Source organism: Elgaria multicarinata, chromosome 1 (assembly GCF_023053635.1).
Source record: "Elgaria multicarinata webbii isolate HBS135686 ecotype San Diego chromosome 1, rElgMul1.1.pri, whole genome shotgun sequence".
NCBI lineage: Eukaryota > Metazoa > Chordata > Lepidosauria > Squamata > Anguidae > Elgaria > Elgaria multicarinata.
The window spans coordinates 155,512,146-155,583,740 of NC_086171.1; the positions used below are offsets into that span (position 1 = coordinate 155,512,146).

At 44.8% G+C, this 71,595-nt stretch overlaps 2 protein-coding genes across 3 annotated transcripts; both read right to left on the minus strand.

Moving 5' to 3' along the window:
* Window positions 1–323: 323 nt before the first annotated feature.
* IPO13 (importin 13) lies at window positions 324–51,866 on the minus strand. 2 transcript variants are annotated; one of them, XM_063139990.1, is made up of 20 exons: window positions 51,014–51,866; window positions 33,461–34,197; window positions 24,089–24,229; window positions 22,203–22,344; window positions 19,121–19,287; window positions 18,812–18,932; window positions 16,932–17,079; window positions 16,458–16,639; window positions 15,122–15,148; window positions 14,553–14,687; window positions 14,037–14,180; window positions 13,338–13,418; window positions 10,791–10,928; window positions 10,226–10,322; window positions 8,720–8,772; window positions 2,537–2,603; window positions 2,247–2,305; window positions 1,814–1,903; window positions 1,284–1,465; window positions 324–829 (listed from the first exon to the last, which is right to left on the minus strand). In XM_063139990.1, the coding sequence occupies exons 1-20, from the start codon at window positions 51,077–51,079 to the stop codon at window positions 730–732; spliced, it is 2,877 nt and encodes a 958-aa protein (XP_062996060.1). In that variant the 5' UTR covers window positions 51,080–51,866; the 3' UTR covers window positions 324–729. The 2 variants fall into 2 exon arrangements, with proteins under 2 accessions (XP_062996060.1, XP_062996068.1); XM_063139998.1 differs by having other exon boundaries at window positions 324–826; window positions 51,014–51,865.
* A 4,808-nt stretch (window positions 51,867–56,674) lies between these two features.
* Window positions 56,675–64,311, minus strand: ARTN (artemin). Its single transcript, XM_063137084.1, has 5 exons — window positions 63,951–64,311; window positions 63,614–63,832; window positions 59,745–59,839; window positions 58,916–59,096; window positions 56,675–58,530 (listed from the first exon to the last, which is right to left on the minus strand). The coding sequence occupies exons 1-5, from the start codon at window positions 64,309–64,311 to the stop codon at window positions 58,136–58,138; spliced, it is 1,251 nt and encodes a 416-aa protein (XP_062993154.1). The 3' UTR covers window positions 56,675–58,135.
* Window positions 64,312–71,595: the final 7,284 nt, after the last annotated feature.

Sequence of the window (71,595 nt, forward strand, 5' to 3'; positions counted from 1 at the left end):
TTGCAGAATTTGGATTGCTATTTCTCTCTCTAAAAGACATCATAGAGCTACCCTATTTCTTCGATTCTAAGACACACTTTTTTCCCCATATAAACATCTCTAAAAATGGGGTGCGTCTTAGAATCGCGTGTGTGTCTTAGGGTTTTTTTTTTCTGTTGGTGGTACTGAAATTAGTGTGCATCTTACAATCGATGGCGTCTTACAATCGAAGAAATACGGTATATCTTGCCCCAGTTTGGCTAGGGCAGCAGGAAGTGTAGTTGTCAGTGCCACAATGTTAGCCCTCCCATCCCCCATATTGCCCCCAAATAATGCCTCCCTCCCACAATTCATCAACGACCACAGTTTAGAAATAGCCTTAATATAATTCAAGGCTGCAGGGCTTTCCACTTCAGTCAGACACAAGCTGCCTCATGCAGGGCAAGGGCAGACTCTTTAAGGAACAGACAAACCACAGATATGTCTACAGGATTGTGCCAGGGAGGCAAGGGGCAATCATTGCACTAGTCCAGCAGGGAGAGGGTCTGTCCTCAGCTCCAGCCTCTTCTCCCTTGCAGCCTGCTGCCTCTGAACATGCAGGAAGGTTGGAGAAACAGCCCATTCTTAAGAGGAGCAGCCTCAGCAGGTTAGTTGTAGAGTTATCATCGTATGAGTCAATTCAGTAGCAGCATCGGGCAGTGGCAGGTAGTCGCAGATCTGTTCATGCTCCAGTTTCTTGCTACATGGGCCTCAGTAGTCTGCTGTGTATTCGGTACCGTGCAGTCCCCGGCAAAGCAGTGTGAACTCCTTCACCATCTCCTTCACACGTCGTTTGTTCACACGTTCTCTGCTGACACAGAGGAAAGACGGTGAAAGACTGACACACAAAACTGATGGTGGAGTATGAGGAGAATGGAGGGATTGAAACACATAAGGTGGCAGCTAGGACTAGGCCAAAGGTTTCTGTCTATAAAGATATCTCCTAGTGCGAAACTCATGAAGTTCCCAGCCCCCAGAACTGCCCATTGCCAGCACGTTCCAAGCAGGTACCATGCTCACTCCTGTGCTGCACTATAACATCCTCCTGTATATTGAACTATCTGTGTGTTCCTGTCCAGGATTGTTGAGAACCTGAAGAACTCACTGCATAGAATATCTGAAGTAGACATTTCAAGGGCCTAGAGAGTATGCAAAGCTCACTCATATCAATTTTGAGCTATAGAGGAATGTTGAAGAACCGCCTCACCCCCCTCAACGTCTTTCTCAATTCTGTCTCTCAGAAAAGGCATAAAAAGGGAACACACCTAAGAATTTGCTGGCTGAAGATTTCCTTCTGCTCAGGGCTGACACGGGCTGATGGAAAACCATCCTGCTGCATCACTTCCTTGATCCAGATGCTCAAGTAACTGAAGCAATGCTTGTTGAGAGCAAAGAGGATTTCAGCAAAGTGATCCATCAAATTGCGTGAGGCTTGGCCACCTACACCCTGCAGGGATGGAGGAAATCCAATTAACCCTTTCAGATATCTGAATGGTAGGAGGGAGTTTTACATTACAGAGCTAGGAAAGTTCCAGCAACCTGCACCAAGGGCCTGGTGAAGTGGCTAACAGGCAATCACATTCACACTCACTTGGAAGTAAGCCCCACTGAATTTAATAGAATTTACTTCCAAGTAAACATGGACTGGAACAGGTTGCAAGTCAGCCAGGGATATTTATTCAACAGAGCTGAACAAATAATACACGTTGGGTAAGTGCAGCACATCTCTGAGCAAAGCACCTTCCAATCTCCTCTCATTGTTCCCAAACCTAGCCTAGAAAGCCCCACTCCTTACCTCAAGCACAGCCTGCAGCAGCATTTTGCCATTCTCATGTACCACCTGTCCCACAGGTGGAATCTCCCCACAGCGTGGCAACAATTCAGTCTGCAAGAAACAATTGATGAGAAAGAGGTACTGCAAACTGTCTTGCTGTTACTTGATAAAAGAAAAAAAATCCATTCCCATGTGGGAGACTTCCCCTTTCTTGTACACATGACTGAACGAAATAAAGTGAAGGCATATACAAAGCACACACAAATCCATTGCAAAAGAAGAGAGATGCCCCCAAGTGACAAGTCATAAAAGAGAAGCACCTCCCTGGAGTTTGGGGGAGGGTTTTTGTCACCAGCTCTGGGTGGTCTTCCACCTTGTTCAAACCACCACGCCCGAACATAGCTCTGTCCGTACCATCAGCTAATCATAAATCTACCAAAGGCAAAGTACTCACAAAAAAGCCACAAGCAGCTTTTACAGTGGGTGCTTCAGGAAACTTCAAGGAGATCACACCTAGAGGGAAAGCAACAGACGTGGAGTCAGCTAGCACAACTCGTAGCTTTCCATTTGGGTAGGGAAGAAAACTAGCCATCTCTTTTCCAAGCATAGGGGATACTGCGCGAGGCTTTAGCCTGTCTAATTTGGGGAAGTTTCCATATCAAGAACATAGGCCTTTGCTCCATTTCTTGTGCACTTTCCCAATCACTGCAAGGAAGCTACATTTTATGGGTCCTGCCTACTCACCACAGTGGAATACTGCTTTGACATCCAGGCTGCTACACAGGAACAGGTCGGGTTTCCGTTTGAGCGCCTGTAAGGTACACACAGATACACAGAGAATAAACAGAGCTCTGGCAAATCAGGGGCAAGCAAGTGCCACAGAGCAGCCCCCTGGCCAAGGCCTTCATGTGCACTTACCTAGCCATCAGCCATGGTGCACAGTAAGCCAGATATGGAGAAAGGTAAAGGATGTAAGCTGGGCACTTTTGAAGTCAAGGGCATCTAGGAACCCAGGTAATTAGAAGCCTCTGAAGAGGCATGTCTTTGAAGCATTACCTAGGAAACAGCCTCCTACTTTGCTACAAATGAAGATATATACAGGTGTGGGAATTTCATTCTGGACCACCAGGAAAAGGTAACAATGTAGTTTCATAATCATTATTTATAAGTCACTTAATGTCTGGTTTTACTTGTGGCATTATATATTTTACCTTGCAATATATTTCAGCACCATAGACAGCAAGTACAGGCAAAAACCTTACAAGCCCAGCTATTTCAGCACCACGGACAGCATCCTCCCACTCTGCTCTCATTCCTAAAAGACAGGAAACGCCATTCCCACTCAGTTCAGCTTCCCCCTATCTGGGGCCTACCAGATATTTTGGACTTCAACTCCCATCAGCCCCAAACAGCATGGCCAATGATCAGGAATGCTGGGAATTGTAGTTCAAAACATCTGGTGCATACCAGATTGGGGAAGGCTGCCTTTGCCTATTAGAAAGCAAGCCCCTAACCAACCTCTATCCCCACTGAACTATGTGAAATGTGTATTTTTTCACTCAAATATGATCTCCAGAGAAGGTAGAACTCTTGCCTGTTGTACCTGCAACTGGATTCTCATGGCAATATTTGTATCTGTACTGATTAATTTCAAAATGTTTGCCTTCCTAGCTCCCATTTTTCCAAAGCCAGAGACAGAAGGAGCAGTGAGTTATGCCCCTCAGGCAATAGTAAAATAAGCAACAATTGAACTGAACCTCAAACGTGTCTATGCAACTCAAACTTGCATAGTGCTAACTTGTAGGGCTCACAACACCTCTATGTTGCAATTCCACATGCTCTCCAAAGTTTTTTAAAAAAACATTTTCTTCTATAGGTTTACAAGAAAAGGTTTTGCTTGTTTGCCACTCTCCAAGTACATCCATTTATATATACATAAGTTTTATAGCAAACGTTAAGTGGAAAATAGGTATGCCTGGCACATAATTGCCTTTTGTGCCATATAGCACAGGAAAAAGGTAGCAAGGCAAAGTGGAGGATTAAATCAAATATCTGACTCTGCATGTCTTCGTAACCTGTAGAAGCATTTGCCAGTATTCAGAGCTGTGTAACATGAACCATGCAGAGCTAATGTTTATGAATGCCTATACAAATATACTGCAAATTGGCTTCTCTCTCTTTTTTTTTTTTATAAAGGAAACTAAGTCACAATATGCTCATAATTAAAAATTAAGCCTTTGGGTCTCTTAAGAATTGCCTTCAACTCAAACCAGCATTATGATAGTACACCAAAACTAGGACCTGTAAGCACATATGAAAAATAAATTCTTTATGGATCAACATTTTGACATTTTACGCAATTAGAGCCAATAAAATATAATTCCTTTACCTATCTCATTTTCTAATTTAAGCCTAACACAGGTGCTAGTACAAATATTGCTCTTTATGCTCCACACTTATACCAGTCCACTTAAATGGAAACACAACTTTACTGCATGCCTAATGATTTCAATCTAGCAAACTGACTATTGTGCTTGGCCTGGTATCCTAATCTCTGTATGGCAGCTTACATGTAGACACACAGCAGATGCTGTTGGTGCTGTGAAGAATCTTCCCACTGATCTGTTTTCACTCTAAAACGTCATGGGAGGAAATTGCCCTAGGATAAAAGACCTCTCCCATACCAATATAATCAAGCTCTTTAACCCAGTTGCTTAGAGAGAATGGGCCTGGAGAGGGGACACCTGTTGTGCGGTGTAAGCAAACAGCAAATGTTAACACAGGTCTACTAGAGTCTTTTTGTAATTGAGATTATCCATCATCAAAAGAGAAAAAGAGCACAGCTGAGTTTCAACAGGTCTCTGCACACCACATGCCTGCAAATGCTAGGGAGCTGTCAAATGTCAGGACATGCCTTTTGAAATCCAGCCCAGTCCTCTTTGTCTCATCTCGAATCCAGAAGGATGTATAGTTTGGGACCACGCTACCTCAAGAAGCACTTTCTCCTACATTAATACATTATTCTCCATTTGCTTAGGATATCAGATGAATCCTTGCTCCAAATGCCACACACACACAAGCAAATATAGGCTGGTGGTCAGAAGGAGTAGGGTACTCTCAGTAGCGGTACCCATCCTTTGGAATCCCTCTCTAGAAGTCTGCTCAAGCTCCACGGATGCATGGTCCATACCTTTTTAGCGAGGCATTTGGAAGATAAAGTTTTTAGGTACTGAGTGCTTTGATTAATCTTTTCAAGTGTTTTAAAGATTGTTTTAAAATTAATTTTATTGAATCTTATTATTGTAAGGTACCTTGTAGGTCTGCCAGACTGGGAGGTGGGTATTTAATAGCTACTTACTTTGTTTTCTACCAGAGAATGAGCAAAAAGGCCTAATGGGTATACAGGCCTCTTGCCATACTAAGTAATATCTGAATCTTCCACATTCAGCTCCACTATGGAGTGCAGCATGAAAACTACTAGAATGGTGCTGGAACTTTGGCTGAGATTTTGCACTCAAAATACAGGCAGCTGATGAGACTATCTAGTTTGGCTTTTTCAAGGGCACAGTGCACACATTAAGTGATCTCTTCAAGGACCCTCAAAAGCTTGACAGCTCCTTGGTCTTTTGAGGAATCATCTTCTTTATTACAACAATTTTGGAAAGAACTGTTATCTCAGTGAAGAAGGGTGGGGACAATATGTTTGTTCAGAAGGAAGCTCCAGTCCTGCAGGTTGTTTGAGACTTCATGAAGTGACACATAGAGCTCTAAAATGAAGTTTCACAGGCAATATAAAATTGCAAGTGAGGTTAGTCAGCAAGAGGACAGCCAGTATGTCCTTCTGCAATCAGTTCCGTCAATGAACCCTTCTCTTTCTCTTTTGGAAGAGGCACAGAATAAGACTTCCCTGAAATGGCACTAGCTAGGTTTGGGGAGGGAGGCACAAGGGCCTTTGGGACACCAGGGGGCTCTAGTCTATTGAGGAAGAAGTCTGAGTTGTCCTTATTGGAAGAGACCAGTATCTCCTGTGTGGAACCAGGTCATGGGAGACAATCTTGAAAAAAATGTGCATGCATTCACCATTTACACCATTTCAGGGCCTGAACATTAACTAGTAGATGGGAATGCTTAAAAGCTGTCAGTAGGGATTGAAAATTAGGATTTAAAGAAACATTGCCACAATGCAAGTGTCAGAACTGAAGCATAACTGCTTCTAAAAATTCTCTACACGTTTGCTGACAAATATTCTATGCATGACTATCACTGAATATCTTTTGTTAATACCAGTATGACATCTGTGTGATCCTTTTTTTCTCCTCTAATCCTGTTGGGAGGGGCATGAGTTTAAGAGAAAGAGTGCAATGGGGGGCTAGATTCATAGATGAAATAGAAGGATGTAGGTGCCAGTGGACCAAAGGTAAGAGAGTGCAGTATCTCCAGGCCACTAGCTTTCACATCTCCTAAACAAGAGATGAAAGAAACCAGTGAGCAACTGTATGCAGCCCTAGAGTGACTAATTCAGCCAAACCCAGACAATTAATCATCTGACCTCTCTCAAACTATGCAGGGCTAAAAGAACAACATTTATTCAACCAAGAAGGAAAAGGGGTATAGCTTCCAAATAGCGCAAAGTACTAGTTCCCCTCTATTCAGCACTGGTTAGGTCATCTTGAGTATTGTGTCCAGTTCTGGGCACCACACTTCAAGAAGGATACAGACAAGCTAGAGGGGGTTCAGAGGAGGGCAACACAGATGATCAGGTGTCTGGAAACAAAGCCCTATGAGGAGAGACTGAAAGAATTGGGCATGTTTAGCCTGGAGAAGAGAAGACTGAGGGGAGACATTATAGCACTCTTCAAGTACTTAAAAGGTTGTCACACAGAGGAGGGCCAGGATTTTTTCTTGATCATCCCAGAATGCAGGACATGGACTAATGGATTCAAGTTACAGGAAGCCAGAGTCCATCTGGGCATCAGGAAAAACTTCCTGACTGTTAGAACAGTACAACAATGGAACCAGTTACCTAGGGAGGTTGTGGGCTCTCCCACACTAGAGGCATTCAAGAGGCAGCTGGAGAGCCATCTGTCAGGGCTGCTTTAAGGTGGATTCCTGCACTGAGCAGGGGGTTGGACTCAATGGCCTTACAGGACCCTTCCAACTCTACTATTCTATGATTCTAAGGTGTGAATGGGGGAGGGACACACACATACATATAACAGCAGAAACAATATAGGGAGGCATTTACAGCATTGTTCTAAGTCCACTGAAACACCAGCCCTATAAGCTCCAGTATGGGGCTTGTTAAAATAACAATCACTGACCTAGATCACTCATCTTTTTCAGGAACAATGTAGGCTGGAGATCAGGCTTTATCTTCTTCAGCCCCTCTCATTCTGGACTCTAGTGAGCTGCCTGATTTGTGTCAGGACCTCAGGCTGGATGTAGGCAGCCAAAGGATTAGGGGTCCCAAATTGCTCCCAATCTAGCTGCAGAGAATCTGAGCAGCTGTGAGGCCCTCAGCTGGCTGAGTGGGAGTGCTCATGTGGGCCTCGGTTGGCTCCTCCCAGTTCCTCTCTGCTTCTCACAGCTCCTGCTCTGACGGCTTTTTTCTCAGTCCAAAGCTCTTCTTGCTTACGTTCCATTTTTCTCTAGTCACCCAGAACTATACCCTGAACCCCTCAGGATGAGATTCTTCCAGTCCTCTCCCAAAAACACAGAACTACTGTAGGGCCATGCCTCCATTGATTTCAATATTTATATTTAACCTGAAATTGATAGCTGACATCCCCAGAGCAAGCATTTAGAAGGGTGACGTTTTGATTTTGAGTTTTAAATTTCTGACACCAAATTTCAAAATTTTCTAAAGCTCATTTCAGTTTCACTGAAGAGAAGGGTGAGATGTATTAGTATTATTGCTCGCCAGATCTGCAAGCTATATAACTGCCACAAGGGGGAGCTAAGTGCTCAAGCACTTCCCACATCACAGCATACAGAAACCTCATTAGGGAACAATAAACCAGAGCCAACAAGAGTATCTTGCTGTAGTCATGAAAGCTGGGTGGTACCAAAGATCCCACCCCTCCCTCCTCCATCATTTCCTAGCACTGCAGCTTGTTTCCAGTCTAGGAATTGCTCATCCAAATCCAGTCAAGGTTTGACCTTCACTTACTCCAACGATGAACAGCCCTCAGGCCCTTATGCAGTTCGTATTCCACCATTACTGCCCTTCCCATGATGTCACTTCCACCATTACTGCCCTTCCCATGATGTCACTTCCACCATTACTGCCCTTCCCATGATGTCATTTATATGAGAGACACAGCTACATGAAAAGTTCTCAGCCTGAAAGAAACCAGACCTACAAAGCCTTGGGAGGAGTACTGAGGGATGGAGCGCAAGAGGATTTTGAAATCAAACAGGTAGACAAGTCAAGGCTCATCTGCTATCCTTGCTTTGCTTTATACCCATTAGATCAGCTGCCCCAACCCCAGGTCTGTTGATGTAGCTCACCAAGTTTTTGAATATAACAACACTCCTACGCAACAATATGTCTGCATTGGTCAGAAACTTGGAATCATTGCAGACACACACACACAGAGGAAAGCTACTGCTATAGCTTATGAACTGCATTTGTTATTTTGCAGCAGTCCCCTTCTGCAGGTCACAGCACATGACCTGAAGACAAACCAACCTACAAGCCTTGTTGCATCACTAGGTACTGCCCCTTGGGGAGAGAAAGGGGCAAACTCACACCTATGAAAAAGGAGAATGTTTTGTTTTCAACTTCCACGGAAACAGATGGAGAAACTCGATATTCAACTAAAAGGAAAAAACGTTGTCAACAGAAAGCTAAAAATAGGTTTAAATTGAATTAAAAAAGAGAAAGAGAGAGAACAGAAAGTGAATGAATAAGAAACTAAAACACACCTGTGCCAGGAGTTGCATAAATGAATCAACAATATCAGGATGATCCCTGGGCCCTAAAAATATAATAAAGATGTAACTGAAGAGAAAAATCATACAAACAGCAACTCAACATCATATAGTTATGTGATACAGAAAGAATTTACAAGTGAAAACAGGAGTAAGGGAAGGAAGGGTGCAAGGGGTGGGGGGAGTTGAAGAGGGCAGGCACATGAGCAGCTTGAAGCAAGTTAAAGAAACAAAACATACAAAAATCATGGAGCTTGGAAACCCAAGAACAGAAAGAAAGTGCAAAGGAATAGGCCTGTTGCCCAGAGTCCCCTGCCAAGCACCAAGGAGAGGAAGGGGGAGCTCATTGCACCCTAGCAGGGAAGGAGAGGAGAAGCAGGAGCTAACTGGATACCAGCTTCATGTGGACAGCGAGCACATTTGCACTGGCGGCAGGTTATCATAAAATGCTTGGTCCTGAAAGGCAACTCCAGAGTCAAAAGGCAAATCCAGTATTGACATGGACTCGGCATAAAGTCCTAGAAACCCACTAGAGCTCCCGGTGGGCAGTCAGAACACGATACTTCTCTTTTACTGAAGTCCAGATGCTTGCCTGGTTGGGAAGAACACAACTCTGAGGCGTTTGCTCTAGGGGAAGGCCGGCAGGGTTGCTCGTATCCATAACTTCCCTTGATTGTATCAAGCACTGTGAGGATCTCTTTGATATTGTAGCTCTGCCTGACACAATCAGGCAGTAACAGGGCAACACTCCAAGCAATGGCCGCTCCCCAGAAGTTCTAATTTGAAACAAGCTCCTAGAGGTGGAGCAGACACCCTAGTATGGCTTACTGAGTTGACTGGAACTGCACAGACTTCAAGCTTGTCACCTCAGCTGGGGCTAACATGTCAGTATGGCAGTCCCATGGAAGCAAAGGCAAGCCCAAACACTTGCTAGGAACTCAGCGGAGCTGTAAGAGGAATCATCTCAGCAGAAGAACAGGGGAGATGGGATGCGAAGCCTGAAGGACAAATATTATATTTGGGCCACAGGAAAAGACTGATGGATATGGATGACTCCACAGCAAACACAGGGGCAGGGGATTAAGTTGAAAGATGTAGCAACTCACTCCCGAGTGATTCCCAAACCCTGCTCAAAGTCAAGCAATAAGTGAAGGAGACGACTCACTCCACCTTCCTTCAGGGATCTAAACAGAGTCTGATAGGGGAAGGGTAGTTTCAGCCTTGAAAGGCTAGAGGTGATGGGAGACCAGACTGCACTACTGCCCACTCAGCCACCAATACATAGGGAGGAGCATGCCAGTAAGAGGTTCTCATTAGCCATTACCATAATTTGTACAAAATGAAAGCTTCTGGAGTTGAACAAGAATTACCGTGATTTGAAGGAGGGGCTTCCGCCTACCTGCACATACACCCTACAGGCCAATCCAAACAGACGAGACCAGGAAGAGCTGTTCCCAATGTGGCAGCCCCACAAAAGTGAGGGTGCCAAAGCACACGTACCTTGCTGGAAAAGTGTTAGCGTAACTGATGTGACGAGCAGAAAGAGCGCCTTGATGGGTGGGAAGTGGGCAGGCTCATGGGCAAAGATGTGAACCAGCTGGGGATATAAGAAACAAGGGAAATTGAAGCCAGAACAACCTGGTATACCCCATCCTATCCCACATCCCCTATCGCACTGGGTAAGTCACTGGTGCTCAGGTTAACTAGCTGCCACAGCTACCCACTATCAGCAGTAATACCTCACTGCCCTGAGATCCTTGTGATATAGGGTGGAATATAAATGTTTTCATTAATAAATAGGTAATACCTTTACTGCTAACACAGCAAAGGAGACAGAGACTAGCTACTTCAATGACTCCGCAATGTTTCTCAGTTTTGTGTCCACATGCACATACACATTTTGTCTGCATGGAGGCTGAAGTGGGAAAAGAGATAACCTTTTTGAGAAATATCTACACTGGAAGAAGATGCAAGCCAGGGCTTCTAGGTGGGCAAGAACTGCTCAACAATCAGCTTGCATTCTGAACTTCGCATCTGGCAGGAATTCTTGTGCTTAGAGACTTACCTGTCGGGTGAGGTCAATGGCAGATGCTTGAGGAATGGTGCTATACATCTGGCCCAACATCTCACACAGCTGAGGCACCATGGGTGCAAAGTCATCCAGGAGGGTCTTCACCGATTTCTCAAAAATGGAGCACACAGACTGTGGGGACAGGAGGGGCTACGTCAAGGGAAGAGTGGCTAGATAACCTATTTAGCTAAAGACCTATTTATTTATTTTGCATCCTGCCTTTCCTCAAAGAAGCTTGAGGTAGCACAGGTGGTTCTCACTCTATCAGAATGGGAAAGAGAGATTGGCCCAAGGTCACTCACACTCTAGACCCTAGAACACACTGGCTTGCATAGGGTAATATTAGGGACCCAACTCCAGGGATTAACTCTCACTGCTTTAGAACATTATTTTGTTTTCAGGAACAGAGCTCTGATGAGAATTCCCTATATTTTGAACTGGAATTATGATGTTTTCATAACATCTAAGGTTATAGGGAATCCCGCTACTCTTCAAACCAGCTATAAATAGCTAATCTATGGTTAGGCATCAGGTCCCTTATCTCCAAAATTGTTACACATCAAGCTGGTCTCTCCCAGGCAGCTGCTTGCATGTGGCCATCTCTATGGGACAAGCAGCTTATATATATCCCAACCTCTGAGCCTTTTGAGTCATGCCCTTATTATTTGCCCAACACTCATCCTCATACCTACACAGCGGGTCCAGATTTCTGCTTCCAATATGCAAGCTCCTGTCTGATTTAACTTTCCTTAAAAATGTGAAGAGCTTCATTCAAATTGTGGAAAAAATAAAGGCACCATTTTATTAGGGAGATGGTTGAGAAGTCAGTGTCGAGACGAGATTGAAAATAGTAGAAAAACTTTGCAATGTTTCCCCATGCAAATGAATAAAGCATTTTTACTACCCCACTAAGTCAGAATGTAATGTGCCTCTCCACTGAACCTTGAACTCCCCTGCTGCAGATCCTTCTGCCCTTTCTCCCTTTACCCAAATATTCTATTACTCCCTTTATCCACAGCCCAATAGGAATTTGACTACAAAGAGAATCTATAACCCTCAAATTAGTATAGTAATGGACTGAACAAAATATGGGGGGATCAACTGACAAGTGAGACACACTAATCCCTTCCATTAACATCCCAGATAAACATACTTACTTCCCTCAGTGCTGACCTATGATTCCTGCTTTCCAGTCACAAATTCTGTGCACCACCCACTCCAGTTTGAAACATAGTTAAAGAATTCATCTATGAATTTTTTAAAAGTTTATATTTCGTAATGATCAGGAGTATCTTTGAAGCTAGCATTTCCTATGGACATAATTTACTATGACATTAATTGCTACTCAGAGGCAGCAGTTAAGTGCACGTGGATGAAGTTCAGCTCCCCCTTTTAATTGACTCCCCTCCACCCATTGGCTTAGACCTCAATTGCCTCACAAAGGATCTTATATCTATCTATATTTCAGTATCCCCTTCCCAAAAATGTAAGAAGGCAGAAACGTAAAAGAGAAAAAAAGGCTGAGTGGAGTGAAGAAATTCTGATAGCTTTTTTGGGACAGTGGAGGCGACAGTGACTGCAGCTTTCATGTCTCTAAAGGGCACAGCGAAGTTCACTGGTGGGAAATGTAACTGCAGAATGACTGGGCTTGTACATCTCCCTGTTTCTTTCCTCTGTCTCCTCCTCAGGCAGGTCGTCTGCTTGCCTTCTCTCTCATCCCCTGCTGCACAGAACAGCTGGGAGGAGTTTAAAATTAAACCAGTGATTTATCATGGGAAAGATTTTAACTGCATAAAAATGCCTAAATTAACTGGATAGATTTAAATTGATTAAAATGTGTAGGCCTATAACAAAAATGGCTACCACTACTGCTAAATGGAGTTTGTGCTTATCAAAATCAAATCAGATTGATTTTAGACCAAATATTTTGAAAATCTTTGCATAATTGATTCTGCTCCTAGCAAATGTGTGAAAGGTGTTGTTGTTTTTATAGGATAGCATATATAAGCAGTTTAACTTGCTGTAAATCAAGATGCCACTTCCACAACTTCTCATTCACAAATGTATCATACAATCCAAACAGCATCACTGGTGTATAAATGATGACAACTCTGAATAACTTACCTGAGGCAATGCTCTTGAATTCTGTCTGCTGGGCTCAGCATACAAAGCCTATTGGTTATCCCAGAACGGGGGCATGGTCCTATGGGGCTTGGCAATTCTCAGCCAGTTAGGAGAAACTAGCCCAAATCCAATGCTAGGGAACAAACTAGCATGGTCTGGGGTGGGTGGATCTCAGCAACACATCAGATTCCTGCCCAAATCCAGAGGTATTAACAGTACCAGCAAAGCTCTGGGGTTTCTGCCTCTTGCATGGAGGTGGATTTTTCCTCAGGAATGCGCTTTTAAACAGAATATCTTGTTGTTGGCAGGTACTTTAAGGCCAGGAATCAGAGCAACAAGTCCAGCTTGTCAACCAATATAGCCACCTGGGCAAAATGGCCTGATGGTTGTTGTTTTTTAACCTGAAAGAAACATTACCTCCACAACCTGGGCATCATTCAGCCACTTGCTGAGCACTTTCTGGATAAGCTGGAAGACCTGCTGCAGCACCACCACTACCTACAGGAGTAGAAGAAGCATAGGAGATCATTCCGGAAATTGTCTGCTCCACCCCAGTTCTGGCTGGTGGAAGGCAATCATAACAATTCAGACCCAGGGATAGAGGGGGGATTACAGCCATCCGTAGAGATCAGAAATTGTAGTACATCAGGGGTAGACAATTTGGGGCCTTACAGATATCTTGGCCTACAGCTCCCATAAAACCTAACAAGCATAGTCAATAATATGGGACGATGGGACTGTAGGCTAAAGAATCTGGAGGGCCACAAGTTGCCCACCCCTGTCCTACAGCCTTTATGCCAGACTGGCCTACAAAAGCGTCACATTGCTAGATGAAAAGCAGGGAGAGCAGCTGCACAACGGCAAATGCAAGAAAGGTTACACCTCTCTCTGAAGAGTTGTTCTAGGCACTCTTTTGATCATTTAGCAGTCATGTCGGTAGCTCATGCTCTTCTGGGGTGGCTGTTCTACAGAAGGGCATTCAGGCGTTTAACGGAATAGAAACACAGTGCCACTCTAGTATACCTCCCTTATAAAGAGTTAGAAGAAGATGCTGGTAATTACATGGCGGGAAAACAAGAAGCCACCTAACCTACCCAGATACACAGCAACACCCACCGGATTGGGGCCCTGAGGCACTGGCAGCTTCTTGACCTCTGTGGTCTCATGGTCATCATCATGGTGGCTGATGTCCAATGTAGTAAAGAGGTTGGAGAGCAGGCCCAGGATGTGGATGATGGCCAGCTTGTTGGAGGGGTTCGGCTGCAAGACAAGGCATCACTGTAGTTTCACAAGATATGGGCCATTAACAGAAGATGACTCCAGGATGGCAGCAAGAATGCACAGAAGAACTAGGAAGCATACTCTGATGCCTGATATTTCATTCCCACCAGACTCTCACTCACTCAGTTCTTAGATCCAGTATGAGGATTGGGGAATTGAAGTGTGTGTGTGTGTGTGTGTGTGTGTTGGGGGTGGTAAGAGAAAAACTTAAAGGCAATCAGAAGAAAAAAGGGAAACAATGTAAAGCCAGGTAGATACGGCAAGGACTAGGCATGACTTGCAACAAAGGATGCAGCATTTTGTACACAACAAGCATCACCACAGCCACCACAGGCAAGTGATGTAGCTTACCGTTTCATCAGCCAACTTCTCCAGTTGTTGGATGTAAGGGGTAATAAGTGAGTGTAGGTTCTTCAAGATCTCCTCCACTTGGAGGGCAGACAGCAAAAAGCCCAGAGCTTGCATCAGCCACATGCATTGACTTGTCTGAGGGAAGAGAACAAGATGGACAAGAGTCTCACATTCACCTGCTACACTACATTTCAAGTGCAGTTCATCCTCCCTCCATGCCTTTAGTCAACCCCAAGGCTTAAATCCAATCTGTGCTTTGTGCAAGCTCAGCCCAGAAACCTGTTTTTAATACCAGGACTCATCACCAGAATAGTCAATGTCAGAGTCCTGAGACACAGGCAAACACAAGCAAGGCTCTTTCAGGCTACTTTAGGAAACGGGGGAAATCATAATGGCTGTCTGTATCTAAGCTCTCTCTTTGGGAACTGGATAACACATATCATCAATCCCTCTAATTCTCCCCTCATTGGCTGTAATGCTCAGCTGTGTTAAAATAATAGCTTGATAGGTAACTATGTCCTCTGTACACTCTTTCACCTTCTGCAGCACAGAGAGAACATGCATCTTACCTTGTGAATCTGCTTCATTAGCACATCCTACAGAGGGAAAGATAAGTGAAAGTGAATACTCTCCTTACAGCAGAGATTACTTATAACAATGCCCTAACCATATCATCAGCTGACAAATCTGGGAAGCAAACATGGGTCCAGAACCCTTGGGCCCCCGTGTTTGCCTCCCATAGGTTTCAGGGAGTAATGGATCAGCAAGTGATGAACTGGTCCCTCCTGTGGATGATTTGCAATGGAGAAAGGGCCATCAGGGATTTATTGTAGGCAGCTGGTTACATATAATTTGCTCCTGAGTTTTATCACACCGGAAACAAGAGTCATAGTTCTGCTCCTCTACACACCCTACAAGTATAATTTCCCTTTTTCAGCAGCAAGTGTGAGGGAAATACCACAGACTGCATTCTGGCAAGCAGAGAGCTGAGCCCCATCTTCACCAAATTCCCACTGCAGGAATAGCTTAAAGCCCTCCACTTTCTCAACTGCCAGGATGAGTAAGCATATACCCTGATGTGATAGATTCAAGTTATTCTTATTGATTTTTTTCTTCAGAAATTTGTAGGCTTGAACAACGTGAAATAGACATTTACCCTATTGAATCTGACGCTGACACACACACACACACACACACACACACACACACACACCTTTCTCTCTTTCTTTAAAATATTACTATTCTGACCACTGTAGAAGGATCCCTCCTACAAATACAGCTCAAAACTAGACTCAACCACTTACCAATTCCTTGGGGGAAATGGTTGGAAGGAATTGTATTGGTTTATTATGTTTCTATATCTCCCAATAGCTAACTCTCTTGACAAAACAGTTCACAACCTATGGTGAGCAGGGCCAAAGAACACACACCCTCCCCACATTCAGTAAACACATGTACATACATTCTCCCATCCACATGCGCACACATATAACCTGTGCACCTTGTTCTTTTTACATGTGAAGAAGTTTTCTGGCAGATGAGGAAGCACAGACAGGAGGTGGTTGGTGAAGCCACAGTAGGACAGGGATGAGGGAACACTTGAGCAGTGGGTAAGATTGGACTAGGCTGCAGAGAAAGTTATACTTTAGCAGGCCCACCCCATTTCTCCACTGCTTAACTATTCCCTGCCAATCTGATGAGCAGTGAGGGAAAGGAAAGGGACTGTGGGGTGGGTGGGGTGGAGTAGTGGGAAAGTACAGGGGCTGCAAACTGTGAAACCTTGGAAGAGGAAGGGGCATGGCTGACAAAGTGAGGCTGCAGGCCACACTGAAAGCGTCTCAAGACTGCATCCAACCCAATGACTGGAAGTTCCCCATCCCTGCCTTAGATCATTCTTTCAGTTACCTGAGAGACAGCAACAATGTTGGCAGCATAAGGAGGCAAGTCATATTTGCATTCACGGCAGATCTTCTTAAGGGTGGAGACACTAGAGATCGATAACTCAGGATTGCCTAGAGCCTGCAGCACTAGGGGTAGGACGTTGTTGATCATGACAGGGTGGTCAGCTAGCCACTCCGAGAGAGCCCCTAGGCAGACACAGAATGCACAGTCAGGACTACTTTGCTTACTGTACCCAACACTACCAGTTCAGCTGATAAAAAGCACAGGAACCCCTTCCTCATCCCGCAACAGTGTATGGCCCGACAACTCACACACAAGCATGCATTCTTACTCAGACTTACAGGGCACTAGGGGCCCAGCAGTTACTTCACCAACAGAGCCCACCCTTAGTATTGCAAGTGCTAAACAGCCTTGGGATCTCTGGAGTCAATCTCCCCTTTCAACATCCCCTCCCTTCCCCTTGCCCAGTCTTCTCACCAATAGTGAACATAACCGTATCTGCAAGCTGCACATTGCTGATGCTGATGTGAGGGATGAGCCCAATGAGGCCAGGCACCACGTCCGAGTAGTTTACATCTATGGTCTCTGTGATGGATTGGAACCCGTAAAGCAAAGCTTCTGTGTGCTAGCAGGAGAAAGATTTGTCTGTTGAGTCCACAGCCTGCCAATAATATCCCACCCTAATAACCCACACAGATGTAGGGAAAATAGAGCCAGCTTGTGCTGAATTTTACATGGTGGTTCAGACTCCACGGTGCAATGAGGGCAAAGATAAAATGTGGTACAGCACGTTCAAACAACCTAGATTCCATTTTGACAAAAGATGATCAGGGCCAGCTTCCATGGAAAAGTACGATGTGTCACATTTTGTTATTTCCTTACATTAATACGATACTAATTGTTTCAGCAGGAAGCTTTTTTGTAGGGGCATCCTATCTAGGGAGTTGATTCCACAGGACAAAGTCAACCCTTCCCCAGAAACATGCACTATCCTTGTCTAGTACATCCCCGGCTTACCATCCTAAATAGTGCTTAGCTATATAATACACAAAGTCATCTCCCCCTGCTGCCACTACCATCAAGGGCCAGTGGGAAGGTGGGGGAATAGAGAACCCACCTGCACTCATACTCCTTCTCTCACCAAAGGCCATTCTATTAGGGCCTGGACTACTGAGACTACATGTTCAATATGCTGGAGCACTGGAATGATTGCTACTGTGTTAAGGCTTCCAGGTGCACAGACTGTAAATCAGGGCCCAGGCTGGGTTCTTGCTTGGCTGTCACAGTGATGAACGAGGAGCCCCTGCGGTCAGTAGTGCTTGACGACCATCACTGTTTACCGTGCCAGCAGCATGCTGACAACACACCAAGGTGAGTAGATACATGCTGATTAGCTGCCATACAGGGACCTTTGGCTCAGCATTGCTACTGTAATGGCACAGCAAGCATATCTAAGCAACTTTTTCCAAACTGAAGAGATAGGTGTCTCTAACACTGCAGAGAATGGGACAACTAGACCCCCTCAATTTTCCCCATACAGGAACCCATATCTTAGGCTTATAAGCCTTTATGTTAACACAAGCCCAATGACTAGCTCCCATGCTGCACAGTGTCCAAGGATCCCCCTATTTGGACTGATGCCGATCAGCTGCTAGCATCACTTGACTGAGCATGCATTTGTGGATTCTGCAATCCTATTACCGTATTTCTTCAATTCTAAGACGCCATCAATTGTAAGACGCACACTAATTTCAGTACCACCAACAGAAAAAAAGCTTTGATCCTAAGAAATAATAAACACACCCACGATTCTAAGACACCCCCCGTTTTTAGAGATGTTTATATGAGAAAAAAGTGCGTCTTAGAATTGAAGAAATACAGTATCAGACATTTTTGCAGAATTTGGGCACTGCTGCAGAATGATGTGAGCTATGCCAAAATGCCTGCAAAAGACATCAACAACAGAGTGACAAACTTTAGGATAGGAAATAGCAAATGTTGAACTGGGATTCAAATGCAAACCAGTCTGTTTTATAAATCACCAAATAGGATTGTGCTACTAGGATGACATGACCACATTTCAGACCCAATCAATACCGGTACTAACAACTTTTCAGACCTTTTGAAATCTAATTGCTCCTCTACACACACCTCTCTGAGATTTAACAGACATTTCCTCTAACCAGGATTCTCTGCACCTTCACTCCACTCCAACTCCTCTCTTCCAAAAGGCTTTCTAACCAGTCCTGGCCACAACTATTTCAGTCATTTCTACAAAAATCTACAGCAGCTCCTCTCCTTGCTGCCTCTCTCCATTAGTGCAAGGTTTCCATCTGAGGGTAGAGCTCCCTGCTCACCTGCCATGAGGATGGCTGCTCTGTGTTGGTCAGGAGGCGACCCAGCTTGTCATATAAGCTGCTCAGCAGCTCTGCTCCAAGCATTTCATACACATACATCAAGGTGTCCGAGATGTCCACTCTAAGAGGCAAGAGAGAAAAGAGTCACAGAGCACTCCCACCCTACAGAACAGCAGCTGGACAGAGATTGCTGATACATCCCCTAGCCGACCCAGGGCAACCTACTGATGTAATACAGTCAGCTTCCCCTTTTGCAGATCACAAGGTGTGTGCAGTATTACAGGATACTGTCAGGCAAAAGGCCATTACCGGTATATCCGAAACTGCTCCTTTTCATCAGAGGACCAGCAGCTGTATTCTTCATCAGAAGGAAACTGAGCCTTGTGCAGGAGCACATCCACCAGCTGGAAATAGACAGGCCGATATACCTGCTGATACATAGCCTGCTTTTCTGGATCAAAAGAGAGGATTTCATCCTGCAAAAAAAAGAGATTGCTTCTCAGGTGGAGGTTGAAAAAAAATCAGCCTAGAGCTCCAACTGTCATGTTGATGTAACACAATCAATCCTCCAACTTTTCAATGTGATCAGAAGAAATGACCTCTCGCTTTTGTGGGGTTTTCTAAATGAGGAAACCAGAAATCACATTTTGAAGTCAGGCTACTTCACTCAAATAGTGTATTATTATTATTATTTTATTTATTTATATAGCACCATCAATGTACATGGTGCTGAACAGATAACACAGTAAATAGCAAGACCCTGCCGCATAGGCTTACAATCTAATAAAGTTGTAGTAAACAATAAAGAGGGAAGGAGAATGCAAACAGGCACAGGGAAGTGTAAACAGGCACCGGGTAGGGTGAAGCTAACAGTATGGAGTTAGAACAAACTCAATATTTAAAAGCGATAGGGAAAAGAAAAGTTTTTAGCTGAGTTTTAAAAGCTGTGATTGAGTTTGTAGTTCTCAAGTGTTCTGGAAGAGCGTTCCAGGCGTAAGGGGCAGCAGAAGAAAAAGGACGAAGCCGAGTAAGGGAAGTGGAGGTCCTGGGGCAGGCGAGAAGCATGGCATCAGAGGAGCGGAGAGCACGAGCGGGGCAATAGTGTGAGATGAGAGAGGAGAGATAGGCAGGAGCTAGACCGTGAAGAGCTTTGAAGGTCAGCAGGAGAAGTTTATATTGGATTCTGGCGTGAATTGGAAGCCAATGAAGAGATTTCAGAAGTGGAGTGACATGGTCAGAGCGACGGGCCAAGAAGATGATCTTAGCGGCAGAGTGGTGGACAGAGACCAGCGGACTGATGTGAGACGAAGGAAGGCCAGAGAGAAGAAGGTTGCAGTAGTCCAACCGAGAGATAACCAGTGCGTGAACGAGAGTCTTGGCAGAAGAGACAGACAAAAATGGTCGAATCCTGGCAATATTATACAGGAAGAAGCGACAGGATTTAGCTACTGCCTCGATATGAGGAGTAGTTTATACTGCCAGGGCATCTCAGGGCTCCCCTCTCAATATTACAAGCTCAAAATACCTGCCCAGCTTGTACAAATCAGTGGCAAGAGGCTACAGCAGTTTCAAAACAAGGGTCACAGATTTCCCTTACACCCAGTTAGCAACTGAATTTATCTGGGCTCTCAACACTGATCAGAGTATTCCCCTCACCTCTAAATCAGAGCAATAAAACAGAGGTGCACATCCACAGTCCACTTTGTCAGTCCACTATCTTAGCTGTGTCATCCCATCTCAAGCTACCATCACAAACTAGGCTAGAAGGGAACCCATTACAAGCCAGCAAAGCAACTGACAAAGTGTGCCAGCTTCAGTGACCACCACCTTATCCCACCTCCACAGACACTTCTGACCAGGTGAGGAACTAATTTGTTCATACAATGTAGCAATGTCTGTTCTGAGGAGGCTGCTGGATACTCTCATGCTGCTGAAGAGTTTGGCATGGATAAGACGGCTGGAAGGCACTTTGGGCCATTGAGTTCATCCCCTGAACCCTCCGATTCATGCTTGGCTATTGGGGGTGGAGGATTCAGTTTCCATCTGTCACACTTCCACTAGGCAATGAAGGAGATATGCAAGGTCAATAAGGAAAGCCTTCACAAAACACTCTCTTGGCAAGTGAATCCATGCTGTCTGGCCCAAAGCAATCAATGCTCAGGTGAACATTTTGGGGAGACAAGGACAGAGCAGGAACTACAAGTGTGTGTTTTGGCGTGGCGCTCTGCTCTCCAGTAGCAAACATAAGATGCTGCTCTAGTTCTGGTCCCTTCATTCGTCATGATGTGCTTGTGGACTCAAGTATTGCACCAGTCACACACTGAGACAATGCATGACCTCATCCCATTTCAAGCTGGCACCCAGAGAAGCAGCAGCTCTACAGCTAGCCTTGCTCTTGCGCAGTGCAGGAGTGTGTCAGGCTAATCTGCCATGCTAACGAGGCTGCTGGGCTCCAAGGAAGGGTGGGGGTGGGGAGGACAAGTCAGACCACACTGTACAGCTTCTAGCATTGTATCTCAGTGTAGCAGCAAGCATACACCACAACAGACACGTCCAAATAAGCATCTGCACTAACTGTACTTTGAGCGGCTGCTATTCCAAGTTCCAGCAGAGTTGCTCTTCTTCCCTTGCCAAACACAGCTGTTATCTATAAGGCTCTCGCCAATAAGGCAAAGGTATTCCAGTAACTCTCATCGCCATGGAAAAGGAAAAGACACCCCACCACCCACTCTGAACACTGGATGGAACTTTGCTCTCATCATAACAGAATATTGATAATTAAGGTGCTTCTAGCAGGAAAAGAAAGCCTGGGCTCTACAGGATGATGGCAAATGTCTCCAACAGTTAAATAGTTTGGTTCTTGTGATGCCATGATGAAGTCAACAGTCTACCCCAACTTCTATGAGAAGCTAGATTTTCAGCTGTAAACCAAACACCTTCAGCACCTTGAAGAACCTAGACTCTAGGTAAACTCAAGTACACCTGGGCTTCTTCTCCACTGCCAAAAGGCACTGTACTAGAACAAAACCAGGTTGGCATACACCTTCAATACTATGTCCATACATTGCAACACAGAAAGAGGCCCTGGTGAGCAGCATAATGACAGTAGAGCTCAGTCACGCAGTCTGGCCTTCAATCTATGCATGGAGGAACACAAGATTTTCCAATCTTCTAAGCACAGAGCTAACCCCAAAGTCTGGCCTTGTAGCTCATGATGGAAGGATCCAGAACATTCCATTATACTCAGCAGAGATAATATATGTGATATGTGTTTACATATGCAAAACAACTGATGCAAGCACACATATGGCCCTCAACAGGGAACAAGCCATACCAAGCTAGGAAGATGCTAATGAGGGAATCCATTTCAGGAAATTGGCAAAACACTTACCTGTAATGTATACCAGAAGGTGAGCGTAAGTGAACTTGTGGTCTCATTGACAGGATAGTGTCCTGGGATCCCAGTACAGAACATGATCATGTTGACAAGTGCCAGAAAGCTCTGCCAGTGATCCACCTGGTCCAAGAGGGCTCTGTAGGAGATAGCAGTCATATAGGATCAGGAATCTGCTTTGCCATGGTAGGTCCATGGGAATGGCAAATACCCCACACTTAGGATAATCTAGGAAATGGAAGCACTGAGCCATCTGTAGCAAATTGGGACAGGAAGCATAGTGAGAAAGACCCAGTAATTCATGAAGCAAGTCTTGCCAGCAAACTAACCAGTTACAAGTGGATTTAGCATCTCCAACGGCTAGAGATATAAAATTTCTGGAAATTTTGAGGCCATGGGAAAAAAAATAATCCCCATTTTTTAGAGGGGGGGAATGGAAATTTGGGGGGAAATGAAAAAATAGGCAATACTTAAACTCACATCAGCCCCAAGCAACATGGCCAATGGTCAGGAATGCTGGGCACTGTAGTCCGAAACATCCAAAGGGCATTAGATTGTGGACGGCTGCTTTAGGAACATAAAGTAGCCTTTCTGTTCCTAAAGTTATTTTATGTGTAACTTAGTTGGCTCATAAAGTTATCATTATATTTAAAAACTTTTAAAAGTAAACTCAGTTAGTACATTTGTAATTGACTGAACAGATTAAAAGTACATTAAATGACTGCTAGAGCATCAGAAACATAGGATCCTATAGAACAAAACCCAAACTGTCAAGAATGCACAATGATGACTCTGCTCACATGCTGGAAACTGAGCATAAATATCCATCAGTTAGGTAATTTTAATAATTTTAATAAAGAATGAAAGAAATAACAATCTTCATTCTACATCTCTAGTCTATGGGATGAAGAACTATTTTTTTCAGGGGGGTTTCTTGCCCTTTACATCTACGAGTTCTACATGGAGAAGGAGTTTGAGGCTCTGTATAGTGTCCCCACAACCATGCAGAGGTACATTAGTGCCCAGATTACCTTTGCATCTTTGACTTACAGAGGACTTATATAAACTGCTTAGTGTAAGAAATGTGACGAACAAGAAGGAACCTTCTACCTTATATGGTGGTCCTGTAAAAAAGCAAAATCTTTCTGGACCCTGATCCACTTGTTAATGCAAAAAAATATTAAAGAAAAATCTACAAATGAAACCAGAATCATTCTTGTTGGGACTTATGGACGATTAACTTAAAGAAAAAGGAGGAACGCTGTTTTTGTACATGACAACAGCTGCTAGACTCCTCTACACGCAATACTGGAAAAATACACAAGTACCATCAACGGAGGAATGGCTGCTGAAGGTTTTGGAGCTGGCGGAGATAGCTAAGCTTACGGCACTAGTAAGAGAAAAATCAACAACCTCGTTTGTATTGGACTGGAAACCCCTGATAGAATATTTGCAAGAGTTGGAAAAAATGATTTATATGTTTGTGGATTTCACATATAATCTGTGGTCTTAATACACAATACTGTGCTGGCTAAAGTGAAGTAAGTATGATATAAAGTTTTGGTATTTAGGAAACTAACTAGTAAGAACAGATAGCCCATATGTCTACCATGAAGAATGCCTTAAATGGAATATGGCCTTATGTGTTTTGTATGTGTGCTTTTATAAGCTGTATTGTATTGTTCGTTAAGTTTGTGAAGTTTTGTTTCGTCTTTTTCAGTAGAAAATAATAAAAATTGTAAAATTCAAAAAAAGAAAAGACAACCAAGTTGCGCACAGGGAAAAAACCCAGCCTATTCCCTAGTGAGCAGTACAGAGGTCTCAAGGGCTAGCTCCCCTTTCTAAAGATCATTGTTACCAGATTCCATCAACATGCTTCTCACCGGGAATGATTCTCTCCCAGGGCCACAGCAATACGACAGATCCCATGAGATGTCTCCATGTCCCTGCTTTGAACTGCTTGACGTAGTTGTTCTTGGAGTCCCAGCACAGGTGGGATGAGCTTCAGAAGAGTATTCACATACCTGCCAAGGGAGAGAAGAGATGGGGGTGGTGGGTAGCTTTATGTCCCCCATGAACTCTCCCATCTTTAAGAATGTAAGATGACTACTGCTGAATCAGACAAAGATCTATTTAGTCCTGCCTTCTGTTTCCCACAGAGTCTACTTAGGAAGCTCACAAGCAAGGAATGAAGGCAACAGCCTTGACCTGCTACCCAACAACTGGTATTCAGAGACATATTGCCTCTGAACATGAAGGTTGCATTTAGCTAAAGTGGATAATAGCCAATAGTAGATCTCTCCTCCATCAATTTGTCTTATCCTTTTCAAGTAATCTAAGCCAGGAGACATCACCATGTCTTGTACCAGTGAACTCCATAAATTAGTTGAGCGGTGTATGAAGAACTTTCTTTTTATCTGGCCTGAACCTATTGCCATTCAGTAAATTGGGTGACCATGAGTTCTAGTGTTAAACCAGAGAAAGAAAGAAGCCTTGATCCACTTTCTCCACATCATTCATGATCTTATAAAGCTCCAGTATGTTCCTCATCTAAATTAAAAGCATCTGGACTTTCATTTCAGGGAAGGCCCTCCACCCCTTTAATCATTATGGCTGCCCTTTCTTCAGATATTCTAGCAGTGTTGTATGTACAAGCTTTTGCAATTCTTGCATGTTGTGATAATGCCAATATATGTACCTCTGTTAATATCCAAGCTACAGCCAGGGCTAGCATTATAGCTCAACGTCTTCAGGAACCTGCCAAGCCCCCTGCTCTGCCTTTTCCTTATTTTTGCTGCCTTGTCATCTGTTCTCTCCAAGGGTGTAAACAGTGAAAAGAGTAAGGAGAAGGAGCAGTAGCCTCCACTTGACTTTATTTTCTTCCTCTGGGTAATGGTGTGGATTGGGTCCAGCACAAGAAGGAAAGCAAATGGGTACTGTCATGGAGGTGGACCCACTCCATGACACTATCTTGCACAAGCATCCCCCTCCAAAATCTGCAACTGACACTACCTATGTCTGCCTGATAAATCCAATGTAAGTATTTATTTATTATAGCATTTATATCCCGCCTTTTTTCCTCCAAGGAACCCAAGGTGGTGTATATCCTTCTCCTCTCCATTTTATCCTCACAACAACCACCCTATGAGGTGGTTTGGGCTGAGAGTCTGTGACTGGCCCAAGTCACCCAGTGGGTTTCCATGGCCGAGTGGGGACTAGAACCCAGATCTCCCAACTCCCAGTCTGACACTTTAGTGACTACACCACCCTGGGTACATCAACTCTTTTGTCCTCTTTTAGTTTGTCACATGCAAACTACTATCCAATTAACCAATGTCCATTTCCCCTTTTGGAAGTGCTATTTTCCAGACAAGAGATTTGCTATACCCCTTAATGATTCTTTCTGGCACAGAAGATTCTGATATCTTCCAATAATGGCCTTATTCTTCAAAAGCAAATCTTTTCAGTCTACAAATCCTGCTAGGAAAATGATCCTTGCACTTTCATGACAGAGTTTTGGCTAATAAATATATTGTGACGAGCATTTACAATTTAGAGTCTACATAAGACACATGTTAACCTGAGAGGTGGTAGGTACATACATAGCAGGGGGGAAAGTAGTGCACAGTAAGGCTAAAATAAAAATGTAAAAAACAATTGCATGATTAACATATCCAAGAAGCCTAAGAATACTGCTGAGCACAGATGAACACATAGACCATTTATATGCATTATTTCCCAGATGAATGTCAAAGAGATCACCTCATACTAAGTGATGTTCTATCTGCAGGAGCTGAAACCAAAATTGTAACTATTCGTAGGATGTGAATTTCCTTCTGCAGTGTGATAGCCATCAATAATTCTTGCTCACACCAAAGGGTAGTGCCAAATTTACAAACAAACAACTATTTCCACCAGTCTTTGAACCCTCTTTGTTTAAGCTGGTGAATGTCCCAGGACATTCCCTAGTTTTATAAGATGTCATTTTAAACACCTGATTTGTATCCATTTATTCCCTATGTAAGATCACAATCTGTTTGGCCTACAGAATCAGTACAGAGTTGCAGACAAAGGATAAACAAAAACAAGGGAGGCACCCAGGATGAATGGAAAGCAAGAAGAGAACAAGTTCTAAGTGCCAAACTGAAACATCATGGTGCATGAACGATAGCCACCGCTTTAGTAAGCTGGCTGAGTTTGCTTGCAGTGTTTGCATTTTACAAAATTGCCCCTGATGAAGGAGCCTCAGACTCCGAAAAGCACTGGGCTTAAACAAACAAATTTCACTTTGGAAGCTCTGGGAAGTCGTTCTCTTCTTGTTTTCCATGCAAACAAAAGATAGCATATATCACACTGCAGGTGAACAGGTGAATGAGTCTTTGATCTAGTATTATTTGATCTAGTAATAATGGCTAGATAGAGATTGCCTTGGGCAAATGGATTAGCCGTTTTGGAAGAATTTGAGGTATTTATGCTTGACAATTTTATGAGCAAGAGGAACAGTTTAGGCCTGCATCTGGAAGATCACCATAAGTTGACACGGCAGACTTTTGTTAGGAAGAGATCATTCATCTCCAGCAAATGCTTTTTTTTAAAAAAAAAAAAACCCTTTTAGAAACTTCATTCATGCAAAGATTTTTTTTTTACAAGTCAGCCAAGCTCACACCTATGGCAAATGTAATCTAAAATAAAAAGTAAAAAGTAGTGTATTGTTTAGATCAACCTATGATCATATATGGAAACAAATATGTGTATAGGACAAGGTAAAACTAGATTTTTACTTTTTTGATAGTGCAAGTTGTTTGATCATCTCCTTTATTTCTAAACACAGTTGTGTTTTAGCCAAGAAAGATGAAGGTCCAGCCTGAAGTTAGGTAGATACTCCAAGGACAAACTTCCTAGATCAGCTCTCTGTAATGGTACTAGAAATAATGCTTGCCTCTGTTTGATTGGGACAAGATTCAATGGGGCAAGATTCAATCTCACCTTTGAAATTTTAAAACCTATTTTCTTGTTCTCCAAGGATAATCTTATCATTAGCTACACTTGCTATTATCAGTTTAAATCTTCTTATCTTTGTTTCTGTAACTTATCATTGTCTTCCATTCTGTTGGAAGAAATAATTTATTATTCATCACTATTACAATGTTGCAAGAGGCATACTTCAAAATATCAGTCTAGTCCAGGAGTAGTCATCTTAGTGCCCTCCAGATGTTTTGGACTGCAACTCCCATCACTCCCAGTCAGCTTAGCCAATGGGCATGGATTATGGGAATTGTAGTCCAAATATCTGCAGGGTGCTGGGATGCCTACCCTTGTTCTAATCTAACCTGATACTAGTAGTAGGCTTATTAACTATGAATCTATTGATTAATCTTGCATGTTGGAAAACTAAGTAAATGGGTGTTTCAGGAACATACTTGAACCTAAAAACAGGACACCTAACAGGGTTAGAGCCCCCAGTCAACACATTTTCTGAATGCATTTCAATCTGTTTTCCAGCCTGGCTTTGGCACTGAAACAGCACTGGTTGCCGTGATGCCAGGAGAAGGACAGGGAAAATGTGACCCTGCTAATTTTCCTGGACCTCTCATGTCTTTCAGTTCTAACTTCTAGACAAGCCATCATGGAGGTGATTGGAGGCACTGATCTGGGGTGCAGTTGACACCCAACACTTTCTTATTCTCATCTAATTCAACTGAAACTAAGCCATCATAGAACAGTAGAGTTTGAAGGGGCCTATAAGGCCATCTTATGGCACCTTAAAAGAAGACTAACAAATGTATTGTGGCCTGAGGCAAGTCTTTTGTTTCTGCTGCAGACTAGTCATAATTTCTTTGCTGGAATTTACCAGCTACACTGAAGTAAAATCAAAATCTGATTGCTGCATCAGAACTCAGAAAAATTTTGATTTTATTTTAAAACAGTATAGGTTTGCAAAGTAAGTTCTGCTCAAACTTCAGGAAAGATATGGACAGTTTCCCTGGCCCTGAGTCCCTGTTCTCCCTTCTGTATAGTTCTACCATTCCTCAACTTTTTTCCAAGTCCACATATTCATCCATTCTGGATGGAACATATTCTGCAATCAAATAAAAATCTGAAAATATATGCCACTCTCACATAAGATATTCCACTTGAAGAACATGGGGGAGGCAATTTGAAGGAGTTAAGACACTTGAATATCCATTTCCTCAAATCAAAAGTACAATACTCACACGGTGCTCTCCTGGGGGCATCCAGACAGCTATTGCCTCCCCGTGCACAGCAGCATTCCAGAACCATATAAAGCAATTTCATGCCTGTCAATCTCCCTGCTGCTGCCAATAAGTGATTGTAACCATGACAACAAGCACAGAGGAAATGGAGAGGAAGAGCAAAGGATGGCCCCCAGAGAGAGGCTGTGCTGGCGGCTAATCGGCCAGCTGTCAGTTACCTGGCTACTGAGGCATATTATCTAGAGACATAGCTAGTCTGCTCTCACTTGCTTGCCTCCACCGCACATGCAGTCCACAGATACAGGTGGAACACCACACGAAGGCATATGCATACAGTACTAAATAGTTCAAAGGCTATCTGCCGCCTACCACCACTGTTGAGATTGTGCTCTGCACTGGAGGAAGAGGCTTAATCCTGGTACTCATTTACTTGGGTCCTTTCACAGAATGCCAGGTTCTGATGTGAAGGAAGCTTAAGTGCATTGAGCAATGCCATGGGAGACCCATCCACAGTTACTGTGCTTATAGTATGGTCCTGAAAACTGAAAAGCATGTGGTCAAGTCAATGGTTTTTAGAAGGTAGGGTTGGGGTTTGTCTGGTGAAAAGGCTGCACGTGAAGGAAGCGGAGGCAAGGGAAGACCGAGCAGCAGCATGTATGCCCTAAAGGGCAACTCAAATGAATTCAGCTCTTAATTGCTGTGCAGAATAGAAGTGGAGGACGAGAAGTATGCCAGCTCCAGTGGAAGCTGGAAAAAGACAGAGGAGTGTGCACCAAGGCTGCCGGCAAGAATCCACAGACAACACAGTGCGGGGAGGGGGCTGTAGTAGCAACGGCAGCTCATTCCAAGCAACCGCCATGAACAAGAGAGAGGCCAAGTAAGATTCTTAGGAGCAGCAGAGGCTGGAGGGAGGCAGTAGGATCTAATCCTCTTGGTCCAGCCAGGATCACAATGCTGTTGCCTCCCTCTACATATCAGCTTCCCTAACAGCTACAATAGTGTTGTGACAGACATGAGGCTGATATAGTATTTGATGGTGTTTTTAACAACAGCCAGGCTGCTTGCTCAGCCACCCAACCCATTTTACAGTGGCTGAAACAAAATGAGTTGCTCCTTTGCCTAACACCCCTCCTTAACATGCTACTAGCATAGAGAATACAGCTATTTTGAGCCCTCTCCTTCCCTCACCAACTCTTCACTGAAAATACATACACAACCCTTCTTCTGGAGATGCTTCCTAAGAAGCACAGAGCCACCATCTTGCCCAGAAGCCACAACAAGCAGTCAGCCACTGACATCAACTTCCCAAACTAGTCAACCACAGCAAATTGTGCCATGTGTCTGCCTGTTGCTACCCCAGTATCTATCATTTCAGACTATCACATAATTTTACTTATTCCCTTACTAATTTATATGGTGGCCAGAATTATTCCTTACTCTGTGTTGTGATCCAGGTATATTTATAATACAAACATTGATGGAGTAACAAATACTACTGAAACAGTGCTAGAAAATGGAAATTAGGCAAAATGATGTAACTGAGCGAGCCACTAGGAATATAGCTTGCCTTAGTGAGATCAAGGGCAAGTAATGGGAAATTAGCTAGTGATGTATTTGAAAGTTGCCTTGGAGCACCTATTGAGCGGAAAGGATACTCATTCATTCATACATACATACATAAACGTTTCTTTTCACTGTGCCTAGACTCTAAAGCCTCTCGGATAAACCAACTTTTTTTGAATCAAATATTTTGTCATTTAACTATTCTGGAAATAGTCGAATTATACAAATCATTATATTAGTGCTCAATCTATAGTAAAGAGTAAGCCATAGTAAGTGTGGAGTGGCAGGAGAGAACCTAGGAATACCCTCAGAATCAGAGTACGAAAATATCACTTTTCCTAGGGAAAGTTGCTATCCCAGCTGTACATCTGGCTTCTACTTCACATGAATAATTTAAAAAGCAGTTCATAGTGCAGATAACACCCAGAACTAAGGACCAATCAATATTCAGTTTCTCCTTTATTAAACTGTGTCTGGTAAACTTTCACCAGGGTCTGAGTCTGAATGAAGTCCTCCACTGAGTCAACCTGATTCTGTGATAACAATTCTGTATTTCAATGTCTTGTTCTGAATGCAAGGGTAACTTCCCAAATCCCTATGAAAAGGGAGTTCTATTTCACAATTTTTCCTGGTTTAGTACTTTACCTTCAAACTATTGCACACCACTATTCTGGTTTGTTTGTCCTTTGTGGTCTATTATTAATTTTCTTTCAATTAAACTCTGCATCTGAAGCAGCCAAACTAATGCAGTGTTAATGAGAACTTCTAGGCAGCAAGTTGACATCGCTGTATTTGTGCATGCTCAGTCACTGAGGCATCGTCTATCAGGACACCACTACTCAAGGCCAAGAACCCCTTTCATTCTTTGTATGTGTTTGGTACAGCTGTACTGGGGTATAGAAAGTGTTTACACTTGGGATACATGCATGCTCTGAAAAAGGCTTTCTGCATTTTCATCTATTATTTTCACTGTGGACTTGCAGACCACACTAAGAATCACTGTCTTAGGCTATCCTAACATTAAAATACTTTCAAGAGTAAATAGTTTATGTACTGGCACATTTAAATCAACAGTTGATCCACTAGGAAATTAATTTTAGCTCCCACAATGTCTACGTAGGAAATGTATTATAATTGGGCCTGGGTCAATGATGTAAGCCATATCAAACTTTAGGTAGCAGATGAAGTCAGGTTCCTAGAGCAATTTGCCATTATGGTGGAATTATTTCTGTATAATGACTGACCAGTTGCATGTTGTACGTCTGTATTTGGAGGTTGGAGGGTAGATTCACTTTCTAATCCAAAACTAAAGCAAACAAGTCTAATCCAAGTACAGTTCTGCAATCAGTATCGTGGCATCTAAGCATCTGACATGCTGCTTCCTAAATGTACCAGGAGAATAAGGGCAGTGAATTTTTTTTTAAATTTTTTATTCTTTCTACTTCCAGTGTTCAAAATGCTTTTGGTTTCCTATTCTCTTTAAATTAAATGGTTCTATGTTTAAGTGTACTATACTACATTTGGTCAGGTATAAACTGTCTACCCTGCATTTGAATATACTTTGGTGAAGCTAGTGGAGCAAAGCACTTTCAGGAATGACTGGGAGGAATTCGACTGCCCTGAGTCTAGTAACTAGGACCTGGGTTTCATACTGGGTTTTAAATAAATGTTGGATGGTAACATTAAGCGTAACCCAGAATTTAACATGAGCACTCAAGTTAATTAGCAAATTCCCTTTCTGATCAAGTTTAAACATCATGGTCAGGATATGTTTGAGCAAAAGAAGTGAAGCAATTACTTTGCCAGCACACCTGGCTTTATAACAAAAACTTGGCAACCACTGTCTAGTAAAAAAAATACTGGAAAAGACTAAGATCTAAAATAACTCATGGTCAGTAAAGATTGAGTGTTAAACCATTCCCAGCCAATGCTCAACCACCCTTCAAACATCCAGATAATGAGGTTATATTCTACAACAACACTGAATAATTTGTTCTAGGGCACATTTAGTCTTATGAAAAGCATCTTCCTGAAATCCAGCCCAAGTCTATTCTACTGCAACTTGAGTTCAATGTTTCTCTTTCCTTCAGTGGTACTAGTAAATAATAGTTTACACTGTCACCCTTTTAGATACTTGAAAACTGGTATCATGTTCCCTGTAATTTTCTTTTCCCTACATTGAAGATACTCTACTTATCCGAACCTATATCTGTTGCCATGCATAATTCGGCCATCTAAGAAAGCTCTACACAAATTACTAGATTTGCTGATGAGCCTTTGGGCAAAGCATCTAGCTCCTGGACCATAGTATCTCATCTGTACTATGAGCAAGAAAGGCAGGAGGCATGTGGGGATGAAGGAAAGAGATAGGAAGCAAACTATATCACAGGCTCTGTTTGCTAACTGAACTGTCACAGCCTTCCCAGTTTGTGCATTACGTTTACTCCCTCAGAACCACAACATTGTAATCACAGCAAGTGCTCTTCTTAACAGTCATAACCATAGCTCCCATATTGTGCCCAAAGTAGTTTCTAAATTCATGCACCATAGTAAACCCCTGGGAAGAAACGCTAGTTTATCCTTTTCCCTCCAGTGGCCTCTAAGTTCCCCATTACTGTCTAGCTTTCTCCTATTTTGTATAAGACAAGGAAACTAAAAACAGCAGCCACTGATGACCTTTATGAAGGCAGAAGGCAAGATTCTAATAGGACAGAGGTTCAAAGCTGGTCTCTATGGCCATTCTGTGAACTCACTGGCATCCTTCTCTAGCAGCCAGATTAAAACACAACCAACTGTGGTTGCAAAATATCAGTGTTTGGTACTTAATAGTTCACATCTCACAGGCATCAACAGCTCATGATTATTTAAAAAATAGTAAGCCTGGTATTTTTCAACCTAATCTGAGTGTTAGGTAATTCTGCTTTTATGGGTTAATATATTCTGATGAAAGAAAAGGTGCCAGAACCCTGGATGTTTACAAAGAGTTGTTCCAATTGCACAGCTCTTAACTCCGATCAAGCCCCTTCTCCTTCAAGAAAACTTGCAAACTTAAGAACATAAGAACTGCCATGCTGGATCAGACCAAGGGTCCATCTAGCCCAGCACTCTGTTCACACAGTAGCCAACCAGCCATCATCCAGGGACCAACAAGCAGGACATGATGCAACAGCACCCTCCCACCTATGTTCCCCAGCAACTGGTGCACACAGGCTTACTGCCTCGAATACTGGAGATAGCACACAACTTCATGTACTAGCTTCTTCTCCCTGCATTCTCTGTTCAAACAACCTTCTATAGATATGAAATTCTCCTTCCCAACCAAAACACACACACATACTCTGGCTAGACACAGTGTGTTACTACTGAGGGCTGATCAAAGTTCTGTTAAAACACGACATACACACTGCTTGATAGTTGCATATGGAAACATTCCCCTGTATAGCCACAACTGATCCATAGTGTGAAATTAGCACTTACCTCTGAGCATCAGGCTGAGAAATGGCATTGACAATGGCCTCCACAGCTGTGTCAAAGAGTTCTGGATCTTGCAGGGAGGAGAAGGCTGCCTGGATCAAGTTCTCACATTCCATTAGGGGAATCTCCAACTGTACCCAGCTGGAGAAGCACTTCAGCACCTTCTGTTTAATGAAGCTAGGAGAGTCTTGCTGCTGCAGCAATTGCTCTAGCAAGGGAAACACAGAACTGCACTCCTGTGCCAAGACACTACGCACCTGCCCCTTACGGTACTGAGGCAGACGGCTGGTTTGGAACTCCTCAGGCAGGACAGTCAGCAGCTCTAGGAGTGCAAGGCAGCGTGCTCGCCCATCTATATTGGAGTCCTCTGCCTGGAACATGCGCACCATGTCAGCAACAGCACATGGCCAGGCCTCTGGCATCATGTTGAGTGCCAATGAAGCCAGTGCTACGCAGAGCCGGGTCAGCACGATCTTAGAACCACTAGCAAAACGGGTTATGTGGCTGAAGAGTTGTGACTTGAGGCTCTCATATTGGTCAGCTGGGATGTCATTCCAATACCGTGAAATCTTGATGTGGAGAGCACTGGCCCCAAAGTATTGGATCTCAGGCACTTTATCCATATCGAGCAGCAGCCAACTGAAGTGCCAGGCTTGCGGCGACACCTGGGCTTGCATCAGCCATTTTTGAGCCAGGTTCTTGTTTTCAATGTTGGGGTCATAATACAATTGGTGGAGTGCCTGCAAGGCAGAAGACAGCAAGTTAGTCAGCATTTACTGCATTCTCACAAGCCATTTTTACAAAGTCAAGCTTAGATCCTATGCCATCAGTACCTGGGCTCCGAAATATTAACCCTCCCCTTATTATAGACAAGTCAATTCAACAACCCTACAGGAGGGTAGTCTATAGACTTATTCCTGCCACCCCTACCACAGATAAATTTCTAAATATAAACACTATTTTACTAAAGGATAACAGCTCTGCTCATTCCTTTTTGGGCGCAAAACTACAGACACTGCAATTAACTGAGGACAATCCAGAGATCAAAGACCAGTAAAAATCTGAAACGTACACAACAGAGGAGAGGATAAAAATGCTTTAGATCTGTCAGTACGGAAAACTATAATCTGGAATGAAAAGGGTTAATTAAAATCTCCCACCTTGTGAAAGAAAAGTAACAGCTCTTCATTTAATAATATCCTGCCTCAATGAAAGTCTAAACTAAATGCACAAATATCAGCCATGGTTTTAAACCTGGCTTGTCACTGGACAGATAGAAAGCAGGGGGCAGGAGGGACAATTTCATGTGGAAAAGAGCTGAGTGCAAGGAACGTGCTGAACTCTTCTTCTGCCCCAGCTGCTTTTCTCTAAATTGTGCTCCAAGGTTTGAATCAAGCATCACTAGAAGAAAAGCAGCTGGGTGGCAATTTCAGAGCAACAGATTCACAACCCCTTTCCTATTCAGTGCTTCTCCACTTTAAAAGTGCCTTATACCTACTCAGCACAACCCACAATGCACAAACAGGTCATATACAGCCATCACATCTAGTTCCAACCCTGAATTCAATGCATTTGCTGTACACAAAATGAAACCTTCTCATTCAACTAAATCAAATGCCCCTTTGTTTCTGTATTTCACATGTAGGAATAACATTCTGGCTTGCCTTGGTTCTGGATACATTCATTTCTACGGAGATTCAAGACTGAAGATGAAACCCTGCAAACCTAGCCTAGTTAAGGTTCTCTCATTTCTCTCTCTTTACATAACTAGTAAATTCTTGTCGGTCTCTCACTCTAAAGGGATTTAAATGCTAATTAAAAAAAAATCAACATCAGTGGTGCCGAGGCTTGCACAGTAGAGCTCTCTAGACAATGCACAAGGTTTTACAGCAGAGATCAGACTGCAGCTCAGTTTAGCAGATACAAATAAAAAACAATAGAGGAAGACTAGAAAGATACACACACAGTTTTTAATGGGTGGGTTTGACAAAGGAAAATACTATGAAACCATCTACCTCTGGTTGTTGGTTTTGAACAGTGCCTACGAAAGGATACATGAGGTTGCAGATCAAGGAGTGTGCTGCGCAGCCATGGCCTGACTTTGTGACAGGTTACACATATGCTGGAGACTAAACAGTAACATATCCCAAGATGAAGCATGGACCGTATCCCCTCCTTGTACAAATGTGTAGCAGACCACCCACCCACACGGTCTATATACTACCAAGATTCTCACCAGGCCCCTCTCCACACAGAACCTGTGAATTTAAATTGTTTAGTCCCTATGGTTTTGCTCAAGGGCTATCTTAGGTGACCATAAGACTCCTAGGAACTAACAACAAAAACAGGAAGCAGTTTTTGAATTTACACAATCGAGGAAAATAAAGAGCAACCCCCATTTATATTTGGATTGGTACTACTTATATTGTTCTGGAATCAGAGGCAGCCAAATCTGTAGTTCCATCAAATTATCCAGGATTGTAAAATCCCAGCAAGATTGTTAAAAGATCCAGAATGATCTCTCCAAACTGGATGAATGAGCAATAAAATGGCAGATGAGATCCAATATAAATAAGAGCAGACTGATGCACATATGGTCAAAAGGAAAAAAAATCTTAACCACACATACACCGATGGGACAAAGCAATGTGGACTTTATGGTCTCTCACAAACGTAGTCATCACACAGGTGAAGCAGACAGTCACAGAAATACATCTAAGTGAAATTCCTGCCTAAACTAATTGCATGCCAGGGCCCAGCTCGAGCACTGCAGTGGGCCTTGTAGTTTATAGCTAAGATTTGATCTGAAGTATTCTGGAAGGGTCTGGGCCTATTCAGCCTGTAGAACATCAGAATCTGTGTGAGCTTATCTCTGTCGGTGTTCTCAGAGCAGAGCTGGAGGAGTCACCCTACTCCCCATCCACCTGCTCACTTAGCTTTGGCAAGGAAGCTCTGCATGAAAACCTGAGAGAAGTAGGGTGGGGATTTGCAGAAAGCTCATGCAGGTTGAAGCGTCAATACTGGACGACAGAGCAGTGACACCCAATTTAGACAGAGGCCTTGCTGAAAAGAAAGTGTCTTACAGTCACTCTTTTCCCTTTTAAGCTGATGCAAAGTTGAGGAGCCTTTGATGGAACATCTTATCTTCATTGCCTGACACCCTGTTTGGATCCACCATTGTCTGAGCCTCTGAAAGTGCTCTGTACATGGACTCTCTTCTTATCGGAACTCTGGATTGCTAATGACTTGCTATGAGAAATACTGTGATGCTTTTCATAGACTTTGAACTCTCGGTTGCTGTGGAATATGTGTCTTCCTTGTGGTCAGCCCAGAGTGCCAGCAGGCTAGGTCTGATCCTGACTCTTGGACTTTTCTCTACATGTTCTAATGCAGCATGGAGTTACCAAGGTGAAGGCTATGGTTGTCAAACTCTTTGCTTATGTGAGTTTACTATTGATTTGATAGTTCTTGACCATGTAGCCCAGAGTTTTCGACGAAAGAGTCAAGTTGGACAAACTCTGTAAGTGTGGTTTAGACCTTGTCTAGAATCCACCCTTTTGATTGCTTGGGAGGGATCATGCCAAGAATAATTATCCATCTTTTAGCTGGCGTTTCAAACCCTGTGTATGGATTGCTTGCATCGGATTATGCCAGGAATCCCAAGTCTATTTCCCTGAAAAACCTAGTCCTGGATCACCTAGAAAGATTTATGTCAGGAAGCCAGTGCCCTTCACTTGTATTCAGAGCGGTGGAGATGGCAATGTGAGGATCTTGGCCATGGTTCTAATGATTGACTGTTCTGAAATTACATAGGGCCTATAGCTAATCATCATCAGCTATATGATTTCTGAAGAGTGTAACCATTAAGTTTTGGCCATAGGATTTCCTGCAATAAAATCTCACTGATTTGGGTGTCCTGTGTCAGATTGACTGTGTGCGTGCTTGAAGAATTGAGATGCTTGACATCATGTTACAGCCTCTCCACACATGTGTCTGGTGACCTTCTCAGCTGGGATCTCAAACCTCCAGAGACTGTATGCTGCCAATGCTTAAATCTATATAATGCTTCCTCAGCTAGCAACATGAATGTGCCTCTGCCTGTAGGCAGTGGACGCAAAGGCATCAAGAAGCCTTTGTAAAGGAGCACTTTGTATTGGCACAGCTCCTGCACAATTCTCAGACCTGTTTATGAATTCAACACCACAAGGAGGAGCTGGCATGTACCATATTCAGTACTGTGACTGAGAAGATGGATGTAGAATTGAGTGTCATAAGGAGGCCTGGAATGCTGTACTATTCTTGGGCCAATAGCAGAAGAGAGTAAAGCATGTAATATTATATCTTGTAAACAGCCAGCATACAGGGTGAATTCTCTCCAGCACAAGAACACCTTTTGGACAGCACTAACCTGATGAGCACCAGACCACATGGTATTTCAGCTGCTGAAGTAACCCTCTGGATATCTGAAACTTTAACAAGAGATCCAAACCAGGATAGATCTCTTTTTCAAAACTCTCAAATCAGATTGCACTGGTATACCACAGCTTGTTTAAAGAGCATGAATGCAAATTTACAGTCTCAGCTTTAAGTGCTTAAGAAAACAGACTAGTAGCAATAGCTGCCACAAGCTTAGTGTCCCTAGTGGTGTCTCCTCCTCCCAGGCCTCCTCCGAGCATTGGTAGAGCAAGAGCATTGGTAGAGCAATAACGTAGCAGCTTGTCTCCTTGACAGCACTAAGTAAATACCAGCAAGTTGAATTTTCAAATTCCCAGAGACTAAAGAATAAGAAAGAGATGGACATTCCAGCAGAGATCTACAATTAAAGGTGGCATAAGAAAGTGAGGCCACTCCAGATCAGTATGTTCCTATAAAACGTGTGTCTCTGGAATTGCATGAATTGCATCCAAGACATAAAACTACTTGATCAGCTGAACTGAAGTGAATCTGAACTTAGGAGACCAACAACATACTGATCATACTCAGGGTATGGCCTCATAACTTGCTGATCTATCCATGGGTTGCTGTGATACCCTGCAGTGATTGCCACTCACTTCTGGTTTGCTTTCCTTTCAACACTGCCCAACCCACCCATCATCCTGATCTTCTCAACAGCACAGCCAATTGCCACCAAGCAACAGACACCATAGCAACAAGAGCATCATCTGCTCATTCAGGCGAAGTCCTAGACCTTGCCACTTTGGCATGGAGGGGGCAGGCAATCTGAAGAAAGGTTGCTGAGCAATGCTCTGGCTCTGCAGCATTAAGCTCAATCAGCTGCCACCACAATCTCAGCCCTGTCACAATTTAAATCTTCTTTGGGGCTCAGACATAGACATCTTCCTCCTACAGACTTGAGCCAAATAGTGACAGACCCATATTATATATCTGTGCCAACCAAGCTGCCAGACATGTTTGTCAGCAGCTAGTGCCATCCTCTCTAACACATCCAAAAACACTGTTGGCACTACCCCGTCTTCTATCCCCACAGTACACAGCATATTCCTATCATTCCACAGGTAGCACAGTATATTGCAGAGGATATGAACAACTTCAGAGCTACACTTCAGCACCAATGGATCTCCAACAGCTCAAGGGCACTGGAGAGGTTGATAAGTAAACTAGTTGAGTAGCAAAGAGCACTTTTACTATTGCCTCTGAGGTCCTCATCAGAACTTAGGGTTGGGGCATGGGTCTAGGGCTCAAGAAACAAAATGGTTGATGTTTTGACATTTAGAAGTAAAAAAAAAAATAGTGAGGACCCAGTACTGAACATCTGAACAGAGGAGTGTTCAAATAATGCTGATGCTTGGGAGAAAGAAAATGTAGGGTTATAACAGCAGTTGAAGATCAAGACCAAGGAGCACCATAAGAGATTACCCTCTACACCTCCAAATACTAGGGTTTATTTCCTAGTGAGGGGAAAGTACTGGAAATGTTTGATGCTTTTTTCCTATGTGTTGATTTACACATGGAAAGAGGTCACTTCATCTTTCTGAACCTAATGAACCTGGATTCCTGCATAAAGACCTCCTTAAGCAATCGTAGACAGTTACAAAGTCATGTATAAAGTGCAATTGGAAATCTCCAAAGCAACCAACTAAAGAGCACTGGGCTGATAAAATTTGGAAACTAAGAGTTGTGAAGGCCAAGAAAAAAACCAGGGGGGGGGGGGGAATGGAAGAAAACCCACTTTTTTCAGAGCACTGTTTTTGTGGTTGCTGTTTTTTTTTTCAAATTGAAAAATCGAATAGTTTTGAATTATGAAATATTTTCTTTTAGAATTTAAGATAAAGTATTTATATATAGTTACCCAGCCTTTACTCCCCCCAAAATGATTTCTAAAAACTACACTTTTATAGAAAGACTAGAGATGTAAAATGTCTGGAAACAATGAAGCCATGGAGGGATTTTTTTTTATCTTCTCAGTAAGATTCACAGCTTTATTTCTTTCATACTTTATTAAAATTATTGATCTAAAGTATATTTTATTGATAGATATTTATGTGAGTAGAATCACCATTGTGCATTCTTGACAGTTTGGGTTTTGTTCTATAGAGTCCTGCGTTTCTGATGCTGTAGCAGTCATTTCACATAGTTCTAATCTATTCAGACACTTACAAATGTACTATCAGAGTTTACGTTTAAAAGTTTTTAAATATAATGGTGATTTTATGAGCAAACCAAGTAATAGATAAAATAACTTTAGAAACAGAAAGACTGCTTTACGTTCCTAAAGCAGCCCGCCCAACCTGGTGCACCCCAGATGTTTTGGACTACAGTGCCCATACTGCCTAAGGTTGATGGAAGCTGAAATCCAAAATATCTGGAGGGCAAGAGCTTGGGGAAGACTGTCTTAATGAACAAAATGTTTTTAGGCTGGTAAAGAGTGTTAAAAAATAAGTATTGCTTATTTTTCATTTTTTTCCAAACTTTTGTTCCTCATGGACTCAAAATTTCCAGAAATTTTACCTCTCTAATGACTATGTATAAACTTAGTCAGCAAGAGCCACAAGCAAGAAGCCTAACTTTAAGACTGATATTATGGCAGCATGGTTTCCATTTATTTCCTGTATTGAAGCCCTTCAAACTTTTGATCAAATTCTAACCAAGTACAGTTATATATATTTTTTCTGACTAATAAACACAAAATAACACACACTCACAAACACTGCTTTTATATGCTAAATAAATTGTATTTTTATTTTTTCATTAGATATTGAGCTCTTACTTGAGCTGTTTTACTGTAGATGCTCCACAATCATATTTATTATTATACATTACAAATTATTGTGAGTGAATTTCTTTGTTTCATTGATGATTTTGTTATATTAGGCATGTTTTGTTGCCTTTAGGAGCAAACCTATGGCCTCTAGACAGACTATGGGAGGTCACAGGATAATTCGGATACCTGGATCGGAGGTGAGAGACAACACTCAGATTAAGGAACCCATGCTCTCCACCCCCTCCCCCCTGCATCCAGTGCGGAGAGAACTGTGCCATCATCAGAAAGGCGTGTTGTTTTGTAGGGAGGGGACTGAGGAAGCCTGGATAAGATTATCCTAAGGTCTCTCCAGCCTCATGCTCTTATGGAGTCCAATTAGATGGGTGAAAAAGCCCATCTAGCCAAAATGCAGAGTGGAAGGCGTGTGGAGGCGAAGTTTATGGGCATTGCCATAGATTTATGCCCTTGTTTTGTTAAATTTCAAACTAAAATAAAAAAATTAAAGAAAGAGGTCACACAATTTGCCAGTGATAGCCCTAGAAAATCATCACCCCCCAAAGCCACAGAAGTACCATTGCAGTCCATCTGTAATATTCAAAACCCTGTAATATTCAAAACCACACAAACTGTTCCTTCAAGTGCTTTCTACGATAGGTTTTTATATAAAATCTAGCATGACTGGGCATCTGTGGTAATTAAGGAAATACCTATTGCTCACTGACAGCTAGGGAGCTGTATAAGAACACCAGAACACTTGCTGGCTCTTTCGTTGGCATCACAGCCTAACATTGCCGATAACAACAAACATGAGACCACCCTGCACTCTTTGTGAGCAAATTCAAACATACATTTAAAAGACAGAAGCCCTTTGTCTATGAGCAGTGACATCTTGTAACACAAGGGGGGGGGGACCTACAAAAAAACTCTCTAACAATCATAGAACCAAGGAAACAATTCAGGTGCTAGCAACAATATATATAAGTCATTCTGCAACACAATGCATAATGAGCAGTGCAAATCATGTCTACGAGGCCACAATATGCACAGGCAGTGGCTTGCTCTGCTGCAGATGCTTCAGGACCCTATCCCTGAAGAAGTCAAGCAGAGCGATGGCTTTGAGGGTGATGCCAGCCCAGGGTTATAGCAGGCTACATAGAACCTCTGAAGCCATAGATGCCCTGAGGAAGCTGTGTTCCTGGACCTGCCTCTTTGCTCGTCCCAGGTCAAGCTTGGGGGACCATGTGCAGGTGCTAAAGTTCATAGTATCAGACATGAAACAATAATCCAGCCACAAGCTGACAAGACACAGGCAGTGGAACTTCAACAAAAATTTGTACCAGTGGCCATTAGTATTCTTCAGGAATTTAGTTTTTCATTTGAAGTGAAATCCCAATATGCCCCGAACATCCTAGGAAACCCTTAAACTCTCATCAGTTCTACTGAAGTTTACTGGAAAAGGAGGTAATTCAGGAAAGCTACTCCCAGTTGCATAAAAGGGAGGGACTCTTCAGACTGTTTTGGCAACGCTAAATCATCATGAACATTTTCAAAGAGTCAAACAGGCAGATTTGCTTGTATTTCTATTCTGTAATATCTTAGTCTGAAGGCAGCTGTCTCAGCTGTCACATTGCCCAGCAGCTCACCACCTCAAATTAGAAGTGATGGAAACTAAATCTCATTATCCAGGAGAGAGCCTGGGTGTCAGTTCCTAGATGATCTAGCCCAACTAATGCCCACAAAGAAAAGGGGAACATAGAACCTTCAAGGATAGTGAAAGTCCAAAAAAAAAGGACAGAAGAAAGGAAGAACAGAACGATCAGCCACAAACAGAGATAGAAACCGCTGGGGGGTGGGGATGGGGGAGAGAGCAAGCAAAACCTGAGTCAGCACTAAAACTTAAATTGCACACAACACTTGTATGCAGGTCCTTGGATAGAAATATTACAAAGGCAGTGAACAGGAAAGAGCAGTGAATAGGGATATAATTGGGATATGTGAACTTGGCAATGCAAGTTTTAGACACTGGAAGGATTTTCCTGCATCTCCTCACCCAGACCTTCAAGAGAAAATCGCTCCAACTAGTTCTTAACACAGTTGCTAAACTAGAACACCACAAGCTCAAAATAGAGAAAAGGCAATCCCAGTCCGTGACCATTCCAGAGTGCACACAGTGCCTCGATTTTGTACTAGACTAAGGTTCTGAATTATATCCCTTTTGCAGATGTACCTGCCTTAATTGTTGTAATAGCTGGGGGGTGGGTGGGAGAAAGAGCTCCATTAAATTGATCTAATTGGCTACTATGCTTTCAAGGATGACCAAAACACAGATCATGAAGTATTGTACCAGCCAAGGGGTCCCAACTTTGTTTCTGAAAGGGTTCTTGTGCCTGCAACAGTTACATCACTGGAGGAAACTCATGAAATGAAGCTTTCCCCATCTCCATACTAGGAAAAGCTTCACTGGCAAACGTACGGATGTACCACAGGGTAGAAATCATTAATTAATGGCTACTAATTTAGTTCAACAGAGTATGTCACTTATTGTATCAGTTCGGCTACTTGACATGAGTGATCACAAGATTGCTTTCTTCAGAATGCCAGATCTAAATAGGTGGGGGAGGAGAACCCTACTGCACTCAGAACTTGTTCTCTGGATCCTGCATTGGCTCAGTTTTGGAATTAGCTTTCCCTTGCTCAAGCTGTTCAACCTATATAATTCCTCTATATTTGTAAATAGTTTTTTTGTTAGTTTGTTTTTACTGAAATAGGCTAATACCCTAGTGCGCCTTCCTAATACTCTAGTGATCCTTCTTTAAAGAAAACTGAGATGCCACAACAGTGGGAGGAAAAATGTTGATTTAAATCAAGTTTCCCATTGAAACTTTTTCATATATTTTGTATATATTGCACGTCTGAGCAACAAGCCATGTCAATTTACAACTAAATAGACCATTATTTACATTGTTTCATTCTTACGAATAGACTGCATCTCTTTGTCTCATTGTATATTTTGCATGCTGTCCTTTTTACCTATAGAGGGAACGTCTTTCAAATATTCCCATATAGGGTCTTTTTTTTATTACGACAGTTGATGTTAATGGGACAATCCTATATACATCACCTCAAAAATAACTTCCATTGTGTTCAATGGGACTTACTCCTATGAAGAGGATTGCAGCCTTAGTAAGAGAATACAGGAAGATGCACATTGGACAATTTTGCCTTCTTTTGCTTTCTAGTGTTGCTCCATTCTGCTTCACATTGTCTTGTCCTCACAAAAAACAAATAGCAAACAAAAATAAAATGCCCATGACTGATGGGTCAAAAGAAGGTTTGATAGTGTGGTGTAGTGACTAAAGTGTTGGGCTGGGAGACAGGAGATCCGGGTTCTAGTCCCCACTCGGCTATGGAAGCCCACTGGGAAACTTTGGGCCAGTCACAGACTCTCAACCCAACCTAGCTCACAAGGTTGTTGTTGTGAGGATAAAAATGGAGAGGAGGATTATGTATGCTGCCTTGGGTTCCTTGAAAGAAAAAAGACGGGATATAAATGCAATAATAAATGAAAATAAATAATAGTTACTGGGCTGAAAAAAACCTTTTTTTAAAAAAATAAATCTTTCTGGATTTAATTGAGCATCAATTTTTATCTACCATGCTATCTTGTCTTTCTGTCTTAACTAACTCCTCTGCCCTGCTTGGCCCATCTCCAGCACCACATAAGCACAAAACAACAATCCTATCTAGCTTGTTTTGACACACATGAAAGCCCAGAACTTTCAAGAAGCAGGAGCTGTTAATTAATATAGACAATTTCCACAAGATGAAAAACTGAAATTAATGCCATGCTTGATTGGTAGGTAACTTCTTTTTTATGAGACAGTAAGTGTAGTGAAAACATGTTTATGATGATATTTAATTGTAATATGTTATTTTCTTAGTGAGATACAGTTGGTATTTTATTTTTAAAAAATACTAAAAAATTAAAAATTAAAAATCCAATTTAAATTTTAAAAATCCAATTTTAAATTTGTATTTTTTAGATTTTGATCCACCTTGGTTCTCAGACTGTTCTGAAGGGGAAGCAAAACAGTTAATGCATATTATAATATTATATTTCAAACAACAGCGTAGCAGGACTGTTACTTAAACTACCACCAAGATAGAAATGGAAGGGTAGAGAGAGAATGCGTTTCTGGACAGATTAAGTTTGGTATTACAGGGATGAAGTGCTCCCAATTCTATACCCGCAACCTTCAGATGCAATTTCTCCCATTTTTACTAGCTTTTTGAAGTTAGGGAAATATGCTGCTGCAAATATCATTTGGCATGTCTTTTATTGAAAGTGCAGCCACGTTTTCTGTAACCCAAATATTTGCATTATGGCATTAGAGCCAACATACGATTGATATGTATACAGACTTCTTCACTAGTTTCCTTCTGCAGGTTCTCCACAACAAGTGCAGATTGATACCTACTGGGCAATTTCCTCCTCATGGCTTTGACCTAAATCCTTTGTCCAAGATGAAATGTAACCAAAATAATTTATTGGCTCTAAATTAAATGGGCTTCTGTTATCATGAGGGACCCTCCCCCAAAATACAGACATTTTAAAAATAAAAGCATACATCTGGTTTCATTGACTTTTCTTTTCACCTATATACCTGTGTGAAATGCCAGCGTGTAGTCTGAGACATAGAAAGACCTGGTTTTCTCGCTGGCTAAATGGAAGAAAACGCTTTCTAAAAAAGGAATCACAACGTGGACTTTGTAACGTAAATAAATGCCCTGCTCCTTGGCTTCAGCATCTAAGTTAAGAGTACTGATCAGCTAGTAACCTCTTTTGCATTTATTTCTTATGTGCTTGTTTTTATGTTTTGTTTTCCCTAACACCACTCCTTCTTTGAAACATATTCTGAAGTTTTCTACAGGGTAATTCAAAGGTTCAGGCCCAATTAGACCTCTACCTTTATTCTATACTACTTGGTATAATACTGATTCATAGGGTCAGGATAGCACTGCACTGAATAAGAAAAGGGCGGATAGTATTAGCCAATGCCTGCCACTCATAACTACTTGGGTGTAAACATGAGGTACAGTGAAAGAAACAAATCAAGAATTAGAAACTAGCTCAACAGGCTGCTTAGCCTATTCCTACCTAGTCTCCTCAAGGCAGAGTCTGAGAGTGTGAGCATGTTGGTACAACTAGATCAATTCCCAGTTCAGTGACACCTGCCATAAAGTGAGGAAGCCCCAGGCCCATAATGGAATTTTATGACAAGAATACTCACAAAGTTAAGGAAGGAAAAGTCTTAAGGCATCTGAATCTGTCTGGCAGAGCATCACTTACTGCCACTTGCAGCAAAAAAGCCTCAGGCTGAAGAGGCAGATGCATGGCAGATTCTGCTGAATCTGCCACAGCCAAAGACTTGAATCTTGACCCCAAACTTCTAATGCTTCCTGCAGCAAGAACAGGGCATTGAATTCAGTCTACTATGGCACAGTTTCCTGCAGCAGGAGCTCACACCCTTCCCTCAGCCAGCCAGTCAGCCAGCCGATCTCCACCCTTGCAGCACAATACTGCATCTTATGGGAAAGCTTGATACAGGCAGCACTAGACAGCGAGGCAAAGAAGGGCTGAGGCAGACTGGGGGGAAGGGGAGCCAAAGCATCCTTCAGAACCTGCTGCTGCCCCTCCCAGCCAGTGTGGGAGCCATTCCGGCACACGCACACCCCATGGCTGGAACTTCTACATACCCACCTCCCGCAGCACTTGCTGAGCTAATCACCACCTGGGGCGTGCTGACCTTTCCTGATGTCAACATTTGCTCTATTGTCGGCGCACACAAAGAAGCTGCCTGTGCGTTCCCTCCAGGGGAAATTATAAAGCAGCATTACCCAGTAGCAGATTAGGCCACAGAAGCCAACACTGCTGCATAACTTTGCAGAAAGGAGCCAATCCTTATTTTACATACAGTGCGAAAATGGGAGGTTTTAGCATCACGTCTTCAGTGCTTGGACTATGGGGTTCTTCCTAATGGAGGCTCCTAGTGCTAACAATCAAAAGCATTGTGCAGCTATTCCATCTTTCCCTCCTTAAATTTTTGCTGGTAAGAAAAAAGACAAACAGTAGAGGAAGCAAAACACAGGAGTACTATGAATTGAAAATAATGTTGTCTGGACCCCCTGTAAAAATTATTTCAACCACGCAGGGTAATAAAAGCTGTGTTTGTAAGCACCCTAAGGGCCAGTTCACATTATCAAAATAAGCCACTGTGGCTTATTTAAATCACAACACCATGTGTGGGTTGCAATTTGAATAATCACTGCCCAGGCTTGTTGTGTCATCTGAACCTGGGCAGCATGACTTGTTGGAGGGGTAAACAACCCTCCAATAACTCTGTAACAACCAATGTCGCCTGAACTCAGATGACATGACAAGCCATGTCTGGGCAGTGATTATTCAAATTGTGCCTGGCAGGCACTGTGATTTAAATAATTCAGTGGTGGTTTATTCTGATTATGCAAACCAGGTTTAAGAATCTGCTATTCCTGACCAAACACTGATTAACACAGAAAGGGGAGGCATATGCAGCTACAGAGTGTGACTTAGTGAAAAAACAATATCGAGAATTTGCTAGAAAGAGGGATGAATAACAGACTCCCTACTAGGAATCTGTCTGATCGCTTGTACCAGCAGAATGATACAATTCAGGATGTGCCTACTCTAATGTTGCAAGGGACACAATGGGTATCAAACACAGGTTAAAGCTGCCCAAATAGTAACAGGTATAGCACACAGTACCCCTCAAAGCCATAAGGAAAAGAGGTCATAGTCTTTTTTTCAAAGAAAGCACAATTTCCAAGTTGCAGAGTCTTTATTTAACAGGAGACGGGAGATGAGTAAAGTGTTCGAAACTGACCCTGTGTGTACCTTGGACTGATTTTAAAAATCTGCTCCAAGTCTGCAACCCCTATAAGTTATTCAAATTATTCTGCTTCACCTAAAAAGTCAAACAGCTGTATAGGGCATTGAACCAGAATTCCCTGACCCCTGGGAAACTTATTGAGCCCCTTGGCTTCAGAGATTTCACCAGACATCGCACACACATTTTCAAATCTATCTCAGTAACCCTAAAGTTTAGAAATTACCTGTTCATTTAAAGAAAATTGAGATTTCTCATTATGAGTTCTACGTACACTCAATGACCTCGTTTGTATGATTGCCATGGTTTAAACAATCCATGGTGGCTTGTTTAAGCTGCAGCATATGCAGGGCACCGTTCGCCTAATCAGCTATCCAAGTGTTTTTTTGTGTGTTATACAAATCCAAGTGACATGGGTTGTTGGAAGAAAAAACAACCCTCAAGTTATCCAACAGCCTATGGTTTATTTCAGGGTTGTTACCCTCTCCAAAATGTCATGCAGTCAAGGTTCAGCCAACAAGATAAACCATGCCTGGGCAGGTGATTAGACAAATAGTGCCCAGTTCATGCCACAGCTTAAACAAGCCACATTGGCTTGTTTAATGCTCCGTGATCATGTGAACCATCCCAATGCCATGTTTTAGTTGTTTTCACTTGCACTTAGAGTGGAATTACAGAAAACACATCGGCCTAATTATATTTTTCAAAAGAATGTTCTTGAAGAACCTCAATATTAGCACTGAGCTTGCGCTTTTTTAACTTGTAAGAATTTAGCCCTTGACGAACTGGCAGTTCCATCTCCTTTCTGGTTCTTTGGCACCAAGCAATAGTTAAGACAATGACCACTTTGGCAAGTGGAATCTCAGTTATTATTGGCCCACTAGTTTGGATGGGACCTCAAGGGGAAAATGTTTCCTTTCACCAGTACCCATAGTGTTTATCCTTCCTCCTCCTCTCTGTAAATGTTCATCACAGTCTAGGGAGGATTATAGGCATCTCTTTCAATTTTGATGGTTAAAGAGGTGGTCTACTGAGTGTGAGCTCTGAAGTCTTTAATCTCACTTCAGCTATGAACTCACTAGGCAATCTTAAATAAGCCATTATTTCTCTGTTTCAGCATCCCATTTGTACAGGCAAGTTCCTCTTTAAACTTCAACCAAATGGTGGCACTCACATTAGTCCAATAGATTTGACAATGAAACCGTACATGCTCACAGTATTAACGTGAATTAGAAAATACAGGAAGCAGCTTTATATCAGGACAGATTATTGGTCCATCTAGCACAGTATCGTTTATTTTGACTGGCAAGGGTTCTCCATGGTCTCAGGCAGGGGTGTTTCATATTACATTATACCTCAGGGGTGTTGAACCTCTTTCAGCCCAAAGGACTAATTCAATTTCTGAGAAGCTCTCAAGGGGCACATTCCAATGGTGAGCAGAGCCAAATGTGAAAGGAGCCCCTGCCCACTATTACAAAACATGAAAAACGTCAACAAATTTTGAGCTTAAAGCTCTTTCTGTCAGTAACTAAGCCTTAAGAGAGGCATTTCAATCTTTTAGAATGGGGAGAAAATTGCACAAAAGCCAGGAAACCACCAAACCACTCGCAGTCAGGAAAAAGGGGCAAACCCAAGAGCTCTGAATTTGGCCTGAGGTTCAACACCCCTGTCCTTTTTTATCATTTTATCTGGAATACCAAGGATTGAACCTAGAACCCTTTGTCTGCAAAGCATGTGCTCTATCACTGAGCTGTGGTTCCTTTCCCAAAATCCTACTGAAACTTTGCTTTCAGTGGCATCACACAGCATAGTTTTCATATCCCTTGGCTTCCAGAAAGAGATAGGTGGGGTATAGTAAAAGATGGCAGAGAGCGATGTACTTACTCTTCTACAGTACCATAGATCCCTCCTGCCCTTCCTTTGCCATTCTATGAAAATAGACTTCAAACATTTGAGGAGGGGCTATGCTCTCCACTCCCATATTTACTCACCTAGAAGCTGGAGCCCAGGCAGTATATTATACCAATAGGTATTAAAACCATTATCTTAATAGAAAAGGTAAGGTCATTCAAAGAATTTTAAACAAACAATTCAATGGTTATGCTGTTCTAAACAATTAAAGCATATTTTCAGTCATTCCCAAGTACTCCTTTAAAAACAGCATCACTAGGTGTTTTTATGTAGGGCTTTGGTGGTGGGGGAGAGTCACCTTACAGTTGCAAGCCTATGCACCCTTACATAGAGTAAGTCACTGGGACTTCTCGAGACAGTTTGAAACTGGTTTCTGTTCAGATAATTTGCAGCCTTCATTTAAGTTCAGTTTTGCCTTTTACAAGCTGCAACGTCTACCTTGATGTCCCCTCTTCAGAGGAATGACAAAACCTAGCCTACTTCATGGGGCTGGGATAAAAAAAGACATTTCAACTGTAAGCCACAACGTTCTTGGTGCAACACATAATCCCTTTGGACTGTATGATTGGTATTATTCTAAACAAGGCCAATGAGGGACCAGTGCTCACAGCAACAGCATCCACAGGAACTCCTCAGATGTCAATAGCAGTTAGTGCCCTTATCAATGTATAAGAAAAGCATACACATACCCATGCTGATGTTGCTGTCATCCCAACTCCTTAGCATTGCAATACTATTTAAATTACTCATATGGATTAGAGAACATGTACAGGCACAGTAAAGGGAAAAAAGAGGCAGGTGATAATGTATTTGCCAGAAGGGAAACATATCTAGTTCTTGCCATACAAAAGTTCACCTTTCAGGTGAGTTTCTAAAGGCCACTCTGTTTTCCACAACTGGAGGGTACTGGCTGAGGAACAAAGCTGGAAGGCAAAGCCGAAAGCACCAGTAGAAGCAGAGCTCCAACTATGACATACTATGGGTTCTGGGGAGTGGCAGGATACATCCAGAGCATCACTTCTACAAACACTGCTCGAAGTGTCATTCCCCTGCCAGGCCCATCACGATCCTCTCCCAGGAGGAAATGGCAGGGAAGGAAGTATACTAAATCCTCACAAAAAGACCAAGGGTACTGCTATGGGCAGCCCAGTGGATTTCAGCAGTGCAAATTAAACCGTGAAAATCTCAAGAACCAATAACATGCCAAGGGCAGCTTTGATGTATTAAAGATCAAAATGGATCAGCTATGCCCAACGAACAGATGAAGTACAAGTCTGTGGCATGCTTCATTGGATGTCAAGCAGAATTGCTGGTGACAGAGGTGGGTTCAATGGATCCTTCCTAGTCCCAAGTATGGACCTGTATTAAAACGTCTTGAGATAAAGCATCAGTCACTCCCTGCTGCCTCCACCAAGGCACAGTAACCCAAACCACCGCTGGCAGGTGAAAACAGCGATTCCTCTCCCCACCTCCACCCCCGGGCAGCGCTGCCCTCACCTTCTCCACATTCTCCACGGTGAATTCCAGGTTCTGCTGGAGGGCCGTCTCCCCTCGGCGCTCCATGGTGTTTGCACGCTCACAGTCTGAGCCTCGCCCTCACCCTGCACTGGGGCTCAACTACAGTGGGGCAAGCGGCAGCAACAGCAGCATCTTGAGTAGGGGGTAGAGAAGGAGACAGCCGCCCCGATCGAGGCGGCAGTCTGTCCCTAATGGAGGGAAAGGGCGATTCTCTTGTCTGCCTCCACCGGAGAGGGGGCCGGGGGGGGGGGGGGATGCGCGTGTGGCTCAACCGGTCAATGGAGTTTTTAAAAGGGGCTGCTCGCCTGATCCTATCCTAACCCGTTTCTCTGCAATAGGGGGAGGGGCAAATCTATCCGTCCCAATGGGGCTGGGAGTAATTGGTGGGGAAGGAGGCGGTTTCTACCTGCTTGTCTTCAGCTAGGGAAGCAGGAGGGAGTATTCCGCCTGTTCCCCCACAAGATTCAGGGTGAATTAAAACTACCTGCCTCAAACCCAGTAGAGAGAGCAGTCTACGTCTGCCTCCCGAGAGGGATTCCTTGGGGATGGGAGAGAGCAAGAGGCCGGCGGGGAACCGGATAAACTGCCGCTGATATTCTTGTGAGGGAGGGGGGGGAGGGAATCTGTCTGTCTGTCCTGCTGCCCTTAATGGCGGAGAAGGTGCCTGACGGTCGCTCGCTGGAAGGAAGGAAGGAAGGGGCGGGCAGGGCGTCTGTCTGTCTGTCTGTCCGCCCAACCCCTCCGCCCTGCGCTCAGCTCTCCTGAGGAGGGTCGGTGTATCTGCCTGAGGCGGCAAGCGCCGCCGAGCCGCCTCCTCCGTCGCGCAATTGGACTAATTGACTGACAGCTGGGCCGGGCACCCAGAAAAAGAGGGAGAGTGGGGGCCTCGCGCGCCACCGGGTTGTCCACGCCGATGGCCCGCCTGCCGGCTCGCTCGCTTCCCTTCCATTCAGGCGCCTCGAACACTCCCTCCCACTAAGGACCAACGTTGTTTTGTGGGATCATGGGAGTTGTGGTTCCAAGCCCCGCTGGCGTAATAAAGGATAGGGCAAAGCCGAGGAACGTTCACGGGAGTTGTAGTTCCGGTAGTAGCGAGTCTCTACGACACCCCCTGGTGGGGAAAATGGCGAATATCAGCTCAATGAAGTGATCCTGCGAGAATGGGAAGACAGATGTTAGGACTTGGCCATTCAGTAGTGGAGTCCGGTCAATCAAGCTGCGGAGAAACAACCCTAGTAGAAGATTTGCAAATGAGATAGAACGACATTATAGCCGCTGCCGAGCTGAGCCCTTTGGATGTGTTAGGCTACAACTCCCAACATCCCCAGTCATGCTGACTGGGGGTGATAGGGACTGAAGTCCTACATATCTGGAGGATGCCAGGGTGAGGAAGGCTTCCCTGAGGCTAGCAGTCCTCAGGCAAGAGGTAGTGGATGCTGAGCTCCTTGCAGCACAGTGACCAGTTCCCTCTAACAACTGCTTGAGCTCACCAGCTCAATCATTAAGAGCAAAGAATCATAGAATAGCAGAGTTGGAAGGGACCTACAAGGCCATCGAGTCCAACCCCTGCTCAATGCAGGAATCCACCCTAAAGCATCCCCGACAGATGCTTGTCCAGCTGCCTCTTGAAGGCCTCTAGTGTGGGAGAGCCCACAACCTCCCTAGGTAACTAGTTCCATTGTCATACTGCTCTAACAGTCAGGAAGTTTTCCTGATGTCCAACTGGAATCTGGCTTCCTTTAACTTGAGCCCATTATTCCGTGTCCTGCACTCTGGGAGGATCGAGAAGAGATCCTGGCCCTCCTGTGTGTGACAACCTTTTACGTATTTGAAGAGTGCTATCATGTCTCTCCTCAATCAGAAGCCCCATGCTGGATCAGGCCAAGTGTCCGTCTGTTCACACAGTGCTTGAGAGCTGTCAACTAGGAGCCCACAAGTAGAATACCCACACGTTTCCCGGCAATTGGTTTATACAGGCTTACTGCCTGATATTGGAGATTGCACATAGCAAACAGGACTAGTAGCCATTGACAGCCTTCTCCTCCAGGATTTCCCCGCCTCCCCCAGCCCCTTTTAAAGCTATCCAAATTGGGGGTCATCACTGCAACTTGTGGTAGTGAATTCTATAGTTTAACTACGTGTTGTGTGAAGAAGTCCTTCCTTTTATCTGTCCTGAATCCCCCACCAATCAGCTTCATGGAATGTCCCTGGGTTCTAGTATTATAGGAGAGAGAGAGAGAAATGTCTCCCTATCCACATTCTCCACACCATGCATGATTCTGTACACCATTCCTCACCCTCGTGGTCAAAAGGCGATTAATACTGTTATAGCCACACTTATCAAAAGTGGATTGCACCCAAGTAGCATGGTGCTACATTTTGAAGGGCAGGTGCTCATCATGACAGTCCCCCTCCAGAAATACAGGCAGCTGTGCTGATCTAGGTCAAGAAATGGATTCAAAGGAGTTTTCATCTCCACCAGCAGCATTTATTTATTATTGCATTTATATCCTGCCTTTTTTTCTCCAAGGAACCCCAAGGCAGTGTACATAATCCTTCATTTTATCCTCACAATAACCCTGTAAGTTAGGTTGGGCTGAGAGGTTGTGACTGGCCCAAAGTCACCCAGTGGGCTTTCATGGCCAAGTGGGAACTAGAACCTGGATCTCCTGACTCCCAGTCCAACACTTTAGCCACTACACCACACTGGCTCTGCTAATCGTCCCTGCTAATCACAAAGTCCCAGTGCATTGTGCCTGTGAGTCTTGGCTCCACTACATCACTGACTGCACCCCAACTTTACATGGGTCACACCAGGATTAGGAGCACTGCAATTCTTTTGTCTTCTTGTTTTTTTGGTTTTCTTCTTAAGAGAAAAGAGGCAGAAAATGTTTGGTTGGAAAGGGTGACCAAATGTAAGGGAACAAAGTGTTCCTTTATTTTTAATAGGTTATAGAGCTTTTGGTAGGTGTGTTTTTTGCTTCCATGCATGAGAAGCTTCACCTGCAAAAGATCTCTCCCCTATCCAGTTCTTAATTATATAGCAGCCCTGCCCTCTTTTGTCCTTGGTCATCCTAAAAAGCATGATATGGGACTGAAGTAGGTTCTGGCACTGAAACAACTGAAGATCGCTTGTGAAGAATGGTGGGAGAGTATCTTTTGCACTGACTATTTATATTGATTAACAGATTCAAAAGTATATTTTGCTCTGACTTCTGTTTAGAATAATGATTTTTCCTTAGCTCACTGTAAGAGTTTGTAAATATGCTTCAGTGACAGGTATTAAAATCATTACATAAATAGAAAAGGTTAAGGTCCCCTATAAATCCTTCAAAGAACTTTAAACAAACAATTCCATAGTTATGCTGTTCAAAACTTTTAAGTGTATATCCAGTCATTCCCAAGTACTTCTTTAAAACAGCAGTACTTGGTGTTTTTATGTCACTGAATTTGGGGCCGTGGGGTGGAGAATAGTTAGCTTATAGAGAGTAATGTCTAAGTAATCATGGATGATGCAGTCTTGCTGTACAGTAGATACCACTATGGAAACAGCCAGATCAGAATTTGGAAGGAGTGTGAAGTTTATTTAACAGCCTGATCCTACAGAAACCCCTTGATTTCATCAGCTTACGTACATCAGTGCCTTGATCCATAATACCTGGCCTATATTGTGCTACACATTGTTTGTCTTATAGGGCCACACGACTCATTGTTTGCTATTACAGACTAACACAGCTACCTTTGTGGAAATCAGAGAGGCCTTTGAATAGGGTGACCATATGAAAAGGAGGACGGGGCTCCTGTATCTTTAACACTTGAATTGAAAAGGAAATTTCACTAGGTGTCATTTGTATATATGGGGAACCTGGTGAAATTTCCTCTTCATCACAACGGTTAAAGGTACAGGTGCCCTGCCATCTTTTAAATCTGGTCACTCTTGTATAGCTCCTGCAGCTTTAACTGCTGAGATGAAGAAGGAATTTCACCAGGTTCTCCATATATACAAAGGACACCTGCTGAAATTCCCTTTTCTATGCAACTGTTAAAGATACAGGAGCCCTGTCCTCCTTTTCATATGGTCACCCTACCTTTGAATTTTTTTAAAAAAAATTAATTGCATTTATATCCCGCCTTTTTTCATCCAAGGAAGCCAAGGCGGCGTGCATTATCCTCCTCCTCCTCTCCACTTTATCCTCACAACAATAACCCTCTGCGGTGGGTTGAGCTGAGTGTGTGTGACTGGCCCAGTCACCCAGTGGTAGGGTGACCATATGAAAAGGAGGACAGGGCTCCTGTATCTTTAACAGTTGCATAGAAAAGGGAATTTCAGAAGGTGTCATTTGTATATATGCAGAACCTGGTGAAATTCCCTCTTCATCACAACAGTTAAAGTGCAGGAGCTATACTAGAGTGACCAGATTTAAAAGAGGGCAGGGCACCTGCAGCTTTAACTGTTGTGATGAAGAGGAAATTTCACCAGGTTCCCCATATATACAAATGACACCTGCTGAGATTTCCTTTTCAACACAACTGTTAAAAATACAGGAGCCCTGTCCTCCTTTTCATATGGTCACCCTACCCAGTGGGTTTCCATGGCTGAGTGGAGCCTAGAATCCAGATCTCCCGACTCCCAGTCCAACACTTTAGCCACTACACTGCACTGAATGAATGGAAATATTGACTTTTAAGCAGCAACCCCATGACCAAAGCAGCAACATGGAGATGGCTCCATCATGGTTCACTTGAAGGCAGGCGAACTCTCTTACCATCTGTTCCCTGAGCTGTTTCTCCTTTAGTTCCAAGAAGGGAAGCCATTTTAAATCTAGATGTACCTCTGGAAAAAGGGAGGCACATCCATTAATTTTTTCAATTATTATGAATGTGTGTGTGAAAGGGAAAGATAACTTTTGCATAATGGTTGACCATTGGCATTTACCATCTGCCAGGTAAGGAAAAAAATAGTCTTAGATTGTTCTGACCAGTGTTAGAGATGTTGCTTGTGGCAGGCAGAGCATGTTTATTGAACTATGGTGGACTGGTGAAAATAAAAAAAATTAAACAGTACAGCTGGGTGGTTAATAGAGTCTAAATTGGGTCCAATATTTATTTTTTCCTCTTGTATGATGAACAAACTTATTTCTCAAAAAGTCTTTTCCTTTTGAGTAATGTGTTAATAGCTGCCAGCTTAACCCCAGACTGGAAAAGGAAAAGAGCACAGTCTACAGCAGAGGTGAGAGATGTGTGTCCCACCCGGTGTTGGTGGACTGCAGCTCCCATCAGATTTAGCCATGGCAAAGGATGCTGGGAGCTACAGCCCAACAATATTTGGAGCATCCCTGATCTATAGAAACTGGGCTCCACAAAACTGGGTTGCTGTTAAAAGTGCATAAAGTAACATATTCGAAGCATTTCAGAGAAGGGAAAACTTTCCAGAGCTTCTTTTCATCGTATTGGGTAACCATTCGTAATACTTCACCAGTATTGGATATCCCAAACAAGCCTCTGACTCACACTTGCTGCAGGAACTGTATTCTTGAACTGAGTTTGCTGGCATCCTTTTTGTTACTGTTTTCTTCCCTCCCCCACAGATCTACACATCGAGCCAATTTTGCGCTGCCTTAACAGGCTTTATTGCTACAGGAAGTTGCTGCTGTACAAAAATAGAGTTTATCCAAATGCAAATAAAGGGTAGCGAATATAAAACCAGAAGAGGAAATGATTTCGCTCAGGCCCAGTGGGGCAAAGGGAACAGGAACTGCTGGTCCCAGGCCAGGGCATCACATCAGCATCCGCTTTAAATGGTACACCAGGCCCAGCTCTCAGCATCATAAATAAATGCCACTGAAGTGGGGGAAGTGGGGGGGCAAACAAATAAATAAATAAGTTAGAGAATAAATAACTTTTGTTCAGAAAGTGTCACTTCAAGGGCAGGGAGGTCTCTACCCTGCTGATACCAAGTGATGGTTGAGCCAGGACTCTGGGAATGGTTTGGGCCTTTGCTGCTTGCAGTGCCAGCCTGAGAAGTGATGTCGCTGAAGCGTTAGGGAATGTCACAAACTCAGGTGTTAACACCATCGCTGGATTTCTAGGGAAAGCCCCTTCTCCAGCTGCAGATGCCTTGACTGTGTTGTGGAAATGGAGGCTTCATCAGCTGTGCCACTTTGGGCCAGGTGTCCAAGAAAGGAGAGATGAACCCCATATGGGGCAGTCTCATCTCCAGCTACCCCCATGGCTGCCACTCAGCCATGATTGTTCAGATCCCAGCCTCTACTTGCCAAGGGCCTGTTCTCACCAGGAGACATTCACAAAACAGGTTGAAGATTCTAAGAACGAAGACCATCCCAAAACAAATCCAGGAGGAAGTCCTCAACAAGTGTGCGGACTATCCTAGCACACGATCAATGGTGGTAACAACCATGGACCTCCAGGCCACAGAGAAGGTGTAGAGTAACTACTACAGGCTGGCCTTGAAGCTCCTATTAAGTGTTGCAAAACTCTCATGCTCAGCTACGTCTGCTCCTTGGTGGGGATGGACCATATTGCTAGGGCCAAGAGAGGTTGTGGGCCTGAAAAAAGGGGGGGGAAGGAAACACGAGACTTGCAACTGATGGGGCAAGCAGCCTACTTCTTTCAACTGCCTGAAAAAGGATTTGTGTTAAGGAGGGGCACTTAAGGAGCTACCCATTAGCACCACAGGTCTCTTGGCTACATCCCTACCCATCATCTGACTCAGAAGGTGAGCAAATTCACAACCCTGTTGACAGGCTAATCCCTGAAGGAGAAAGATCCACCCAGAGTGCTGCCATCAAGGTCTGGCCAGCCTTGGCCTCGCCATCTTGTTGCTGTCTGAAGAGGATCCTCTGCAAAGGTGTCCCACAAGTATCCTGATGCAGGGCCAGGCACTTTAGAGCCAGGAATGCCACGTTCCCCTCCTGCTTGTGGTTCACTCGCTTGTGCTTCCTGGCCTGGGAAGCACCATCACGGGCTGCGTCTCTCCTCGTCTCATGAGCCACAGACTGGGCCAGCTTTTGGCATGGCTGCCATGTGAGCAAGGACACCAGTCATCTCACGGATGCGGTAAGCTCCAAGCAGACAGTGCCGTCAGCCCACGCAGCCACACTGTGATGCTGAGATTTGGCTCGCTGTCTGCCAGGCATTGTTTACGTCCATGAAGGAGAAGGTTTCGTATCGGGTGGGGCGGCAGCAGGGGCGGTCGTGAGGCCTCGGCACCATGGCGTGCTGCTCCAGCAGGCGGCTCAAGCTCAGGTCATAGTTTGTGCGGCTTTGTTGGCAGGAGCCACTGCAGTACCTGAACCTCACAAACTCGTCTGAGTCGTAGCCCAGCCCCAGCTCCCGCACCTTCACCGTGAGGCTGTGCAGGCGGCAGTCGCTGCGGGGGCCCCGCCCAGACTTCCGGGATCCTTTCTTGGGCTTTGGGGAGCGCTCAGCCCGGAGCAGCTGCGAGGCGCTCAGTCCTTGTCCGGTCACGTTTTGCCCTAAAGGAACCAGAGGGGGTGGGGTGAGTCAGCAGCAGGGGGTTCCCCAGCCCTGCCTCCCAAGGAGAGGAGGAGGCCCCGGGGAAAGCATTAGGCCCTCTGCAATGGGCAACGGAGCCACAGAGTTTGGATGGGTGACGCAGCCAACTCCTCAGCCCCCTCCTGCCTAGCCACAAGGTCTGTCTCCACACGCTCCCTGAGTGGGCTGCCTGCTCCCAGGGAATGGGTGAAGTTAATTAAACAGAAGCAAAGCATCAAACCAGAGCGCACAAGGAAGCATTGTGTGAACTTGAAGAAAGAGCCTTGGGCTGAGGATCCAAGTGGAGTTCAGCCCCGCCTCCTCCCAGCCCCCTTCCCTTTCCCTGGGGACACACCGGGTTCCTACCATTCCAGTGTCTCCGTGATGGCGCTTCCCTGCCACTTTTCTCCACGGGGGCAGGACTGGCAGTGCCCATGCTTCCAGAGGCTGCTCCCAAGGTCTGGTTACGATGCCAGGTCTCTTGGCTTGCCATAACTGCCCCAGCAAACAGTGATAGCAGGATGAGCGTACCCCACAATCCCAGCTCCTAGGAAAGAGAGGACGGCTCATTCCAGTCAGCGTGCTCATAGAGGCTGGGACACAGAGAAGGGAGGAAGGGGCCCTCTTGGAAAGGAGGATGGCGCAAGGGGGAGAGTCTCAGGGCCACTTAGCAGATGGCAAGTTTCTTACATGGACACCCCTTCTGCGTTGGAAAACGTGTACTGGACACATGTAGATTGTCACGGGCAAAGATGAGAATGTGGTTTGTCTTATGTATGCCCAGTGAGAAGCTACAGCCATATACACATTGATGGTGCTATATAAATAATAATAATAATAATAATAATAATAATAATAATAATAATAATAATATAATAAAACAGACAAACGTGGGTTTACCACACATGAGCAGTGTACAAGTGAGGTGTAAACCACACACACCTGGCTCTTGCCATGTGTCCCTCTGAGGCATGGCTCCCAGAAGGGGAGAGGCTAGGCAAACAGAGGGAAGCAAAGAACCAGGCCCATGTCCTGCAGGCCAAAGGCAAGTGATGTACGAAGAAAGCAGCCACCCCACCGCTCAGACATTGGAGAGGGATGGGATCCTCTCTGAGACGAGGGCCTCCCCCGCTGTCTGTTGCTTCCCTAGCTACGGTTCCCAGGCCAAGAACACTCCCTGGCGAGGCTAACTCACCCTGTATTGTACTTGTCGGACGGGCAAACTTCTGTAGACAGAGGGTGGTCTGTCTGATCTGTGCCTTGGCCCCTCCACTCTCCACTCCATCCTACCTGCAACACAAAGACACCATTCAAGAACTGGAGCCCACGGTCATGATTGCAGAGCCTCGTTTCTACTCCTACAACCTACTGGGGCAGTCACCACCCTGGCTCAGCTCTATGCCACTGAGCATGGCACCCTGCGTGACAACAGTGTGGTGTAGTGGCTGAAGTGTTGGACTGGGAGTCAGGAGATCCGGGTTCTAGTCCCCACTTGGCCATGGAAACCCACTGGGTGACTTTGGGCCAGTCACAGACTCTCAGCCCAACCCTCCTCACAGGGTTGTTGTTGTGAGGATAAAGTGGAGAGGAGGATGATTATGTATGCCGCCTTAGGTTCCTTGCAGGAAAAAAGGTGGGATATAAATGCAAGAATAAATAAATATAAAATAAATAAATAAACATTCTCTGGGGAAATAAGTCAATCCAACTAAATAAAAGCAGCCCAGGAGGCCCTTGCAGGATACAATTCTTCTTGGCCTGATCATTTTGTATTGGGGGGGGGGGGGTCTGGGATGAGCCCATCTAATGGTCACTCCCTGGGATAGTCTGTAACAGGAAGGGGGCTGGAATAAGGATCATTCCCATGGCCCTGCCCCAATAATGTCTCTGGCTGTCAATAAAAATGTAAAACGAACAGTTTCCTTGACATCAGCGAAGCACATCAACATCCACAATAAGCTTTCTTGTAACAGAGAAGAGCCCTGTAACACCATGTACTGAACTGTTCCAATTGCATCCACAGAGGGGTTTCAATGGAGTGGCTGGGCACCCTCCCCTTACTGGGAGAACAGGGCTTCATGACCAACTCCAGTCCTAAGAGGATCCAGTTTGAAGAGCAATAATCGCTGAAGACTGGCGCACACTCCCGGTGGCACACACACAGAGGGTTTTTAAGGGCTTGCAACCATTTATGAGCATGAGGGCATCTACACGGGGCTGTAAGTCCAGCTACTATGAGTGGGATGGTCTCAGCAACCTCTCCTTTTTTACAGGCAGTTCTGTTTCTTGTCTCCACTTTCCCATTTCATATTTTAGATTGTAAGTTCCTTGGGATAGGGACCTGTCCTCTTGCCCTCTGTGAAGTGCATGCACACTGGCAGTGCAAATGTTGTGCCAATCCAAGAGCTCTGAGACAGATCCCTGCTTCATAACTGAGCACTCAACCCACCCCTGCCCCACAAATATCTTCAGCTGTCAGAGCTCATTGGCAACTCTTTCTACTCACCCACTAGACACACATGCACATCTCTTTCTATCCTTCTGCATTTGCATTAACTGTTTCTATTTACAAGCTGCCTAGGAAAGAGGTCATCTCACAGTTAGATGGGGAGTGAAGCAGCAGAAGTCTGGGGGCACATGGAGCAGTTCCCCAGAATACTAGAGACACACAGAACATTATCTTAAGTGCTCTGAGTGCTTCTAGAACAAAGGCTGTAAAGCCTTAAAGTTGCCAGCATCTTCCAGATCTTGGTTTACTTTTAGTCTTCCTTTCACCAGCACAAAACAGCCTCTGACTGGACAGGATTCATCTCCCTACACTGGGGAACATCAGGGGATCCTTGCTTGAGATAGCAGAGAGATGCACTTTCTCAGGCTGCCACAAGGTGGCAACACAGAATCAGAGATTTGCTGCTTCCTACATTGCCCACACACAGAGGAGAAACCTGTTACCCCATCCTAATGGCTGAGAAATCCTAGGCCAGTTTCTCCAGAATGGGACACAGAGGAATCTGAACTGATTCAGAGCAGCTACTAGGAGTGTCTTCACGTTTCTTTGACGATAGCTGTGAAAAAGACTCAGGCCTCTGAAACAAATGGGACACTGCTATCCTTAAGCTCCCTAGGATGCCCATGTCTGTTGTGGGGTCTGAACAGTGACCATGTAGGGAAAGGAACATCTGAGGATCAACCTGTGGAACATGAACTGCTGTATCCCCCTTCTTCCAGCCCAACTGGGTTCCTGCGTCCAGACACATCCCAGTGGATGCTACTGAACTTCAGAATTCAGACCTCTATTTATGGTCATTATTGGCCATCCAGGCCAATAATATAGAGAGCACTGCAGAGTCCCCAACCATACAGAAACCAAGGCCCAGTTGCTTCCATATCTTGCAAGCAAACTCAGACTAATAACCATGCCGACAGCACAACTTCTGGGAGTCCTTAGCTTCCAGCAACAACTCTGGAGGCTTCAGACAAACACATATTTCTCTTTTCCCAAAACCTTTTGGTGGAAAAGCTATGCCTCACCATGGTGATTATGCAAATACCATTTGGTCATGGTTTGACTCACATGCATTAGTGCAAGTATCAGAGACCTGGATCTGAACTGGGATCCCCACACAAGAGTAGGGAGGGGACACTGCTTCCGTTCCCAATCCCAGGTAAATCCAAGGGGGCCCAGAGCATGTTCCCTCAAATGGATGTGTAGGCCCATCCATGGAAATGTTCGCTACAAATTGAATTTAATGGCTGGATCTGAAGGACCTAGGGGGCAGTGGGAGAGAATCTCCCCTCCCCTCTCTGGTGCCTTGGGCTGTCATAACAAGCTGAAGTGGTGACTCTAAGGCAATCCATTGCAAGGCTGCAGGAATTTTTGAAGGCAGCTGGTTTGAAGACTGATGTTTACTTTCCAAAACAAGGAGATGTTGACAGCAAAGCCTCCCTCTGAGCTGGTGAGCAACCAATACATGCCTCCACCACCCTGAACATCCTGCTCACCTTGTAAAACATCCCATGCCTATGCTAACTCGGACCCCTAGTGGCTAGAGACACAGGCCAATCCCTCCATTTCGGAGAGTCTGGCCACCCAGCCACTGGTGGTGCAGCCCCCCCCCCTCCTGCTGCCATGCCTAAGTGGTACACAAAGAACACAGCTCAAATCCCACCAACAAGACTCAGTGAGCAAACAGGCTAAGATGGAAATTGCAACTTGATGCCACCTCCCCCCTGCACAGAGCTTGAGCAGGAGTGATCAGCCCAGGATCGACACCACTGCAGAAAGGCAGAGCGGGCCAGCTGATTCTCGTGAAGGTGGGAGTGGAAAACAGACTTGCGGTGCAATCCTACGCATGTTTACTCAGAAGTAGGTCCCACTGTGTTCAGAGATGCTGGCTTTCGGTAAGAATGTACAGAAGGGCAGCCTCAGAGGCTGAGGTGAAGAGGAGACTTATTCAGGTGTCAGGAACTGTGTGCAATCCCTAGGCGCTCTCCCCTGGGAACTTTGATGGAGCATGTCCTGGAAGTGCCTAGGATGCAGGAAAAATCAGAGGAAGTCCTGCCTGATAGGCCTGGGCTGAAAGCCCTACAGAGCTTGGAAGACGCCCAGGAAAAACTACTGGAGTGGGCCCAGAAGCAAAGACGTCCCTCCTCTCTGGACCTCCAGGAAAAGAGAAGATACCAGGACTCAAGCCAAGTTCCAGGGCCCTGTTTACACAGGAGCCTGCACGCCTCTTCACCCCCCACCCCGCTCCACGATCCTCCGCCTGGGCAATTTGGGCCGCCCACGAGGCAGACCTGGCCGCTGGGGTGAGGCTAGTTGCGGGGCCCCCGAGAGACCTGAGCCAGCTCCTAGACGACGAAATGGCTCCGAGGCTCGCGCCCCGAGAGTTAGCCCAGCATCGCCGCTGCCCTGCCTGCGCCGCGAGCTGCTCTTCGCAACCAGCCGCTCTGCCAGCCCCACGCGACCGTCGCCACTTGCAGCAGTTGCCCCGCGCTCTCCTCCTATCCCAGGTCAGGCAGGAGCGCCCCTTGCCCTGCCCTGCCCTGCCCAGCTCCACTCACCGTGCGCTCCGTCTCGGCTGCTGCGCGCGGCTCTCCGGGGACCATGCTCCGTGGATCCGGGCCGGGAAGCGCCTCCCTCTGCCCTGGGGTACCGGCCCTTCCAGGGCATCGAATCCGCTCCCTGCGCCGGAGATACGCGGTCACCGGGGGGCAGGTTAGAGCGGCGACGGGCAGACCCTCGCCGGGAATGGCCGCGGAGGTGCGCGAGGGGGCTCCGCTCTTCGAGATGGCCCCCGGATTACGCCCCCCAGACGGATCCCCGGACAGAAATCCATACACAGCCCCGCTTCCCGTGAGGGACCAACAGCCCGCTTGCCCGCTTCCCTACTCCGCTTACCTCCCGGCGGCGGCGGCGGCGGCGGCAGCTCTCCCGCAGCTCCTCCGCTCAGCCGGCCCCGGGGGCCATGGCCCGACCCCGCCGCCGGGATCGCTCCCCTGGGCGCCCGAGGCTCACGTCGTCCGCATGGCCAGCAGGTGCCCGGCGGGCTCAGCGCCCCCCTGCGGGGAAAGATCGCGTTAGAGCGCCGGGCGCCGGGCGGGCGGCCCCGATCCAGGGATCCCCAGCCGGGCCGGGCCGAACTCACCGCACACGGCGAGGGAAGGAGCCGAGGGGGCGCGCAGCCCGCGGGGCTCGGACCTGTGGCCGGCGCGGCTCCGGGGCAGGCGGCCTCTGGCAGCGAGAAAAGCACCGGCTCCATCGCCGCGCCTGGCAGAGTCTGGTGTCAAATTCCAGCCTTCGCCGTCACCTGATCCCCAAGGCTGGGCGGGGCTGGGACAGGCAGGCACATCCGCGGGGGGTGGGACCGCGCAACCCCCCCACCGCGGGCCCGCCCCCGTCCCCTGAGGCCAACCCGGGCAGACGCGGGCGCCGCCCACCCGACGACGACGACGCCGGTGTGCCCCGCGCCTCGGGCAGCCCGCTTTTCCCGCCCAGGAACCAGGGATGGTTCCAGAGACGTGGAGACCTCCTCTGGTGAAGTGCCTTCGGGGACCCGGCGTCCTCCTGGCCCCGCGGACCGCTTCGAATCCTCCCGAAGTCGCCGCGAAGAGAGACCCCCCACCACCACCACCACCAGTGGGCCGAGATGGCGGGCTGCGCGCACGTGGCCGGTGGGCAGGGAGGATGGGGTCCTTCGGGGCAGCGCCAGGATCGGAGAGAGAGTTGCCCCGGCTGCCCCTTGCTCACCTCTCCCTCGGTGGCGTAGCAGAGGATCGCGCCCCCTGGGAGAGCCGCACTAAAAAGAATGGCCAGAAGGCCCATTGGAAACTGTGGGTGCAATTGGAAGGCCAATAGGAAATACCGGGAGCTGCGAATGTCCCAGTGACCCGAATTGGGTTTCTTGGAGATAAATGCGAGCTGCAAATCAGCTACACGTAAAGTACGGAGCGGATCCTGAGAGGGAAGGGATAGAACACATTCACCGCATTGGCAGGGAGAAATGATGGGGCAGAGCAATGTCAGATCTCGGGAGACTGGAAGCTTGCCCCTCCCCCCCCCCGACTTCAATGGGCATCCTTGCTGTTGGTTTTAGTACACTTGACCAGGCAACTGGAAGGGAAATGCCAGTGGGCAGAGACAGATGTTCACCTGCCCTCTGTCTGGGCGGCATAGTGGTGGCAACGGCTGTTGCTCATTTGCTCAGACTGGGCAGCCCCATTCCTTGTAGCCCCACTGCCAAGAAAGAGGAGGCAGGCAAGGACTGCAAGTGGCAGCAGCTGCTCCGTGGCACCATTGCTTGCAGGGGAGGCACAGAACAGCCCTCTGCACCCCGCCTATCTGAGAGGGCCCAAACCTCCCAGGGACTCTTGCACCAGAGCAGGAGCTGGTCAGCAGTTGACACTCATGGGCTTTCTGGCAGTCTTGATGCCCCTACAGCTGCCCAGCCGTACTGACCCCTGGCACCAGTCTGGTCCACGGTGACTCAACCGTGGCTGTGGACACTCTGGGAAAGGTGCCAGGCTCACAATGCTGCTCTGCCCACCTCTGCTCTTGCCTGGCAGAGCTGCTCCTGTTCCTAGTTCCTGGTACTCTGGGGAGCCCGTGCAGAAGAGGGAGGGCCTGGGGGCTTGGAACATTCTGGGTTGCAGGGTACTGTGGTTTTCTGGAGAGCAGATTCCATGGGGGTAAGTCCAAGGTGCATCCCTGGAGTCAGGCAGGGCCAGTGTAGCGAGTGCCCCTCCTGGCCCCTCCCTGCAGCTCCCAAAACCACAAAGGGGGATTTAAAACAAGACAGCTGCAAAGGCCAAAGCAAAAGACAGCTGCACCAATGTTCTTCGTTCCCGACGTGTTTCGAGAGCCTTCTCTTTATTAGGGGCAACTGATTTCTCCCAGACTTTCAAATCATGCGTAGAACTCCTAACTCACTGATGGAAGCCAGGTGTACTAAGCAGGCTTTGGCGTTTTGGGAGAAATCAATTGCGCTTGACAAAACGTTGGTGCAGCTGTCTCTTGCTGTGTTGGGCACACGCAGCTCCCTCATTTCCTTTACTTTTTTTTCCTACCCAAGAGCCTGTTCTGTTTCTGTTCTTGTTGGGAGCCCAACACAATGGAAAGGAACCGCGCCAGTCTGAATTCTACCTTTGCCTTAGTTCTCTGTGATGAATACTCCCTCCCCCAGTGTTTTAGAAACCTGTGTCAAGTCAGGCTGTCTGTCCATCGAGCTCAATATTGATCACACTGATGCCCGGTGACTCTCCAGGATTTTAGGCTGAGCCTTTCCTGGGCTTCCCTGGAGATGGGGGGGGGAGGGGGGTTGGCCGGCACAGCAGGTGCTCTACCTCCCTCTCTGGCTCGGGGCTGCAGGGACAAGACTGGGGCTTTGCTGGAAATCACCACTGGAATTCCCCACACGTCCTGCGAACCCCCTCCCCATGCCAGGTGGATCGTAGATTAACTCCCACATAGGGTAGGCCATGCTAATCCGTTTGTGGGCACAGAGCCCGGTTCTTACCTCCACCCTTCTGTTCTTCTTTCGATGTCTGGTGAAGGACTGAGATGGCTGAGCAGACACCCCCCCCCTCGGGGCCCCAATGGCTTTTCCCTCAGGAGACCTTGGAAGAGGATGTGTCCCCCATGTCGTCCAGGCTCCCTGGGCACCAGGCAGCTCTCAAAGGCAGCAGCCTGCATCCAGTTCTCCCCTCCCCTCCCCTGGCCAGCCTGCTGCTGCTGTGCATAAGCCCCTTTGCTCTGTTTGTTGCTGGCGGCACTTGCCCTCAGCTGCTCTCTCTTGCCTCTAATTAGCTCTTCCAATGGAGTGAGCCAAATGGGGTGCTGCTCTTGGCACAGGATCCAAACTGGCATCGCTTGGTAAATTGCCAGCCCAATCTCTTTGGGCTTATATAAGAATTCTTTGCTCAGGAGAGGAACTGGATGCTCTTCTGTGGTTCCCGCTGCTGGGCTGCAAATGAGTGGGGGGGTGAGGTGATGCCTTTCCACCTGGCCCTCCCCCCCCTGCCCTCGGCCAGCTATATATAGGCCTAGCATTATTTACTCTTAACGCATAGGATCTTGCCCCTGAGCACATTTGCTTAAATCCTAGGATTATCCTGTACGACAGCTCCGTTTTGTTAAAAGTGTAGCCGCTCCTCCTTTGCTTACACTTGCCGTGAAGCTTGAGTATTATAGCTTCAAGTAAACCTCTGGTTAAAACAGCCCTGTTCGTGGCCATCTCCGCAGGATAACGCTATAGTGGTCAAGCCTCACTTTTAGACTCATCCAGGATGTCAATCTCAATGGAGTTCCAGGCTCTTCAGCAGTGAGAATGTGGAATCCTTCACTAAGTGTTGAGGGTGGTGGTAGGGAGCTGAACCTTTGTTTTCCCAGTGCCAGCACAAGGCATGTTCTTCTCCATGCATATCTGAAAAGTTACGCACAGGGACCAGGGCATCCTTATTTTGCTGCTTTCATTGCAAGGAGGCTGCCTGAGCACAATCCATTCCATAGTCTGTGGGCTACAAGCCCCAGGCTTATCCTTGCAGCTTAATTTTGAAGGATGTTTATTGTTTGGCCCAAAGTCATAAGGTAAATTTACTGTGCAGTCCTATGCATACTTACCTGGAGGTAAGTTCCATTGCATTTTTGGCTCTTCCTCTCTCTGAACTGTTTCCATTCAAGCTGGTCGTTATAAGAATAACAATGACTTTCAGAACTGGTGCCTGAGAGTTTCTTTGTTTTCATCTTCCCTCCCCTGCCTTTTCTCTTTTGTGTTGTGTCTTTTAGACTGTAAGCCTGCAGGCAGGGACCAACTTGTTTTTAATCTATGTACAGCACTTAGTAAATTTTAAGTGCTTTATAAATGAATAACAACCACCACCCAAAGGAAAGAGTATTAGGAGCAAGAATTAGGAGGATTATTCACAGCGATGGGATGTACAACCGTTAGGCTAAAGCCATCCAATTTCCTGGGGCTTTTAGTAGTTTTTCATTATACCGTTTTTGAACCGTCATGTTTACAATTTGATGTCAATTTATTTCCATTTTAATTTCTATTTTGAGTTGCTATTCTGGTGGTGTTTTTTGGCTTTTGGTTTTAAATGTAAGCCATCTTTTGGATTCTACAAGATGCAGAGGAAGTAATATTCCCAAGTAAAGAGTGCAATGTTCATGATGCAGTGAAACCCAGCAGTGCATGGAAGAGGCCTCTCCCCATTTTGATAGCAAAAGGCTTGTTGTGTACAGATTGTGTAGCCTGCACTAAATCTTGGATGATCTCTTTCTGTGGTGCAGATTGCCAGGGACTAGTGCAAAAAGCAGCACTATGTTCACATTTAAGGCAAAATGTCAAAAGAACATATACACTTTCTTCTGGACTAGAGCACGTTTTTAATTTTAATTGATGCACAAGATGGACATTGGAGGCTGGAAAATAGAATTCCCTATAGAATTCCGTACTGTGTGACCTACGCAAACTGTTTCGTATTCCATCATGGTGAGGCTAGCCTGGTCTGTGTGACTGAAGGTTTTTGGACCCTTTAAAACTTCAGGGCAGAAATTATCTGAAAGTATAAGAAAACTGGAAAGCACCCAAAATACATCCCAAAAAGGGAGAGCTACTCTCAAGTTGCTGAAAACCTAGTTTTATTCTTTAAGAAGCCCAACACGTTTCAGCCCAATATATTATTTATGGCGTTTCTCAGGGGAATTTTTTAAAAAGCCTTCATATAAGTCTGACAAGACTGCTTCGTACATTTAGGGAGAAGCAGGTCTATCTTCAAATGTATGAGACAGTCTTGACAGAGTTCTCGACATCTTGAGACTAACTCTCATTTTCTGACCACTAGTTGTGTTTCTAAAGAGTGTCTTTTTAAAAAGTGTTGCAGAGGGGAGGGGCAGTCACATTAGAAGGAAATAAAACATAGAAAGTACAGACAGTGACAGTGATATTAAGAAATGGTCATTCACAAAAGAGTTGTTGCTAACTACACAAACATCTTGGCATTGGGTCAGCTAATTAATACATGGGTGTGGTTAAAGAAACACTTTTATCCCAGTTTAGATCCTTTTTTATAATATATTTTTTAAAAAAACTTACTTCCTTTATCTGTCTTTTGGAATATTGGTGCAAAGATATGCCCCGGCTGAAATAACGGGACTCTTAAAACCTAAGCAAAAGTGTGTGTGTGTGTGTGTGTGTGTGTGTGTGTGTGTGTGTGTGTGTACTGAAAGGTAAAAGAAAACAGAAAATACCTGTGGGTGGCATTTTTTTTATTTTTTTATTTATTACATTTATATACCGCCCCACAGACGAAGCTTTCTGGGTGGTTCACCCCACGAGGCTGGCTTTTTAATATTCTTTTGTCGTATGATAACTGTTTTATTCTTCCTTCCTAAATGTCCCCAAAACCCCTAAGCTATTTTTATTAATTTCCTATGCTATACACGGTTCAAGGATGGAGAGATAACTCTAATTTATTTTGTTAAAATGATAATTTCCAGCATGAGATAAGTTGGGTTGCTTTCTACCATCCATGAGATAAGGTGGACTGAAAATAAAATGATGCAAATTGCTTACAATCAGCCAGCTTGACTTTCTGAAGAAAGAAATGCCACAGCTTCAAACACGCATCAGCTAAAGCTAAGTTATCCTTCAGGTGGAGGTGAGGTGGGGGGAATGAAGGGAAGGGTTAGAACTAGGAGAGGAGCCAGGTGGCCTACCCAAGCAGCTTTCAAAAGCAACATTGCTCCTTAAAACACTGAGACCCAGGCAAGATTATCTCTTTGTGGGGTCACTTGTCTTCCTTGTCAAACCAGAGTTTCTAAGATCCCCTCTGAACCATCTGAAAGAAGATGGTTCAGCTTTGAAGTACATGACTATAGTGTTTCGTTTGAAAGTGAATAATTTCTTTTCGCTTTGCCATCTCAGACAACATTCCGGTACCTTTTTTTAGCTGATGGTGGTTCCCCACCCCTGCCATATGCAAGGAATGCACATACATCTGGTTGGTCTGCATAGGGTTTGGACAACATTTTGAAAAATAAGGCCAAATTATCACTTGTGCTGTATTTTCCCAGAAATAAATAGCTTTCAGTTGTTGTTGCTGGTGCAAAGTGCCTTTTCTTTCAGACAGCATGTCAATTGCTGCCATATGTAAGGTGTGGAATGCGGTTACAGCATGTAGAAGCATTTTTTGGCTAGTGCCAGTGATGCCATTGATGACAACAACTCTCCACCTCCCCTCCACATGCTTTTCCCCCCTTAATTTTTAAAAACTCTTTAAGGAGGTTGAGCACTTTCTGCTCTAACATGGTTAATTAAAACATGAAGGCTGGCAGAAAAGACAAAAAACTCGCAGAATGTTTGATGAACAGATGAGAGACAGTGTAGGATCTGTTCGGACTTCTTGAAGAGAAGGCAGAATTGGTAAGATGGGCCTATTTAAGATGTAATTTTAAATGTTGTAATTTGAAAAATATATTCTATGTGTGAAAATCCCATGGATTGTTATTTTAATTTTTTTTAAAAACACCACCCACCAGTGGAGGCTGGTGGCTCTGACATCAGTGGGGCCGTGAATCCAATTCAGGTTTCAGTCAGAACCGAGATAAGAGATTGCACTGCTAGCCCTTTCAGTGAGTGTGTCTGAAGTGCTATCCTTAGCACTTAGGAGTTCATGCAATTTCTTTTTGCCTCACTCTAATGACTTTTTTAGGAGACTATTGATACTTCTTTATTATCAGTTCAGGTCTACTTGGTGATCAGGATAGCCGTTAGAAGAAAAAGTCATGGCATTTAAAATATTGTATATGTGGATTATTTGCTGTGTGATTTTAAAGCCATAGTATTTAACACATTAGTGACCTCAGGGGAGAGTTTTGGGGGTAGGGGGAGGAGAAAAAAATCATGGGAAAGGGAGGCGTATTGATATATGACCTGATTCACCAATTGCACACTTGGGAAGGGGGCTCTTGTATTTTAAAAGCAACAACAACAACTATTTATATATCTTGGGAATACCCATCCATCTCTCTGGTATGATTGGCAGTCTCTCCCACAGCTCAGTGGCTTGTATCCTTCTTTTCAGTGTTTAGCTCAAAGCCATATAGTGGCGGGGGGGGGGCAACAGAGGCATAGTTTCCCCTCATCGGAGCCCCACTCCTGCTGTATAGAAAGACACTGCTCTTCCTAGAACACAGTTGAGGATTTACATGCTTATTGTGCTATTAATGACATATATTTGGGCATGCCTTGACTGATCATGGGGATAAGCTAATTGGGTTGGTTTGTTTTTTACATATTTTTACTTATATAATTGCAAAGCAAAATAAAATCAGTATATAATCTGTAATGCCAAAAGGCAGCATTAACAAAAACATATGTACTAAGAAATACATAAGTAGTAATTAAAAACGAAAAGGAACAAAACAATCCCCAATTATATATCAACCTGTCTTTTGCTCTGCTTAGTTTCCACTACATATATGATTCTAAAATGCAGATCAATTGTTCATGTGTTTGTTAAGACAGAGCTGTCAATGACAGTAT

Coding starts and splice junctions, on each gene's coding strand:
- IPO13 (XM_063139990.1), bottom strand. CDS start 51,079: ATGGAGCGCCGAGGGGAGACGGCCCTCCAGCAGAACCTGGAATTCACC. Junction 14,688..15,121: donor TAATGAAGCAGATTCACAAG/GTAAGATGCATG, acceptor CTCTTCCCTCAG/ACAAGTCAATGCATGTGGCT. Junction 10,929..13,337: donor ATGATGCCCAGGTTGTGGAG/GTAATGTTTCTT, acceptor CTGTCCCCACAG/TCTGTGTGCTCCATTTTTGA.
- ARTN (XM_063137084.1), bottom strand. CDS start 64,311: ATGGAGCCGGTGCTTTTCTCGCTGCCAGAGGCCGCCTGCCCCGGAGCC. Junction 63,833..63,950: donor GCCGCCGCCGCCGCCGGGAG/GTAAGCGGAGTA, acceptor GCCATCTCGAAG/AGCGGAGCCCCCTCGCGCAC. Junction 59,840..63,613: donor CAGCCGAGACGGAGCGCACG/GTGAGTGGAGCT, acceptor TTTGTGTTGCAG/GTAGGATGGAGTGGAGAGTG.